We start from the raw sequence: 71,855 nt of genomic DNA on the forward strand, positions 1-71,855 counted from the left end.
TCAAAGAGTTGGATGTAACTTCTCAAGGGGAAGAAGGACTGTCTGGCATTTGGAGCTTTTAGAAAAGAAATGGGCTTCGTTGTAAGAGAATGAATTCTTTTTTCAGTGACAGAGAACCTGAATGACCACTTATGGGTGTTAACGACTTCTGTGCCAGGTGTAGTGGTTCTTACATTTAGTGAGTATAGGAATCACCAGAGGGCACTCATTAAATAATGATTCCCAGGCTTGCTTTTAGAACTATTGATTCCGTGGATCCGGGATAAGGTCCTGGAATCTGCATTTTTAACAAACAGCTCAGTGTGTCCATGTCAGGTGATCAGTGACCTACACTTTGAGAACTAGTGAGACTAGATAAACTTTGAGGTCTCTTCCACTTATTTTACAAATAAGCATATTAATGAAAATTGTGTGTCAACATAATGACTATTCAAAGAAATTTGTCTTTAGTTTTAGAAAATATCCAAGACAAAATTCTTTAATATGTTGACAGTCATGAGAGACAAAAATACTGGAACGTAGGCTCTTAGGATATGGAAGGAGAAGGCTTGATTCTCAATTTGTGTCATAAAAGGTAAGACTTTAATAGCAAAATAGAAGACAGAAATCCAGTTTGATTTAAACACTTTAAATAACGACCCCACTCTGCATATGCCAAGGGTAATCTGATGGGGACCTGGAAAAAGCTGTCAGTGATCCTAAAGGACAGCACCTGTGTGAGGCTAACACCTATCAGGCTTTGGGGCCCAGGCTTATATAAACTGCAGCCTAAAACTGGCAAGACAGGTGTGGTGAGAGTGTCTTCTAATCCTGGTCCACTTTCTGATGGGCTAAAGAGCTTTTGCTGGCAAGTATCATATATATTTGGTTAATCTTAACATTTACTTAAAGTGTGCAACCGAGAGCCACATTTTAGGAATCACTGTATCCTGAAATGTTTCTGCTCTCTGTAAACAGTGTTTTTAAACGAATATGTTTTAAAATATTTTATTTATTTATTTTTGACTCTGTCGGGTCTTAGTTGCTGCATGTGGGATGCGGGATCTTTCGTTGCACAGGCCTCCCTGGCTTTTCTCTAGCTGTGGTGCGCGGACTCCAGGGCGCGTGGCCTTGTAGTTTGCAGCACGGGAGCTTAGTTGCCCCTTGGCATGTGGGATCTTAGTTCCCTGACCAGGTATCGAACCTGTATCCCCTGCATTGTAGGACGGATTCCTCACCACTGGACCACCAGGGAAGTCCCACAAATATGTTTTTAAACAGTGGTGCTTGGTGTAATTTACTGTCCAGTATCTGGACTTTTAAAAAACATTTAATTTGCACAGCAACTCATTTGTTTAAGTGTGTTACAGTGTTTAAAAGATTTTTTCTCTTTGAAAATGATTAAAATGATTTGAAAATCATTAAAGGTTAGTTGAGGAACTGGTGTTCTTAGCTGTTTTGTTGATTAATAGTATTGATGTGCTTCTTTTAGTCCATTAAGGACTAGCAAGTGACTTCTGTTTTAAATTTAAGGTATATAAAATTTCCAAATGACAATTACATGTTGATAGTAAGTTAGACCCTTGATTTTGTTTAATTTCTTGCTTCTTTTTAATGGCTGCAGACCTACGTGTCGACCCTTCTTGAATCATGAGAGATGAAATAGCAACAACAGTCTTCTTTGTCACAAGATTAGCTAAAAAACATGATAAACTGAGTAAACAGCAGATAGAAGACTTTGCAGAAAAGCTAACGACAATCTTGTTTGAAACATACAGAAGTCACTGGCACTCTGATCACCCTTCTAAAGGGCAAGCTTTCAGGTGAGAGTTAGGCTGTGGTGTTCATGGCAAAGGGAGGTAACAAGTCAGCAGTAACCAGCTGCAATGATTTTGTTGGCAGTCTTTAAGTAATGAAAACTTTATGGGCTCAAATTCATTTGTTTGAACTTGGGCTTGAAAAAAGATGTGGTAGATGAGAGTACAAGTTGAAAACTATAGAGCAAACCTCTTTATGTGAGGTGGATTAAACAGTTTCTAACTTGTGTTTACCATGAAGGTTATACAGTGAAACTTTGGTGAAGTAATTGTGCGACTTAGGGATTAAATCCATGTTCTGAGTTGCTGTGTAAAAAGTTGATATTTCACTCTTACCTTAAAACTGGAGGGTGGCCAAGGAGTTGCGGGAAGATGGGAGTGAAGTGAGAGTGTGTGTATTAGAGTAGCTTGCCTACAACATGATTCTCCAGCTAAAGCAACTGTCACCATGTCTTTGTCTCCCTTTCCTTGTTTTTAAAGGTGTATCAGGATAAACAATAACCAGAATAAGGATCCTATTCTAGAAAGGGCTTGTGCTGAAAGTAATGTGGATTTTTCTCACCTGGGACTTCCAAAGGAGATGACCATATGGGTAGATCCCTTTGAAGTGTGCTGTAGGTGAGTAATCTCATTGGAGTGAGTGTGCTCTATGACCCTTGGAAACCTTAGGTTAGTCAGCTCTATGCACTTTTTGAAAGGTGACGCTCCAAAAGCCCTGGATTAGCAGTGAGGGCACAGGTTGGTTAAGACTAGATGCAAACTATATTAGACAACACAGGTTTCCATTAGGGTGGATGGAGTGGGAAGCACAAAGATTTTTGCATAGTATTTGAAATTTGACTTTAATCACGGCATCCTATTGCCAACTGTATAATGTCCAAGTATTTTAGGCAGTATCAAAGGGAAAGAAGCATTATCTACCATCAGCAGTTCAGTCCATTAGTTGACTCGAAACTAGTTTGTCTTTATCTTAGTTAATTCCTAGAAAGCTTTTATAGAATCCTTGACCCCACCAAGTATGACAGTACTAGTAGCTGAAGGTCATAACTTTGGGGCTTGTGCCCTAGGTTGGGGCTGTTTGGCATTAAAGAATAGCAGCAGGGGGCTGGTGGCTATAGCTGGGGACATCCACAGGTATTACGTACGAGGCGGGGATGCAGCTGCTCAGCCTCCAGTAGGGCTGGACTGGCTCATGAGGGTGGGGTGCATGTAAGGGAACCGCCTCACTTGGAGTGTCCCCACCCGACCCTTTGCTGAGGGTGCCCCAGAGGGTGAGGGGCTGTGAGTGATGTCTTGCAGGCCCCCGCACAGGAGGGGAGGGGATGCTATGCACAGGGAGGGGTGTGTGGAATGTACGGGACAGAAGCTCCTGCCACCTCACCTCCCCATCCTTGAGGGCTCAAGGGGGATGGGCACCAGGGTGCCTGGCTGCCAGGTGAGAGTGGCAGCATTAAGGGCACTTGTGCCAGCAGCTCCTTTGGGGTGGGGATTAGTGTCTGGAGTGGCCCAGCTCCCATGAGCAGTGAGGTCCCAGGGTGTGGGTGAGGGTGCAGGGAGAGTGGTCACTGCTTCTTCTCTCGAGCAGTGACGGTGCCCAGCTGCTTGGCAGCCTTGGTGATGTTGTAGGCTCACCTGCTGAGTCAGCAGCTGGAAGTCCACAGGGGCGCCAGGCTCCGGGGGCACTGTCTTCCCGCACCCGCTCTGCAGCCGGCAGGCGCTGGCGTTGAGCAGCCGTGGAGAGCTGTGCGCTGGCTTCAGGGCCGGTCTCTGTGGAAAGAGAGAGACCATGTCAGTCACAGCCAAATGGATCTTTTCTGAGCAGGGCACAAAGCTGTCATGCTTCAATTCCTGGGCAGCCGGCAATAATTCCTGAATGTTCTTGGTGATCTGCTCTGTCTTCAGGATGACATCCTCTGCGCTGGAAAGCCCAGGGTCAAGGTCTCCATCCAGGCTTTCCAGCTCTGTGTGGAAGTCCTCTTCCTTGTCCAGCTCTAGAAACCCGTTCCCTTCCAGGCCCAGCAGAGGGTCTCCACTTTGCGTGTTCTCATGGTCACTGTCCACGCCGCTGCCATGGCACGAAGGCTTGCTCGCGTGGCGGCTTCCTTCCTGCGAGCGCGGCAGCAGTGGGGAGGAGGGAGTGAAGGGCACAGCTGAAGCCCACACCCCTTCCGGAAGCGGTAAAGGCCAGCAGGGACGCGCACTGAATAGACGGCGTCATCCTCCAGCTCCATGCTGTGGAAAGGCTGGAGCCAGGTGGTGAGCTCATCCTCAGGTGGGCCTCCAAAGGGCTTCAGGGCAGAGCCCAGTTCTTTCATGGAGAAGGCCTGATGTTCCCTGTGGTGGGTGCTCCCGCCAGGCCCCATGGGCATGTGCTTCGCTCATTCGCTGGGGAGTGGGGGTGTTGGCACTGGCTCCCACGGCTGCTGGATCTGCAAGTTCTCAGCCTGCAGCTTGGATCTCCCTCTGCAGCCTCCGGAGCTGGTCACTCAATTTGCTTTGCTGTCAAGCCATTTCAAGTTTTTTTTTTTTTTTTTTTAAATTGAAGTATAGTTGATTTACAAAATTATATTAGTTTCAGGTATACAACAAAGCAATTCAAAGTTTTTACAGAGTACACCCCATTTAAAGTTACTATAAAATATTGGCCATATTCCCTGTGCTGTATGATACATCCTTGTAGCTTATTTTAAACATGATAGTTTGTGCATACTCCTATCTTTTCCTTCCCCACTTCCCTTTTCCCTGCTGCTAACAACGAGTTTGTTCTCTGTATCTGCTGAGTCTGTTTGTTTTGCTATATGCATATGTTTTATTTTTTTAGATCCCACATATAAATGATATCATACAGTATTTGACTTTGTCTGACTTATTTCACTAAGCACAATATTTCTAGGTTCATCCATGTTGCTGCAGATGGCAGAATTTCATTCTTTGTGGCTAAGTAGTACTCTATTGTGTATATGTACACCACATTTTCTTTATCCATTCATCTGTTCTTGGACACTTGGGTTGCTTCCATGTCTTGGCTACTGTTAATAGTACTGCTCTGAACATTGGGGTGCGTGCATCTTTTTGAATTAGTGTTTTTGCTTTTTCTGGGTATATACTCAGGAGTGAATTGCTGGATCATATGGTAATCCTACTTTTAGGCTGAGAAATCTCCATACTGTTTTCCATAGTGGCTGCACTAATTTGCATTCCCACCAATAGTGTACAAGGGTTCCCTTTTCTCCAGATTCTCACCAACATTTGTTATTTGTAGACATTTTGATGATAACCATTCTGACAGGTGTGAGGTGATGTCTTGTTGTTTTGATTTGAATTTCTCTAATAATATGTTGAGCATCTCTTTAGTGCCTGTTAGCCATTTGTATGTCCATTTCTTTGGAAAAGTGTCTATTCAGGTCTTCTGCCAATTTTTTGATTGTTTTTTTATATTGAGTTGTATGAGCTGTCTATATATTGTGGATATTAATTCCTTGTCAGTTATGTTATTCGCAAATATTTTCTTCCATTCAGTAGGTTATTTTTTTGTTTGTTGATGGTTTCCTTTGCTATGCAAAAGCTTTTGTTTAATTGCATCCCACTTGTTTATTTTTGTTTTTATTTTCTTTGCCTTAGGAGATAGATAAAAAAATACTGCTACAATTTATATCAGTGTTCTGCCTATGCTCTTTTTTTTCTAGGAGTTTTTATGGTTTGCAGTCTTACATATAGGCCTTAATCCATTTTGAGTTTATTCTTGTATATGGTATGAGAAACTGTTCTAATTCCATTCTTTACATGTAGCTACCCTGTTTTCCCAGCACTGTTTATTGAAGAGACTGTCTTTTCCCCATTGTATATTCTTGTCTCTTTGTCATAGATTAATTAACCATAGATGCATGGTTTTATTTCTGGGCTCTTTATTCTCTTCCACTGATCAATGTGTCTGTTTTTGTGCCAATATCATACTGTTTTGATTACTATAGTTTTGTAGTATGGTCTGAAGTGAGGGAGCTTGATAGTTCCAGCTCTGTTCTTTCTTAAGTTTGCAATGACTATTTGGGGTCTTTTGTGTTTTCATACAAATCTTAGAATTATTTGCTATAGTTCTGTGGAAAATGCCATTAGTATTTCGATAGGGAGGGCACTGAATCTGTAGAATTGCCTTGGGTAGTATGGTCATTTAAACAATATTAATTCTTCCAATCCATGAATATGATATGTCTTTCCATCTGTTTGTGTCTTCAGTTTCTGTCAGCAGTGTCTTATAGATTTCTGAGAATAGGTCTTTTTACCGTCTTAGATTTATTCTTAGGTATTTTATTCTTTTTGATGTGATGGTAAATGAGATTGTTTCCTTAATTTCTTTATGATAGTTCATTGTTAGTGTGTAGAAATGCAAGGAATTTCTGCAACAAATTTCTGTATACTAATTTTGTATTCTGCAATTTTACCAAATTGTTTTTTGGTGGTGTCTTTAGTCTTTTCTGTATATACTATGAGGGTGAGTCAAAAACAGTCTGCACTCTGGCTGTAGAATTTATTGTAATTAACTTTTAGAAAAGACAAATACATCATTTTTTGACATAATCTCCTTGCTTTTCAATACACTTTGCCTATCTGTCAACAAGTTTTCATATTCCCTCATTAAAAATGTTTTAGGCTGAGCTGTGAGCCATGTATGCACCGCTGTCTTCATTTTTTCATCAGAAGTGAATCTACATCCTCACAGGGCTGCTTTCAGAGGACCAAACAGGTGAAAGTCTGATGGAACAAGATCAGGACTATAGGGAGGATACCTTAACACCTCAAAATGAAGTAATCCACAACAGATTTAGGTTTCAAAAAGTTTGTGCAAGATGGATACCAAAACAACTCATGGAAGAGCATACACAGAAGCGTTTGGATATCTGCAAACAAAATTTGGACCAATACTCTAAGGAAGGAGAAAATTTCTTAAAGAGAATCATTACTGGTGATGAGACATGGATTCATCACTATGAGCCTGAGAATAAATGGCAGAGTATGGAATGGAAACATCCTCAATTGCTGACCAGGAAAAAGTTCAAAAGTCAACCATCAGCTGGAAAATTGATGCTTATAGTTTTCTGGAATTCTCAAGGGCCAGTATTGGAACATTATAGGAAAAAGGTTCAACAATCAACAGTGCTCATTACAGTGAGATGCTTATTGAAGAGCTAAAGACTAAACTTCAGATTAAATGCAGAGGACTGCTATCCAAGGGTGTTGTGATCTTGCATAACAACGCACGTCCACACACTTCTGCCCACATTGTTGACACTCTGCAAAAACTTCATTTTGAGGTGTTGAAGCATCCTCCCTATAGTCTCGATCTTGTTCCATCAGACTTTCACCTGTTTGGTCCTCTGAAAGCAGCCCTGTGAGGATGTAGATTCACTTCTGATGAAGAAATGAAGACAGTGGTGCATTCGTGGCTCACAGCTCAGCCTTAAACATTTTTTAATGAGGGAATACGAAAGCTTGCTGACAGATGGACAAAGTGTATTGAAAAGCAAGGAGATTATGTCAAAAAATGATGTATTTTGTCTTTTCTAAAAGTTAACTACAATAAATTCTACAGCCAGAGTGCGGATAATTTTTGACTCACCTTCATATCATGTCATCTGCAAACAGTGACAGTTTTACTTCTTCCTTTCCAATTTGGATACCTTTTCTATTTGTTGTCAGATTGCCATGTCTAGAATTTTTAATACTGTGTTGAATAAAAGAAGTGAGAGTGGGTATCTTTGTCTTGTTCTGATCTTAGAGGAAATGCTGTCAGCTTTTCATCATTGAGTATGATGTTAGCTGTGGACTTACCATATCTGGCCTTTGTTATGTTGAGAGATGTTCCCTCTATATCCACTTTCTGGAGAGTTTTGATCATAAATGAATGTTGAGTAGTGTCAAAAGCTTTTTTGCCTCTATTGAGATGATCATATGATTTTTATTCAACTTGTTATGTGATGTATTGCATTGATTTGCAGGTATTGAACCATCCTTTCATTCCTGAGATAAATCCTACTTACATGGTGTATGATCCTTCTAATGTATTGTTAGATTCAATTTGCTAATATTTTGTTGAGGATTTTTGACTCTATGTTCATCAGTGATACTGGCCTGTAATTTTTTTCTGTAATATCTTTGTCTGGTTTTGGTATCAGTGCAATGTGGCCTCACAGAACTGTAATAGATCCAGCAGTGTATAGCCCTTAGCATGCAGCCCTTGCTGCACGTTGTTACCCTGCACACTGTTATCAGGCAATGGTTACTGGGAGACTACTAATGCCACTATAACCATCCCGCTCAGCCATTGGTTGGCAGTGCAGTCGGCCCCTCCCCAAAGTGAGCAACTCTCAGTGAGCCACCATTAGTGGGGCCATTTTTTTCCAGCCAACAGTGGGTGGAGTGGTGGTCATCGAGTGGAGAGTGAGGTAAGAGGCAGATCCCAGCCTTTTCCCTCAGGCTGCCTGTTGAGCTGGGGGGGGCAGGGAACAGGCTGGGGGTGTGTCCTGCAGGGCTCCTGAGCCCTTGCCTAGACAACCCACTGGCCAGGCCCAGGCCCTGAGGTGGGGTGAACCACTCCCCCATCCCTGCCTCTGTGACCCAATGGCAGCAGCAGTTTGCATGGGACACAGTCTGGGGGACCTGGCCCCCACTGTTTGGGTGTCCTGAGGAGCCTGAGGGCCAGTTGGGTCCTGGGTGCCTGGCTCTCTCATCAATGACAGTTGGGCAGGGTCTGGGGACCTGGCCCTGAGGGAGCCACCAACTGAGATCTGCCTCTTCAGCCAGGCCTGGGCACTGGTGGGAGGACCCAGACTGGGTGCTGGATGAATGCTCTCAGGCAGGGTAACCAACACCCGCCCACTGCTGCAGGGACCCCTTTCTTTTAGCCAGGCCTGGGCCTTGGAGGGTGAGAGTTGTGCCTTGGGACCTTGCCCTTTCTGGTCAGGACAGAGAGTAACATTTTTTTGGTGGAGATTTACAGGAACATTGTTACCTGACCATGACGTGACCTCAAGAACAAAGGATCTGACACCAAGAAATTTGTAACAGCTAACAGCACCCCTCCCTCACCTTTCCTATAAGAAGGCTTTGCTGAAAGCTTTTGGGGAGTTTGGGAGTTTTTCAGGCATGAGCCACCCATCTCCTTGCATGGCCCTATAAGAAACCTTTCTCTGAACCAAACTCCAATGTTTTGGTATTGTTTGGCCTCACTGGGCATTGGGCACACAGACTTGCAGTTCAATAACAGAATGAGTTTGGAAGTGCTCCTTCCTCTGCAATTTTTTGAAACAATTTGAGAAGTGTAGGTGTTCACTCTTCCCTAAATGTTTGCTAGAACTCACCTGTGAAGCTGTCTAGTCCTGGAATTTTGTTTGCTGGGAGTTTTTTTTTTTTCCATTATTGATTCAATTTCATTCCTGGTAATTGGTATGTTCATATTTTCTATTTCATCCTGGTTCAGTCTTGGGATATCGTACATTTCTATGAATTTGTCCATTTCTTCTAGGTTGTCCATTTTATTTGTATATAGTTATAGTAATCTCTTAAGATCCTTTGTATTTCTGGTATTGTTTGTAACTTCTTTTTTATTTCTGGTTTTATTGATTTGGGCCCTCTCTTTTTCTCTTGATGAGTCTGGCTAAAACTTTATCAATTTTGTTTATCTTTTCAAAGAACCACCTCTTAGTTTCATCTTTTTTTTTATTGTCTTTTTGTCTCTAGTTCATTTCTGCTCTTATGTTTTGTGTTTTTGTTTTCATTTGTCTCATATGCCAGATGTTTTTTGATTTCCTCTTTGATTTATTCAGTGATCCACTGGTTATTTAGTAGTATACTGTTTAGCCTTTACATGTTTGTGTTTTTTTCAGTTTTCTCATAGTGATTTCTGGTTTCATAGCATTGTGGTCAGAAAAGATGCTCAATATGATTTCAGTTTTCTTAAATGTACTGAGAATTGGTTTGCGGCCTGGCATGTGAATTTGTCCTGGAGAATGTTCCACGTACAGTTGAAAAGCATATGTATTCTGCTGCTTTTGGATGGAATGCCCTGTAGATATCTGTTAAGTCTACTTGGTCATTTAAGGCTAGTGTTTCCTTCTTGATTTTCTGTCTAGATGATCTGTCCATTGATATAAGTGGGGTGTTAAAATCCCCTACTATTATTGTGTTATGGTCAATTTCTCCCTTTATCTCTGCTAATATTAGCTTTACATATTTAGGTGCTCCTATGTTGGGTACATATGTATTTACAATTGTTATATCTTCTTCTTGGATTGATCCCTTGATCATTATGTACTGTCCTTCTTTGTCTCTTGTTACAGTCTTTGTTTTAAAGTCTGCTTTGTCTTAGAGTCTACTTTGTCTGGTATAAGTATTGCTACCTTGTCTTTCTTTTCATTTCTATTTACATGGTATACCTTTTTCTGTCCTCTCACTTTCAGTCTGTGTGTGTCTTTAGATCTGAAGAGAGTTTCTTGTAGATTGCATATATATGAGTATTGTTTTTGTATCTTCAGTCACTCTGTCTTTTGATTAGAACCTTTATTCCAGTTACATTTAAAGTAATTACTGATTGATATGTACTTACAGCCATTTTATTAATTGTTTCAGTATTGTTTTTGTAGTTATTTTGTTCCTTTCTTCTTTTCTCTCTTCCCTTGTTGTTTGATGACTGTCTTTAGTGTTATGTTCAGATTTCTTTCTCTTTTGTGTGTGTGTATCTATTATGGATTTTGGTTTTTTGGTTACCATGAGGTTTATATATAGGAATATAAATATGTGATTATTTAAGTGGCTGATCTCTTAATTTCAAATGCATTTTAACAACCCTGCATTTTACTCCTCCCCCCTCACGATTACTGTTTTTTTGACATCATATTTTACATCTAATTTTTTCATGTATCCCTTTACTGCTTATTGCAGATCTAGGCAATTTTACCACTTTTAACCTTCCTATTAGCTTTGTATGTGCTTGATCTTACTACCCTTATTGTATATTTGCCTTTACCAGTGAGCTTTTTCCTTTTGTAATTTCCATGTTTCTGGTTGTGGTTTTTCTTGTTTTGCTTAGAGAAGTCCCTTTTAACATTTCTTGTAAAGCTGCTTCAGTGGTGCTAAACTTTTCTAGCTTTTGCTTATCTGTAAAACTTTTGATACCTCTTTCAAATCTGAAGGTAAGCCTTGCCAAGTAGAGTATTCTTGGCCATAGGGTTTTCCATTTCATCACTTTAAATATACTACAACACATCCTTCTGGCCTGAAGAGTTTCTGCTGAAAAGTCAGCTGTTAGTCTACGGGAAGTTCTCTTATATGCAACTTGTAGCTTTTCTCTTGCTTGTAATATTCTCTCTTTATCTTTAATTTTTGACATTTTAATTTCATTTAACTTGGTGGAGTCCTCCCTGGGTTGATCCTGTTTGAGACTCTCTGTGCCTCCTGGACCTGGATGTCTGTTTCCTCTCCCAGGTAGGGAGGTTTTCATCTATTACATCTTCCAGTATATTCTCTGATGCTTTTTCTCTTCTCCTTCTGGGACCCCTATAATGTGAATGTTAATATGCTTGGTGGTGTTCCAGAGATCCCTTAAAGTGTCCTAATTTCTTTTCTTCTGTTCAGCCTCAGTGATTTCTGTTACTCTGTCTTCTAGCTCACTGATCTGTTCCTCTGTATCATCTGACCTACTGTTGATTCCTTCTAGTGTATTTTCACTTGTTACTGTATTCTCCAGCTCTGTTTGGTCCTTCTCTATATCTTCTTACTCTTTGTTTAACTTCTCACTATTTCCCTCCATTCTTCTCCCAAGTTCTTTGTTCATCTTTATGACCATTACCTTGAATTCTTTATTGTGTAGATTGCCTTTCTCCACTTAATTCTTCTTCTGGGGTTTTATACTGTTCCTTCATTTGGAACGTGTTCCTTTGTTTCCTCATTTTGTCTAATTTGTTGTTTGTTTATTTCAGATCTTTATTGGAGTATAATAGTTTTACACTGTTGTGCCTGTTTCTGCTGTACAACAAAGTGAATCAGCTGTATTCATACATATATCCCCATATCCCCTCCCTCTTGAGCCTCCCTCCTACCCTCCTTATCCCACCCCTCTAGGTCATCACCAGTCATTGAGTTGATCTCCCTGTGTTATGCAGCTGCTTCCCACTAGCCATCTATTTTATATTTGGTAGTGTGTATATATCAATGCTACCCTCTCTCTGTATCTGGTTGGTTGATAACATTTCCTGACTTTGGAGAAGTAGCTTTTTGTAGGGGACATCCTATGCCTCCCAGCATTGTACTACCCTGTGGTCACCAGATCTATATGCTCTAGTGGTGCCCCCACGTGGGCTGTGTGGGTCCTTATGTTGTGGTGGGCTGATTACTGTGGGTGGTCTGGTAGGTGGGGCTGGTCCCTGGTCTAATTGGTTGCCAGGCCCTGCTTTGTATGGAGGCTGCCAGCTGCTGGTTGCAGGGTTGGGTCATGAAGCAGCTGGCTGTGGAACCCTGAAGAAGGGGAACCTGGGGCTAGTGCTTGTTCACTGATGGGCAGAGCTGGGTTCTGGACTGGGTGGTTGTGGGGCTGAGGTTTCCAGTTCTAGTGTCAGTCTGCTGATAGGTGGGGTCAGTTCCTGATACAACTGATTGTGGGTTCTGGAATGTCCCAGAGTTGCTGCTGGCCCATTGGTGAATGGGGCTGGACCCCAAGGTGGCTGAGGGGGTTTAAGGTGTCCTGGAGCTGGTATTGGCCTGCTGGTGGGTGGGGCTGTGGTCAAGAGGGTGCTGGGGCTAGTGCTGGCTTACTGGTGGGTGGAATTGCATCTTGGAGTCTCTGACTTCAGGGCCCTGGGGGTCACAAAGCTGGTGTCAACACACTGGTGGGTGGGATTGGGTCCTAGGGCTGCTGGATGAGGGTCCCAAGGTATCCCAGAGGTGGTGTCCACCTGCTGTTAGGCAGGGTTGGGGCCCAGGGTATCCTGGGGCTGGTGCTCACCCACTGGTGGGTGCAGCCAGGTCTTAGGGCTAGTGTTGATCTACTGGCTGGCAGAACCAGGTCCTGGGTTCTCTGGCTTCAGGGCCCAGGGGACCCAGAGATGTTGTCAGGCTGTTGTCGAGTGGGGCTGGGTCCCAGAGTGTCCTGGGGATAGTGCTGGTTCACTGGTGGATACAGCTGTGTACTGAGATTTTTGACTACAGGGTCCTGGTTCCTAGAGTTAACTGGTATAAGCCTGCTGGTGGGTGGGGCAGCTCCCTGACATAGCTGGCTACAGCATCTGGGGTGTCTCAGAGCTTGTTTTGACCTGCTGGTAGGTGGGGCTGGATCCCTGAATGGCTGACTGAGTGATCTAAGGTGTCTCACAGCTGGTGTTGGCCTGTTGGTAGGTGGTCCCTGAGCCCAGGTGATCTTGGGGCTGGTGCTAACCTGCTGGTGAGTGGGCTGGGTCCTGCCATGGCAGGCTGTGGGGCACTGGTGGTCCTGGGGCTGGTGTCTGCCCACTTGTTTGTGAGGCCAGGGCTCAGGGGTCTTGAGGATGTCCACTGGTGGGTGAGGCTGGTCCCCAGGCTAGTGCTGGTTCATTGGTGGGTGGGGCCAGGGCCCAGGGTGTCCTGAGGCTGGTTCTTTCCCATGGTAGGCAAAACTGGGTCCTGGGATCTCTGCCTGCAGGGCCCTGGGGGTCCTGGGGCTAGTGCTGGTGCACTGGTGTGTGGGGCCAAGCCCTGGGCCCCTGGTGGACAGTGCTGCATCCCGGTGCAGCTGTGGGCTCGGGGGGTCTTAAGGCAGTGTGCCTGCTGGTAGGTGCGGCTGTTTCCCCACCTGGCTAGTTGCTTGGCCTGAGGCATTTCAGCACAGGTGCTGATGGGCTGGTGGGCAGGTCTGGGTCCTGGCACTAATAAGCTGGAAGGAGGATTCCAAAATGGCACTCGCCAGCGCCAGCGTCCATATGGTAGAACACGCTCCTCAAATAGTTGCCGCCAGCATCTTGTCCCCAGAGTCCAGTTGCTCCTGTCTCTCCAGAGGTTCTCCAAGATCAGCAGGTGGGTCTCACCCAGGTTCCTTTCAAGTGACTGCTTCTGCCCTGGGTCCTGGAGATTTTGTGTGGGCCCTTTAAGAGTGGCATCTCAGGCTTCCCTGGTGGTGCAGTGGTTAAGAATCCACCTGCCAATGCAGGGGACATGGGTTCGACCCCTGGGCTGGGAAGATCCCAAATGCCGCAGAGCAACTAAACCTGTGTGCCACAAATACTGAGCCTACACTCTAGAGCCTGCGAGCCACAACTACTGAAGCCCGTGCGCCTAGAGCCCATGCTCTGCAATAAGAGAAGCCACAGCAATGAGAAGCCCACGCACAGCAATGAAGACCCAATACAGCAAATAAATAAGTAAATAAGTAAATAAATAAATGGAGAGTGGCATCTCTATTTCCCACAGTCTTCTGTCTCTCCCAAAATTAACCCCACTGGCCTTCAAAGCCAAACATTGTGGGGGCTCATCTTCCTGGTGCAGGATCCCTGGTCTGAGGAGCTCCATGAGGGCCTCAGATCCATTGCCCCTTTGGGAGAACCTCTACAACTGTAATTAGCCCCCCACTTGTGTGTTGCCCACCTGGGGGACTGGGTCTTGCCTGTACTGTGACTCTGCCCCTCTTACCTGTCTCCCTGTGGTTCCTTGTTTGTAACTTTAATTGTAGATGATCTTTTCTGCTAGATTCTGGTCTCATTGATAGTTACTCTCTAAATAGTTGTAATCTTGATGTGCCCATGAGAGGAGGTAAATTCAGGGTCTTCCTGCTCCACCATCTTGGCCAAGTCAAGCTCTCAGAATTTTTTTTTTTTTAATTTCAATTTTTTTTTTAAATTTTATTTTTGGCTGCGTTGAGTCTTCGTTGCTGTACGGGCTTTCTCTAGTTATGGTGAGCAGGTGCTACTCTTCATTGTGGTGCACAGACTTCCATTGCGGTGACTTCTCTTGTTGCAGAGCATGGGATCTAGGCATGTGGGCTCACTTGTTGTGGCTCACGGGCCCTAGAGCACAGGCTCAGTAGTTGTGGTGCACGGGTTTAGCTGCTGTGTGGCATGTGGGATCTTCCCGGACCAGGGCTCGAACCCATGTCCCCTGCATTGAGAAGCAGATTTTTAACCACTGAGCCACCAGGGAAGTCCTGCCATTTTTTGTTTTTTTTTTTAAGTAACTCTTTTTGTAAGTTTGCTGAGTTGTTTTCAAAAAACATTAGAGATAAAACCTGTGAGAATTTGAATCCCTAATGAATGCTTTCTTTTCCTTTCCTACTTAGATATGGTGAGAAAAATCATCCATTTACAGTTGCTTCTTTCAAAGGCAGATGGGAGGAATGGGAATTATCCCAACAAGTCAGTGATGCTGTCAATAGGGCTGTGTTAGACTACTCTGGCACTTCCTCGGATGAAGAGAGTTGCAACAAAGAACCTCAGATGATTCCTAAAGTCAGCAATCCAAAGAGTATTTATCAGGTACAGTGTTCTCCATTTCTCCTCTGTACATTTTTTCCTATTCTGTAGTTTATTCTGTAGTTTATTCTATAGTTCATCCTGATTCTAAAAAAGAGTATGCTCACTGTAAAAGCAAAGAAATAATTGGAACACATGGAAAAAAGATTAAACTCACAATAATAATATTCTGGCAAAACTTTTTCTTTTTTTCCTTCCTTCTCTCTCTTTATTCCCTCTACTAGGCTGAGTGCTCAGAATATACATCATCTTTTCTAGTCCGATTTCTGCATATAGTATTTGAACATACATAAATTTCCTTTCACCTAAGTTCCTTCAGAATTAGATATTAAAATTAGTAGATGTTTTTAACAATAGAAAATAACACCTCCCGTAGAGCATTTGGGAAATAACACACTACCTGTAGAACATTAAATAATGATCAAAGATCTGCCATTCCACCACCAGAGCAGTTTTTCTAAAAAAAAGAAAAATTTGTTTTTTTAACCACAGTCATGGTCATAGAAAGATAGGCATATTTATGTACTGGAAATAGGTTTCACGAAATAACACACTTGGCACAGTGCCTGAAAACTTTGTTAAATTAAATTGACATCACCTAAATTGGCTTTATGACTCACTAATGGTGGCAACTCACAGATTTGGGGAGAATCTCTGATGCTTTGTATGTATGTAATTTTTGTTTTGTTAATCACTAATGTATTGACATGTTAAAGCAATTTAAGTATTTAACATTTTAAGTCATTTGCTTACCTTATAGTTTATTTAGCTAATTATCATTGGCAGACATCTAGGTTGTCTTCACATTGTTGTGATATTAAAAAAGCTAATTTTTACAGAGATGTCAGAATTCTAAGTTATTTCTGGAGATCAGATTCTCAGACATGTAATTATTGGGGCATTGGGTATGGATATTTTACGGGTTCTGAAAACATGGCAAAGCACTTTCTAGAAAGACATCTTTGTAGTCTTACCAGGTCTATGTGAAAGTGTTAATCATTTTTCCTAAAATTGGGTATTCTCATTGAAAAATGTAATTTTTAGTAATTATATTATTAATTAAATTAAACGAAACAAAAACTCCATGTACCTAAATGTTGTAGGTACTTACTGCCTTATGAATTTTTTCTCCTTCACTCATTTATCATTAGAGGTCCTAATGTGGTGTTATAGGCTTTTCAAAGGTTAGGAATGTTTTAACCCCTTATCATATTACTGGCAAATTTTTTCCTCCTAGCTTGTTTAGTTTTCTAAACCATATATGTAGTCTATACTTAGTTCTATATGTATAAAAGTTTAAAATTATGTCATAAAATATTTGCTCTTAATTCTATTTTTATAGAATTTCTAGTTTTAGAAAGATCTTCATCTAGGGATCAGATCTGTAGTCAGCTATATTCTTCTAGAGCAACGTCCTTTCAAAATGTGGTCTGCACAACATTCGTACTGGTTATCTGGGATGTTTAAGATGGGTGTTTCTAGACCTCAACCCCAGAGATTATGATTAGATAGTTTTGGGTTGAGTGAGGTGGGGATCAAGTAGGGGAGAACACAGGAATATATACAAATTTGAATAAAGTTTTATTTTTTTATTTTTTTACTTTTTGGCTGCATTGGGCCTTTGTTGCTGTGCATGGGCTTTCTCTAGTTGCAGCGAGTGGGGCCTTCTCTTTGTTGCAGTGCACAGCTTTCTCATTGCAGTGTCTTCTCTTGCTGCCGAGCATGGGGTCCAGATGCGTGGGCTTCACTAGTTGCAGCATGTGGGGTCAGTAGTTGTGGCATATGGGCTTAGTTGCTCTGCGGCATGTGGGATCCTGCATTGGCAGGTGGATTCTTAACCACTGGGCCACTAGGGAAGTCCCTGAATAAATTTAAAAATTTTTAGTTTTAAAAAGTCTTGGTTGGACTAAAGAATTTTGTTAAAAGATAGGAAGTGACTTCTTACCCTCCAATGTGAGTCAATTTTCTGAAGATAGTGGTCTACTTTGATTTCCATTCACTTGTATTTCCTATGTTTTTGAAAGGTTTAACCTGTGAGTTATGGATTCATATTTAATCCTTAGAGCTGGCTTATTAGTTTACAGAAAATCATCACAATCCTCTTTTTTTTTTTCTCCCCAGGTTGAAAACTTGAAACAGCCATTTCAATCTTGGTTCCAAATCCCCCGCAAAAAGAATATGGGGGATGGGCGGATGGGCCTCCTGGGAAATGCTTACCGTGTGTTGCATAAGATCCCCAAGGGTCACAGGCCTGCTGTGGGACACCGGGTGGACAGGTTCCACTGGGTCAACACACACCGATAGTGCGGTGGCTGGGCCCTCTCGGGGCAGAGCTCCACGGACCCACTTTATTTTCTATGAAACAAAAATGAGTCTACGCTTGAGAGGCCCAGGAAACAGAAAAAAATAACCACATTAGGGACCAGGATGCATGCTGGTGAATCCTCTCTTGCAGATCATGACTATGTTCTTAGCTGTACTTTTAATTCTTTAATTTTATATGAAGTTTTATGTGACACTAATGAATGTACCCAATAAGGTGATAGAATGAAGATACTGACCTGTGATAAGATTCAATGAATTATGAAAAGTAACAGTTTAAATAAACGTGCTGTGTTTTTAATACCTTCCTAGCTGAGTTTGTTGCAAGAAAGTTTTAAAAGTTCTTGTTTTTCATTAGCCATTAAAAAAAAAAAGTAGACCTTTCTTTAGGGACCAGTGATCCTCATAATATTCTGGTTCTACTTTATTACCTGCCATTACTGTTCTATTCCATAAGCTCACTAAGAGCTTATTTGAAAATTACTTTTTAAGCTACATCATTCCCTTAAAAAAATTTTAGCTTATTTCTAAACCTCGTATTCGCCTTAGTTATGACATTTCATGAATGATATATCTCATTATGAATAATTCAAGTGAAGCAGAAAAAAAGAGTACTGAGGAAATAAAAATCCCTTCCATCCAGCCAGAAATTACCATTATTAACAGTAAATGGTGATTGTCTTTCCAGTCATCGTTTATAAACACACAATTGTAAGAATTGCTATAGAGACAATTTAATAAGAAAACCAGACTACAGGAGCTACTTGTTAGGAATTTGGATTTAATTTTACTTGACCTTAGAAAAATGAAGAAACCTAAAGTGAAACTGAAAGTTGTTGAAATATTCATAAGATTTCTACTACAAAGTACTTTATTTTTTGAAATATTTCTTTTATGGTTTAAAAAGAGGAACACCAGGAGGACAGAACAGTCTTTAAAACTTAAAATACTGTGTTGCTTATTTGTTACAATGAAAGCTGCAGAAATTATCACTCTTCATTTTTTTTCTTGCCCCTTATTTTCCATGTGACTTTAAAAACTGACAAACTATAGGCCACTCTCGCCTTCTGAGATGGCCCACACTCTGTCTGTGAAGTGTGTTTCTCTCTAAATAAATCCACTTCTTACCTATCACTTTGTCTTTAACTGAATTCTTTCTGCAGTGAGACATCAAGAACATGAGCTTCATTGAGTCCTGAAACCAGATGTGTGATCTCAGTTGGAAGACTGTGGGTTTTGGCTGGGTTCGAGTCCCAGCACTTGGTTTTAAGTCCCAATCTGAGTTGCACGGTTTCAGGACCATGCCAGTGGGTTCTGTCAAAACGTAATTTTTTAAAAAATAAATTTATTTATTTATTGGCTGCACTGAGTCTCCATTGTTGTGCGTGGGCTTTCTCTAGTTGCGGCGAGTGGGGGCCGCTGTTCGTTGTGGTGCATGGGCTTCTCATTGCAGTGGCTTCTCTTGTTGTGGAGCACGGCCTCTAGGTGTGTGGGCTTCAGTAGTTGTGGCTCGAGAGCTCTAGAGCGCAGACTCAGCAGTTGTGGCACACGGGCTTGGTTGCTCTGCATCACGTGGGATCTTCCAGAACCAGGGATTGAACTGGTGTCCCCTGCATTTGCAAGTGGATTCTTAACCACTGTGCCACCAGGGAAGTCCCCAAAATATAATTTTACAAAAGCTAAAAATAGGACTCATACAACTACATGTATCAAATGTTTAACTCATTAGTGAGGAATCTGGTGGATAGTAAAGCTGACTCAAAGAGCATTTGCAAAATAGAGATTTAGATAGTAGTCAGGAAGGGCCTTCTGGAACAAATCAACTAGGTTAGAAACAAACTGGGCAATAAAACTTTGGGGTAGTCGTCAATCATTTGTGATTTTTACTAGGCAAAACTTGACAAGTTAATGTGTAACTCTAGAGTTTAGGCCCAAATTAATTGTAAATAGTGAATCAAAGGTATGTATCTTAGAGAAGCACTGTCCAATAGAAGTGTGGGAAGACATTCGGGAACCTTTTTGAAACCTTGAAAATGCTGAGGTATGTGGGCCGAGCGATGGGATTCAGAATGTCCTGCTTGAGCAGTGGAGGAGCTGAGGGTGCGGGGCGTGGAGACTAATATCACCCTGTTTGGTCCTGAGGGATGGCTGGTTAGCCAAAGACGGGTAAGATTCCTCAGAGGAGGAACAACTTAAGACAGGCACAGCTGCAGAGGGGCCAACAGGGGTGGTGCATAGAGCCTTCCTTATATCACCCTGTTTGGCCCTGGAGGATGACTGGTTAGCCAGAGACGGGTAAGATTCCTCAAGGGAGGAACAACCTAAGACAGGCACAGTCGCAGAGGGGCCAACACGGGTGGGGCACAGACCCTTAATCCTTTTGAGAGAGGTCTCCTGCCCCCAGGGCTGTTTTGCTCTCCACCCCCAGCTCAAATCCACACCTGCTCAACTCGGACCCAGGAAGTAAACAAAGATAATTGCCTCAGTCATGTGAGGCCTTTGATTGTTTATGAGTGTAACCTGAGAATGTTTGCCCACGAACTCAATAAAAGCAACCTGGGATGAGTCAGCAGGGCTCTTGATCCGAGAGGTCTTGAGCCCCCCGGTCCCACTTTTCTCTTCAGTCTGTGTCTGTGTCTTCTTCAAGCTTGCGGCACCCGTCACTCACCTCGAGTCGCCGAGCTGGTCTCGGCATAGAAGCATAATGCAAGCTGCATATATAATTTAAAATTTTCTATTAACTCTATAAAAAAAGGTAAAAATAAAACCAGGTGAAATTAACTTTAATATATGTGTGTGTAGACAAAATATTATTATTTCAATATGTAGTCAATGTAAAAAATTTCTTGCTTACTCTTTAAAATTCAGTGTGCATTTAACACTCACATACAGCTCAGCTCAATTTGTATGCTACATATTCATCAGAATTGTTGATGTTGCTTTTATTTATTTGTTTATTTACTTATTTAAAAAATAAATTTATAAAAAATTGAGGTATAATTTACATATAATATTATTAGTTTCAGGTGTACAACATAATTTGAAATTTGTATACATTGTGAAATGATTACCACAATAAATCTAGTTAACATCTGTCACCATAGTTACTTTTTTCTTTGTTTTTTCTTTTTTTAAGCTTTTTTTCTTTTTTTTAAAGCTCTTCATTGGAGTATAATTGCTTTACACAGTTGTGCCAGTTTTCACTGTATAACAAAGTGAATCAGCTGTATTTATACATATATCCCCACATCCTCTCCCTCTTGCGACTCCCTCCCACCTTCCCTTTCCCGCCCCTCGGTCATCACCCATCATTGAGTTGATCTCCCTGTGTTATGCAGCAGCTTCCCAGTAGCTATCTATTTTACATTTGGTAGTGTACATATGTCAATGCTACTCTCTCACTTCCTCCCAGCTTCCCCTTTGCCCCCCTTCCCCTGTTCCTCAAGTCCGTTCTCTACATCTGCATCTTTATTCTTGCCCTGTCACTGGGTTCATCAGTACCATTTTTTTTAGATCCCATATATATGAGCTAGCATCCGGTATTGGTTTTTCTTTCTTTTTTCTTTTTTTTTAACTTTTGTTGAGATACAATTGATATACAATAAACTGCATATATTTAGAGTGTACAATTTGATTTTTTTTTCTTATTAGTAATGTATGTATGGCAATCCCAATCTCCCAATTCATCACCCCCACACCACTTGGTGTCCAGATGTTTGTTCTCTACGTCTGTGTCTCTATTTCTGCCTTGCAAACCGGTTGATTTGTACTATTTTTCTATATTCCGCATACGCATGTTAATATATGATATTTGTTTTTCTCTTTCTGGCTTACTTCACTCTGTGTGACAGACTCTAGGTCTATCCACCTCACTACAAATAACTCAATTTCATTCCTTTTTTATGGCTAATAATCCATTGTATATATATGCCATTCATTCTTTATCCATTCATCTGTCGATGGACATTTAGGTTGCTTCCACATCCTGGCTATTGTAAATAGTGCTGCAATGAACATTGTGGCACATGTTTCTTTTTGGATTATGGTTTTCTCAGGGTATATGCCCAGGAGTGGGATTGCTGGGTCATATGGTAGTTCTATTTTTAGTTTTTAAGGAATGTCCATAATGTTTACCATAGTGGCTGTACCAATTTACATTACCACCAACAGTGCAGAAGGGTTCCCTTTTCTCCACATCCTCTCCAGCATTTATTTCTAGATTTTTTGATGGTGGCCATTCTAACCAGTGTGAGTTGATACCTCATTGTGACTTTGGCTTGCATTTCTCTGATAATTAGTGACATTGAGCATCTTTTCATGTGTTTGTTAGCCATCTGCATGTCTTCTTTGGAAGTTTTAGCCACAGCAATCGAAGAAGAAAAAGAAATAAAAGGAATCCAAATTGGAAAAGAAAAAGTAAAATTGTCACTCTTTGCAGATGGACAACTTGTCTGAGTATTAAAATCTTAGGTCATGTTTTCTTTCTCTTATAGCTTCGTAGCCATCACTCTAATCTAATGTTTCTGGTATTACTTACACATTGCCATGGAGAAACCTGAGACCAGTTTGATTTCCCCAACTTCCTGCCGCTCAAACATGTACGTTTACTTTTCTAGGTGACTTCCTTTGCCTGACAGTCTGAAAAATTCTTTCTCTATACTTGAAGTCTATGTCTTAGTCAGTTGTTCTGTATCATTCTTTTCCAGAAACATTGTGTCTCTTTCTGATCTGATTGCTTTAATTTTTCTAAAGCAACCTTCTGCAATATTATACTTAAATGTTTTCTTTGTCCATTTCAGGCATACCAACTCTCTTTACACTGGATCATTTTTTTGATCATAACTATTATTTGATTGCTTTCATATCTTCTTTTTTAAACCATGATTGTTTTAAGCTTTCCTACCGCCAGTTTGATTCTCAGTCCTGTCTAGTCTTTCTTGTTTCTACCTTATATACTCCATGATGATGTTATTTTGGATTTCAGTTAATGATTTTCTCTGTAGGTTTTTTTCACATCTAAATTTGTTGGACTGAAAAGTGAAAGAGAACTGTATAAAAGTTACTATATCTAAAATGTAATATGTGACTGTGACAGAAGAATGCGTTTCTAAGAACTTTTGCACAGAGGGTTTTATTAACAAAGTGTCTCTTGAAATTTGTGAGGTTGGTTTGAAAGAACGTCTTCCAGCAAACGGAGATGGTAAATCTGTGGCATATGTATTACTACCCCTGTACCCCTTGCCCACGATGTGTGGGAAGACATTCAGAAGTCTTTCTGAAACCTTGTAAATGTTACTAAAAGTAATTAAAGTATGTGGGCCGAGTGACTGGATGCAGAATGTCCTGCTTGAGCAGTGGAGGAACTAAGGGTGCTGGGCGTGGAGACCATGGGGGCATAGGCTACCGTGGAAATAGAATATTGACCCTCTCTGGGGGCGCAGCCCCTTTCTCACTTGCACACCTCATATCACCCTGTTTGGCCCTGGAGGATGGCTGGTTAGCCAGAGACGGGTAAGATTCCTCAGGGGAGGAACAACCTAAGACAGGCACAGTCGCAGAGGGGCCAACAGAGGTGAGGCACAGACCCTTAATCCTTCTGAGAGAGGTCTCCTGCCCCCAGGGCTGCTTTGCTCTCCACGCCCAGCTCAGATCCACACCCTGCTCAAATCGGACCCAGGAGGCAAACAAAGATCATTGCCCCAGTCATGTGAGGCCTTTGTTTGTTTATTTCAAATATAACCTTGTTTGTGGGACTAAACTGGGAGTGTTAGACCCTTAGGCTATGCCAAGAACTCAATAAAAGCAACATGGGATCAATCAGCAAGGCTCTTGATCCTAGAGGTCTTGAGTCCCCCTGTCCCATCTTTCTCTTAAATCTGTGTCTGTGTTTTCTTTAAGCTTGCGGCACCCATCACTCACCTCGAATCACTGAGCTGGTCTCGGCAACGATGGACGTGCCAATCAATAGCAATGTTTTTATCTGGGTGCAGAGATTGTCTCAATTCTATGCAACATAGTACTAGAGACAGCCATTACAGTGAATTGTTCCAAGTTGGTCCTTAAGAAGAAATCAATTCCACCACTATAGAATTTGACTCAGAGGGAGTCTTCCATGCTTTAGAACCCTGTAAAGTTCTTTAGAGCTTCTCATGTGGCCCTGAAGCAAATGTATAGGGGAAATATAAGGAAATATACATTTTTTTGCAGTGATTAAAAGTAGTCAATATAGTTCAAGCCCCCAAATAAATGAATATTATATCTATTGGTATATCAGTATAATGACTAAACTAGATCTTCCTAATCCGCATTTTGAAATTTTCTATGAGTGTGTACCATTTTTTTTCTTAAAAATAATTAAACTTGAGAGAATTGTAGATTCACATGCTGTTAAGAAATAGAGGCTGTTCTTTACCCAGTTTCCATCAGTGGTAACATTTTGTGAAACTGTGCTACAATATCACAACCAGATATTGCCATTGATGAAGTCAAGATGCAGAACATTTCCATCACCACAACCATTTCTCTTGTTGCCCTCTTGTAGTCACACCTACTTTCCCCTCACAATCATCCCTTCCATAACCCCTGGTAGTCACTAATCTACTCTTCATTTCTATAGTTTTGTCATGTCAACAATGTTATAAATGGAATCATACTGTAACATTTTGGAACCACCTTTTCTTCACCAAGCTTAGCTCTCTGGAGATTTATCCAGATTGTTGTGTGTAGCAGTAGTTTGTTCCTTATTATTGCTGAGTAGTATTCCATGGTGTGGATGTACCATAATTTGTTTAACTCTTTACCTGTTGAAGGATGACAACTGGGTTGTTTCTAGTTTTGGAGATTATGAATAAAGCTGCTGTAAATGTTCATGTATATAATGTGTGAACACAAGTTTTTATTTCTCTTTTATAAATGCTTGAGTGCAATTGCTGGGTCATATGGTAGTTGCATGTTTAGTTTTTAAAGAAACCTCCTGTTTTATAGAGTGGCTGTAACATTTTATATTCCTAGCAGCAATGCATGAGTGAAACATTTTCTCCACATGTGTGCCAGTCTTTGGTGTTATCACTGCACATATCAGAATATCTTTAAAAAAAAAAAAGCACCTCGTAGTTTTTTTAAATAAATTTATTTCTTTATTTATTGGCTGCGTTGGGTCTTTGTTGACCACTTGCAGTGGCTTCTTTTGTTGTGGAGCTCGGGCTCTAGGCACACAGGCTTCAGTAGTTGCAGCACGTGGGCTCAGTAGTTGCAGCTCCTGGGCTGTAGAGCGCAGGCTCAGTAGCTGTCGTGCACGGGGCTTAGTTTCTCTGTGCCATGTGGGATCTTCCAGGACCAAGGATCAGAATCCAGGTCCCCTGCATTGGCAGGTGGATTATCAACTGCTGCACCACAGGGAAGTCCCTCATTGTAGTTTTAATTTACATTTCCCTGATGGCTAGTGATGTTGAACTTTTTTTTTCATGTGCTTATTTGCCATCTGTATATTCTCTTTGGTGAAGTGTCTGTGCATATTTTCTGATGTTTTAAAGTTGGGCTTTTGCTTTTTAAAATTTTAATCATTGAGTTTTGAGAGTCCTTTGTATATTCTAGATACTGGTCCTTTGTCAGATATGTGGTTTGAAAATACTTTCTCCCAGTTTATAGCTTGTTTTTATGTCCCCTTAATAGGGCCTTTCACAGAGCAAAATTTTTAAATTGACTAAGTCTAATTCAGTAGTTCTTCCTTTTATGGATTGTGCTCTGGCTTCACGTCTGATATCTGGTTGACCAGCCTTAGGTCCCAAAGTTTTTCGTTTCCTTTTATTCCTTAAAAATCTTAGTTTGACATTTAAGTCTGTGATCCACATTGAGTTAAATTTTGTATGAGTTGTAAAACTTCACTTGAAGGTTTTTTTTGTTTGTTTTTTAACTTGTGAATGTCTACTTGCTCCAGTACCACTTGTTGAAAAGGCTATCTTTCCTCCATTGAATTCTTTTGCATCTTTGTGAAATTTTGGTTAGGCATATATGTGTGTGTCTGTTTCTATTTCTTCTTTATTCTGTTCCATTGATCTACATTTTTCTTCTTCTGCCAACACCACACAGTCTTGATTAGTGAAGCTTTTGAATATGTAAATCTTGAGACTAGGTAGATTTATTCTTGCCACTTTATTCTCTTAAAGACTATCTTAGCTATTCCAGTTTCTTTGCCTTTCTATAAAAACTTTGGAACAATGTTATCTACATCTATGCAAAAGTCATCCTAAGATTTTTGAAAGGAATTGCTTTATTTTTTTATTTTTTATGTTTTTTTAAACTTTTTATCTTATATTGGAGTATAGGGGATTAACACTATTGTGATAGTTTCAGGTGCACAGCCGAGAAACTCAGCCTTACATATATGTGTATCTGTTCTTCCCTCCCATTCAGACTGCCACATAACATTGAGCAGAGTTCCCTGTGCTATATAGTAGGTCTTTGTTGGTTATCCATTTTAAATACAGCACTGTGTACATGTTGATCCCAAACTCCCCAACTATCCCTTCCCCCATGTGTCTCCCCTGGTGAGCCTAAATTTTAGTTTTTAAAGGAAACTCCATACTGTTCTCCACAGTGGCTGTACCAATTTACATTCCCACCAACAGTGTAGGAGGGTTTCCTTCTCTGAACATCCTCTCTAGCATTTATTGTTTGTGGATTTTTCGATGATAGCCATTTTGACTGGTGTGAGGTGTTATCTCATGGTAGTTTTGATTTTCATTTCTCTAATAATTAGCAGTGTTGAACATCTTTTCATGTGCCCCCTGGCCATCTGTATGTCTTCTTTGGAGAAATGTCTATTTAGGTCTTCTGCCCATTTTTTGATTGGGTTGTTTGTTTTGATGATATTAAGCTGCATGAGCTGTTTGTAAATTTTGGAGACTAATCTCTTGTCAGTGCCATCATTTGCAAATATTTTCTCCCAATCTGTATGTTGTCTTTTGTTTGTTTATGGTTTTTTTGATGTGCAAAAGCTTTTGAGTTTAATTAGATCCTATTTGTTTATTTTTGTTTTTATTTCCATTATTCTGGGAGATAGATTGAAAAAGATACTGCTGTGATATATGTCAGAGAGTTATCTGCATATATTTTCCTCTAGAGCTGGTCTCACATTTAGGTCTTTAATCCATTTTGAGCTTATTTTTGTGTATGGTTTTAAAGAATAATCTAATTTCATTTATTTTTTACATGTAGCTGTCCAGTTTTCTCAGCACCATTTGTTGAAGAGACTGTCTTTCCACCATTGTGTAGTCTTGCTTCCTTGGTTGTAGATTAATTGATAATAGGTGTGTGGGTTTACTTCTGGGCTTTCTATTCTGTTCCATTTATCTATATTTCTATTTTTGTACCAGTACCATACTGTTCTGATGACTGTTCTGTAGTAGAGGCTGAAGTCAGGGAGACTGATTCATTCAGCTCTGTTTTTCTTAAGATTGCTTTGGCTATTCGGGGACTTTTGTGTCTCCATACAAATTTTAAGACTTTTTGTTCTAATTCTGTGAAAGATACCATTGGTAATTTGATAAGAGATTGCGTTGAATCTGTAGATTGCCTTGGGTAGTATGGTCATTTTGACAATATTGATTCCTCCTATCCATGAACATGATATATCTTTCCATCTGTTTGTGTCTTCTCTGATTTCATTCGTCAGCATCGTATAGTTTTCGGAGTAGAAATCTTTTGTCTCCTTAGATAGGTTTATTCTAGGTATTTTATTCTTTTTGATGTGAAGGAAATGGGATTGTTTCCTTAATTTCTCTTTCTGATCTTTCATTGTTAGTGTATAGAAATGCAGCAGATTTCTGTGTATTAATTTTGTAACCTGCAACTTTACCAAATTCATTGATGAGCTCTAGCAGTTTTCTGGTAGTGTCTTTAGGATCTTCTATGTATAGTATCATGTCATCTGCAAACAGTGACAGTTTCACTTCTTTTCCAATTTATATTCCTTTTATTTCTTTTTCTTCTCTGATTGCCATAGCTAGGACTTCCAAAAGTATGTTGAATAAAAGTAGTGAGAGTGGACATCCTTGTCTTGTTCCTGATCTTAGAGGAAATGCTTTTGCTTTTCACCATTGAGTATGATGTGAGCTGTAGGTTTGTCATATATGGCCTTTATTATGCTGAGGTATGTTCCCTCTATGTCCACTTTCTGGAGTTTTTATCATAAATTTGTGCTGAATTTTGTCAAAAGCTTTTTCTGCATCTATTGAGATGATCATATGGTTTTTATTCTTCAATTTGTTGATGTGGTGTATCACACCAATTGATTTGTGGATGTTAGAAAATCCTTGCATCCCTGGGATAAGTACCACTTGATTATGGTGTATGATCCTTTTAAATGTATTGTTGGATTCAGTTTGCTGGTATTTTGTTGAGGTATTTTGCATCTATGTTCATCAGTGATATTGGCCTGTAATTTTCTTTTTATGTGATATCTTTGTCTGGTTTTGCTATCAGGATGATTTTTGCCTCAGAGAATGAGTTTGGGATTTTTCTTTCCTCTGCAATATTTTGGAACAGTTTCAGAAGGATAGGTGTTAGCTCTTCTTTAAATGTTTGATAGAATTTGCCTATGAAGCCATCACATCCTGGACTTTTGTTTGTTGGGAATTTTTAAATCAGTTTCAATTTCAGTGCTTGTGATTGGTCTGTTCATATTTTCTATTTCTTTCTGCTTCAGTCTTGGGAGAATGTACCTTTCTAAGAATTTGTCCATTTCTTCCATGTTGTCCATTTTATTGGCTTGAAGTATTCTCTTATGATCCTTTGTATTTCTGTGTTGTCAGTTGTAACTTATTTTTCATTTCTAATTTTATTGATTTCTCTCCCTTTTTTTCTTGATGAATTTAGCTAAAGGTTTATCAATTTTGTTTATCTTTTCAAAGAACCAGCTTTTAGTTTTATTGATCTTTGCTATTTTTTTGTCTCTATTTTATTTATTTCTGCTCTGATCTTTATGATTTCTTTCCTTCTACTAACTTTCAGTTTTGCTTGTTGTTCTTTCTCTAGTTGCTTTAGGTGTAAGGTTAGGTTGTTTGAAATTTTTTTTGTTTCCTAAGTTAAAATTGTATTGCTATAAACTTTCCTTTTAGAACTGCTTTTGTTGCATCCCATAGGTATTGGATCATTGTGATTTCATTTTCGTTTGTCTCTAGGTATTTTTTGATTTCCTCTTTGATTTCTTCAGAGATCCATTGGTTGTTTAGTAACATATTGTTTAGCCTCCATGTGTTTGTGTTTTTTATAGTATTTTTTCTTGTAGTTTATTTCTAACCTCATAGTGTTGTGATCAGAAAACATGCTTGATGTGATTTCAATTTTCTTAAATTTACCAAGGCTTGCCTTGTGGCCCAGCATGTGGTCAATCCTGGAGAATGTTCCATCTGCACTTGAGAAGAAGGTATATTCTGCTGCTTTTGGATGGAATGCTCTATAAATACCAATTAAGCTTATCTGGTCTAATATGTCATTTAAAGCTTGTGTTTCTGTCTGGATGATCTGTCCATTAAAGAAAGTGGGATGTTAAAGTCCCCCACTATTATTGCGATACTGTCAACTTCTCCCTTTATGGCTGTTAGCATTTGCCTTATATATTGAGGTGCTCCTGTGTTGGGTGCATATATATTTACAATTGTTATATCTTCTTCTTGGATTAATCCTTTAATTATTATGTAATGTCCTTTGTCTCTTATAACAGTCTTTATTTTAAAGTCTATTTTGTTTGATGTGAGTATTGTTACTTCAGCTTATTTTGATTTCCATTTGCATGGAATACCTTCTTCCATCTGCTCACTTTCAGTTTGTATGTGTCCCTAGGACTGAGGTGGATCTCTCGTAGACAGCATATATATGGGTCTTGTTTTTGTATCCACTCAACCAGTCTATGTCTTTTGGTTGATGCATTTAATCCATTTACATTTAAGGTAATTTTTGATGTGTGTATTCCTATTGCCATTTTCTTAACTGTTTTGGGTTTGTTTTTGTAGGTCTTTTTTCTTCTTTTCCTCTTTTGTTCTCTTCTCTTGTTATTTAATGACCATCTTTAGTGTTGTGTTTGGCTCATTTTTCTTTTGTATGTGTGTATCTATTGTAGTTTTTGGGTTTGCTGTTCCATGAGGTTTTGATATAATGGGCTTTTTTTTTGTTGTTGTTACAAAAGTTATTTTTCTTTTGATATAAGGTTTTTGTTGTTGTTGTTTGTTTGTTTTAAATTACTAGTCTCTTTCCCACCTAGAGGAGTTCATTTAGCATCTGTTATAAAGCTAGCTTAGTGGTGCTGAACTCTCTTAGCTTTCTCTTGTCTGTCAAGGTTTCGGTTTCTCCATCAAATCTGAATGAGAGACTTGCTGGATAGAGTATTCTTGGTTGTAGGTTCTTCTCTTTCATCACTTTAAATGTACCATGCCACTCCCTTCTGGCTTGAGAAGGGAGCTGATAACCTTATGAAATTCTCTTGTATGTTATTTGTCATTTTTCCCTTGTTGCTTTTAATATTTTTTCTTTGCCTTAATTTTTGTCAATTTGATTACTATGTGTCTTGGTGTGTTATTCCTTGGGTTTATCCTGCCTGGGACTCTCTGTGCTTCCTGGACTTGGTTGACTGTTTCCTTTGCCATGTTAGGGAAGTTTTCAGCTATTTTCTTTTCAAATATTTTTTTGGGTCCTTTCGCTTTTCTCCTTCTGGAACCCCTATAATGCGAATGTTGGTGCGATTAATGTTGTCCCAGAGGTCTCTTAGGCTGTCTTCATTTCTTTTCATTCTTTTTTCTTTATTTTGTTCCACAGCAATGATTTCCACCATTCTGTCTTACAGGTCTTTTATCCATTCTTCAGCCTCAGTTATTCTGCTATTGATCCCTTCTAGTGTATTTTTCATTTCAGTTGTTGTATTGTTCATCTCTGTTTGTTTGTTCTTTAGTTCTTCTAGGTCTTTGTTAAACATTTCTTGTATCTTCTCAATTTTTGCCTCCATTTTTTTCCTGAGATCCTAGATCATCTTCACTATCATTATTCTGAATTCTTTTTCTGGAAGGTTGCCTAAATCAACTTCATTTATTTGTTTTTCTGGGGTTTCATCTGCAACATAGTCCTCTGTTTTTTCATTTTGTCTAACTTTCTGTGATTGTGGTTTTCACTTTGCAGGCTTCAGGACTGTAGTTCTTCTTGCTTCTGCTGTCTGCCCTCTGGTGGATGAAGCTATCTAAGAGGCTTGTGCAAGTTTCTTGATGGAAGGGACTGGTGGTGGGCAGAACTAGTCTTTCTCTGATGGGCAGGGTCATGCTCAGTAAAGCTTTAATCCACTCATCTGGTGATGGGTGGGGCTGTTTTCCCTCCCTGTTAGTTGTTTGGCCTGGCAACCTAGCACTGGAGCCTATGGGCTGTATGGTAGGGCCACTGGCGGGCTCTGGGAGGGCTCCTACCAATGGATGCTTCCCAGGACTGCTGCTACCCTTGTCCCTTGTCCCCACAGTGAGCCACAGCTGCCCCCACCTCAGCAGGAGACCCTCCCAACACCAGCAGATATCTTTGGTTCAGACTCCTATGCAGTCACTGCTCCTTCTCCCTGGGTCCTGGTGCACACACTACTTTTTGTGTGACCTCCAGGGGTGGAGTCTCTGTTTCCCCCTGTCCTCTGGAAGTCCTGTAATCAAATCCTGCTGTCCCTCAAAGACAGATTCCCTGGGGGTCACAATCCTGATGCCCCGACATGGGGCAGAACCTTCACTCCAGTGGGAGAACTTCTGTGGTTCTCCAGTTTGTGGGTTGCCCACCTGGCAGGTATGGGATTTGATTTTCTCCTGATTGTACCCCTCCCACCATCTCATTTCAGCTTCTCCTTTGTCTTTGGATGTGGGGTGTCCTTCTTGGTAGGTACCAGCATCTTCCTGTCGATGGCCATTCAGCATCTAGTTGTGATTGCAGTGTCCTCACAAGAGGAAATGGGCACATGTCCTTCTATTCTGCCACCTTGAACCCTGAAAGGAATTGCTTTAAACCTGAATATCACTCTGGAGAGAACTGACATTACTATTATGTTGAGTCTTCCCATCCAGGAACACTATATGTCTCTCCATTTATTTAGATCATCTTTGATTTCTTCCATTAGCACTTTGTAGATTTTTTTAAAATTAATTAATTTAATTTTATTTTTTGGCTGTGTTGGGCCTTCATTGCTGCACATGGGCTTTCTCTAGTTGTGGCGAGTGGGGGCTATTCTTTATTGCAGTGCACGGGTTTCTCATTGCATTGGCTCCTCTTGTTGCAGAGCTCAGGCTTTAGGCATGCGGGCTTCAGTAGTTGCAGTGTGTGGGCTCAGTAGTTGTGGTTCATGGGCTCTAGAGCACAGGCTCAGTAGTTGTGGCACATGGGCTTAGTTGCTCCACGGCATGTGGGATCTTCCCAGCCCAGGGATTGAACCCGTGTCCCCTCCACTGGCAGGCAGATTCTTAACCATTGCACTACCAGGAAAGCCCCCTGTAGATTTTGTTTTTTCACAACTTGTGGGATTTTAGTTCCCCAACAAGGGATTCAACCTGAGCCTTCAGCAGTGAGAGTATGGAGTCCTAACCACTGGACCACCAGGGTGTTCCCCAGCATTTTGTAGTTTTTAGCATAGAAGTCCTGTACTTGTATTTCAGACTCACACTTAAGAATTTCATTTTTAAAAATAATTATAAATTGTGTCATATTTTTAATTTTGGTATCCGTGTGTTCATTGGTAATGTAGAAAAATGCCACTGACTTTTGTGTGTATATGTTTATCTTTTGTCTTGTGACCTTGCTGAGTTCATTACTTCCAGAAATTTTTAAGTTTAATTTAAAACTTTTTGGTAGATTTTTTTGGGATTTTCTATGTAGACAATCATGTTATCTGCATATAGGGACAGTTTTATGTCTTCTTTTTCAGTCTGGATGCCTTTTATTTCCTTTTCTTGCAATAGTGTACTGTCTAGAACTTTCAGCACTATGTAGAATTAGAGTAGTAAGAACAGACATCCTTGCTTTGTTCTTGATCATAGGGGAAAGCAGTTAGTCTTTCACCATTAAGTAGATAGTCACCTTTTTTTGGTAGATGATCTTTTATTAAATTGAGGAAGTTCCCCGCTCTGTTCCCATTTTTATGAGAGTTCTAATCATGAATGCGTATTGAATTTTATTAAATGTTTTTTCTGCATCCATTTTTTGCATAATGTGAACATGAGATTTTTCTTCTTTAGCCTGTTGCTAACTGGATTACATTGATTTTTTTTTTTTTGAATATTGAACCAAATTTGCATCCAGGAAATAAAGTCCACTTGATTGTGGTTATAATTATTATATATTGATGAATTTTATTTGCTAATAGTTTTAGGATATTTACATCTATACTATTGATATAAAAGATGTTGGTCTGTAGTTTTCTTTTTTGTACTGCCTTTGGATTTTGTATCAGGCTAATTATACATACATATATATATCATAAAGAATAGAAATATATAATTTACATGTGTATATACTATAAACACTTTATATACTCAAAACTAAATTGGGAAGTGATCCCTCTTCTATTATTTGAAAGAGATTATGCACAATTGGTATTTTGTTTTTAAATGTTTGGGAGAATTATGATGAAGATATCTGGGCCTGAAAATTTCTTCATTGGGAATTTTAAAATTTTGAATTCAATTTACTTAATAGTTACAGGGCTATTCAAATGGTCTACTTTATACTGGGTAAGTTGTTGTAGTCTGTGTTTTTTGAGGAATTGTCCATTTCACCTGTCAAATTTATGGGTGTAGAATTGTTTGAGAGGTTTATTTCCTTTTGATGTCTGTAGGGTCTATAGTGATATCCCTATATTCATTCCTCTTGGTAGTTTGTATCTTTTCTTTTTTATTGTCAGTCTTGCTAGACGTTTGTCAACCTTATTAATTTTTTTCCAAAGAAAACAGCTGTTTGTTTCATTTTTTTCTATTGTTTTTCTCTTTTCAATTTCATTGATTTCTACTCTTTATTGCCTCCCTTTGCTTGCTTGGGTTTATTTTGCTCTTTTTATAGAATCTTGAGATGAGAGCTGAGATTTTTGATTTGAGAATTTTCCTCTTTTCTAACATAGGTACTCAGTGCTATAAATTTCCCCTCTCAGCACTGCTCTAGTTGTGTCCCACAAACTTTTATATGTTGACCTTTCATTGTCATTCAGTTCAATGTATTTTAAAATTTTTCCTTGAGACAACTTCTTTGATCCTTGGATTATTTAGAAGTATGTTGTTTAGTTTCTAAGTATTTGGAGATTTACCTGTTATTTTTCTGTCACTGCTTTCTAATTTGATTATATTCTGGTAGATAGTATACTTTATGTGTTTTCAATTCTTTTAAATTAGTTGAGATTTGTTCTATACCCCAGGATGTGGTTTATGTTCATACATCTTCACTGGGCACTTGAGAAGAATGTATTCTACTGTTGTTTGGGGGAATGTTCCATAAATGTTAACTAGTACTATTGATTGATATTGTTGAGTTCTTCTATAGCCTTGATGATTTTCTGTCTAGCTGTCCTATAAATTGTTGAGAGGGGATGTTGAAGTCTCCAATTACAATTGCGATTTGTCTATTTCTCCTTTCAGTTCTATCAGTTTTTGTTGTTTCACATATGGTACAACCCTTTTGTTTTATACATATACGTTTAGAACTGCTGTGCCTTCTTGATAGGCTGACCCTTTTATCACTATATAATGTCTCTGATAATTTACTTTGCCCTGATATTGCTTTATCTGATATTAATGTAGCCACTCCTGCTTTCTTTTGATTAATGTATGCATGATGTATCTTTTCCCATCCTTTTACTTTCAACCTGCTGTCAACCTGGTTACAATTGATTGTGTACATATAGTTGAGTCATATTTTCTGCCAATTTCTGTCTTTTAATATGTTTAGACTATTTACATTATTAGAATTATAGATATGTTAGTTCTTAAGTCTGCTATTTAATTTTTTATTTCTATTCTCTCTGTTTTTCATTTGTCTTCTTGTCTTCTCTCTCTTTCTCTCTCTCTCTCTTCCTCTGTGTGTGTGTGTGTGTTTGTGGTTGCGTTACGTATGGCATTATAAATACACAACTTGTCATGGTCTACCATTGCTATTTTATCAGTTCAAGTGAAATGTAGAAACCTGAACCCCCTTCATTTCCCATTATTTTCCTCCATTTATAGTTGTATTAAATATTTCCTCTACATAGATTTTAGAGCCACATCTGACAGCATTTTAATTTTTACTTTAACTGTCAAACATAGTTTAGAAAACTCAAAAAAGAAGGAAAGATATTGTTTTTATAATTATTTTTGCTTACTGAGTTCTTCCTTCCTGATGTTCCAAGGTCTTTTTTTTTGGTTGATTGTTTGTTTCCTTTCTGTTTAGAGAATTTCCTTTAACTTTTTTTTTTTTTTTTTTTTTGGTGTAGTTTGGGTTAGTTTTTCTTCATCTGTGAATGTATTGATTTTTCTCTTCATTTCTAAAGAATATGTTTACCAGATATAGAATTCTGGATTGATGGCTCTTTAATTTCAGTACTAGAAAAGTGTGAAAAGTGTGCTACTTCTTCTTGGTTTTTATGGTTTCTAATGAGAAATATGCTGTCATAAAAATATTTTTCTTCTATAAGTAAGGTGTCATTTTTCTCTATCTACTCTCAAATTTTTTCCCTGCTTTTAGTTTTCAGAAGTCTAATTATGGCACATCTTGGTGTGGATTTCTTTAGATTTATCTTATCTGGAATTCACTCAGCTCCTTGAATCTGTAGGTTTATGTCTCTCTCCAAATTTGAGGAGTTTCAGCCATTATTTCTTTGAGTACTTTATAAAAGCCTACCATCTTTCTATTCTCCTTCTGAGACTTCGATGACTTGAATGATAGATCATTTTTTATAGTACCACAGGTCCCTGAGGCACTGATATATTCATTTGTTCAGTCTTTTTTTCCCTCTGTTGTTCATATCAGGTAATTTATATTGTTCTATCTAAAACTTCACTTTTTTTTCCCTCTATTCTTTCCATTTTACTGTTGAGCCCATCCACTGAGCTTTTAATTTGGTTTTATGTTTTTCAGTTCTAAATTTTTCACTTGATTGTTCTTTGTCTTCTATTTCTTTTGCTGTGACTTTATAGTCCCTTCCTGAGACTTCCATTTTTTAAATTTGTCTCAAGCATGTTCATAATTGTTTGCTGAAGCATTTTTATGATGGATCCTTTAAAATTTTTGAAATATAATTCTAATATCTTTGTCATTTTGCTGTTGGCATCTATTGTCTTTTCTTTTCCACTCAGTTTTATATCTTTCTGGTTCTCTGATTGAAACCTGTACATTTTTGATATTATAAGGCTTGGGATCTTATTTAAACTTTGTTTTAGCTGATTTCCTTTGACACCATTTCACCCACTGTGGAAGGTAGGTAGAGGATGCTGCCTTTTTATTGCCTGATGAGAGATAAAATTCCATGTTCCCCACTTGGCCTCCACTGATACACAAGGAAGGAGTTTCTCATACCTGCTGGGCAGGTATGGGAATTCCATGTGGTATCTATCAATACTTTAATGAGGGTGGTCTCATTACCAATAGGCAGAGGTAGAAGTCCTGACTCTTTACTTGGCCTCCACCAATGCTACTCCAGTGGGAGGTGGTGGTAAGGTAACGCATTACTGCCATATGTTGGTAGATGTACAGATTCCCCATGTGGTCTCCACTGGTAGCATGGGGTGCTGAGGGGATGAAAAGATAAAAACTCCTAGTTCTCTGCTTGGTCTTCTCTGACACCACCCTAGAAGGAGGTTGGGGTGCCTTGTTACAGCCTGGTAAGGGTGGCAGTCTAGACTCTGCACTCAACCTTTGCTGGCATGGGTGGGGTCAGTTTTTTTCTGATTTTGACTGGAGTAAAGCAATTATTGTTTCAAAGTTTTCTGTCTTGCTAGGCTGCCCCTTTCTTAGCCCTTTGGCTAGACAGAGCAGACTTTTGGAGGCTTTATTTGGTCTGTGCTCATTGGTATTTATGGGTTGCTGGCTTCTTTATTTCCAAGTCTGGAATGTTAAGGGAAAAAGGGAATCTGTGGAGTTCACCACCATATCCTGCCTTGGGTTCTGAGGTCTCTAGCTGGTCTATTTTCTTCTCTACAGAATCCTCTTGTTTTTGTACATAATGTCCAGAGGCTTTAGTTGTTCTTGGTGGGAGGAGTAGGGAAAAGTATGTCTGTTTCATCCTTCTGGAAGCAGAAGTCTATGTATCATTTTTGAAATGAAAATTGTTTTAACAAGAATTATTTTATGCAGTGTATTTTTGGGAAAGGGTTCTTTTTGTTGGTAGTTTGCAAAATATGGCTTCTATATCTTTCTTTCTTTTTCTTACTCTTTCTCTGATCAATGGGCTGTGCATGTATGTATATTTGTGTGCACACAAGCTAATTCCTTAAAGATAACTAGAGTCTCAAAACCTTAAAAACTTACTATTGATTTGATTCAGCAATAAACACACAGAATGCAGCAGGAAGGAGAACGTGATCCGGGCTTATAATCTGTGGCATTTCCATTAAAAAGCATGTGCTTAGTAAAAGCCTGCAGCTGTTAGTGTATTAATAGAATCAAATGGAGGGCCCAAGAAGTCAGCCAGGAAGTTAATAGAATCATGTTTTGGTAGGTGTTTTGTTCAGCAAAAAAAGAGGAATATAGAAAAAAAATCTTTAATTTCTGCAAGACTTTTTCTTTGTCACCTCTCTGAGGACCTGGATTCTTAGTCTAACTATTCTAAATAGTCTTGTGTGTCTGGCTTAATTAATGCTCACTATGCTTCCTGGGAAATGCATTTCATAATTTATGTGACTAGCTAAAGTTCTTGACACACAGTGAATACTTATCATATCAAAATAAGATTTACCTTCCTCAAAGTATTGAAGAAATCTTTAATCATATAAAATTATTATGCAATGATTTGGGGAGTATGCTTTATTTAAGAATTCCCAGTTCATGGAAGAGACAGAACAGCTGCCACACAGTCCATTATTAAGGGGGACTATCATTTTTTTAAAATTAATTAATTAATTAATTTATTTTATTGGCTGTGTTGGGTCTTTTTTGTTGTGCGCGGGCTTTCTTTTTAGTTGCGGTGAGCAGGGGCTACTCTTTGTTGTGGTGTGCGGGCTCCTCATTGCCATGGCTTCTCTTGTTCCAGAGCAGGGGCTCTAGGCGTGTGGGCTTCAGTAGTTGCAGCACATGGGCTCAATAGTTGTGGCTCACGGGCTCTAGAGCACAGGCTCAATAGCTGTGGTGCACGGGCTTAGCTGCTCCGCGGCATGTGGGATCTTCCTGGAGCAGGGATCGAACCCATGTCCCTTGCATTGGCAGGCGGATCCTCAACCACTGAACCACCTAGGAAGCCCAAGGGGGACTATCATTTTGTTGGTACCTGTTCTATGAAGGCAGCAGGTAATTTTAGTTGAGATAGTAACTAATGAAACAGTTTTATGGCTGACAAATTTTGTACTTAACTTTTGCCTCATGGTTAATCTAATGATTTAAATTGAATGACTGTTTAAGATGACTTAAGTGACCAACATCTAGCAACAAAGAAATGAGAACTCAATGTCAGTGTAAGATGGGAGACATGGAGAAGTTAGATATAGTAAGTTGATTCTGAGCAGATCTTTTTTATGGTTTAATTTAAAACTCTTTGTTAAACCTTAATTGTAACCTTCTTGTCATGTTGTCTCGGTGATTTAATTTTTCTCGATAGTAATTTACTGTTAGTATTTTGGTTGGTTGGTTTAGAGCTAAATCCTCAGCCATATATAAACATGTTTTAATTAGGACAAAGACCTGCAGGACTAAAAATGTTGACTATGAGATGGTCACAGAATTAAGTAATTAGTTATTATTCATTATCCACCCATATAATGTTTGTTTAAATTAGAGTTTTAATTCTTTATGCGTCTGCCTTCCTTGTATTGCTTGGAAGACTCAATAACAGCTTATATATTAAAAAAAAACCCAAAACTTCTGCTACTCATCTTGAAACACAATAAGAAATTTATTCATGTGAGAAACAGCTTGAATTGCAGACATTGGATTTGTAATCTGTGGTTTGGAGTTTGTATTAAAACATTTTTTTTTGGCTTACATTGAATTCATGTGATGGTTGTATCTCTCCTAATTAGTATTCAAATCTACCCTGAAGCTTCAGTTTTAGATAACTGCTTATCTCTGAAATTTTCCAATTCGGGCCTCCAAAGTGAATTTTGCAGATGCCACATGGCCTATATTTTATGTATTCTCATTCCAGATCGCCAAATATTTTGTAAATATATCCATCTCCTTTTGTGTGACTTGGTAACAAACAATTTGAGATAAATTAGTCAGCCTGAAAAATGATGAATATACAAATTTTACATTTTTATAAAGAGGTTCAGTCAGTATCTTTAAATGAATATTATAATAATATATGTGGTCTAATCTTTTAGTCACAGTGAAGAAGTCAGCATGTTTTTCTTCTGTGTCAAGAATTAGCCCATTATGTTATATATCTACCCCACATTATAATATACATTTATGTGATTTATGCATGAATATTCTATCAGTTTCATTGGATGTTATACTGACATATTTAACACCTTTTAACAATGCATGCTTGAAATGAAGCCGCCATTTTCTTTCTAGATCTAAATATAAAACAGAAAAAGAAACATGTAGTTATTTCTATAAAAAGACAATCCGCAGAATGAGGAAAAATAGTTGCAGAATAAAGAATTCCTCAGATCAATTAAAAATAGGCAATCCAATGACATATTGGCAAAAGATGTGAATAGGCATCTCTCGAGAGAAGATATTCAAATGCTGGATAACTATACGAAAGACGCTCAGTTCCACTGGCCATTAGGAAAATGCAAATTAAAACCGTACACCCAGAAGAATGGATAAAATAAAAAAGATGGAAAATGCTAGTTTTGATAAAGATGGAGAGCAATCAGAACTCTGATCCACGGCTGGTGGCAGCATGTTATTATATGATCACTTCGGAACTCTGGTTGATAGTAGATACTAACGTTGAGCAAATCCATACCCTCAGACCCAGGAGTTCTAGTCCTAAGTAAATGCCTGATTAGGTATAGGTGATTTGTAATAGCCCTAAGCTGGAAAATACCCAGCTGTGCAACGGTATAGAGCGGATATGTTGCGATATGTCTGCACAATGGAATACTTTACAACAAAGACAATCAGCGAGCTACAACTACCTGCAACAATATGGATAAATCTCACAAATTTAAGCAATAAAGTAATTCATAGTTTATGACTATTGATATAAAATTCATGAATAAATAAGAACAATTTTTGACGTTTAGAGTCAGGATAGTGGCCACTTGCAGGGGACAGGTGACCAGGAGGGGAGACGGGAGGTGCTTCTGGGGAGCTGGTAACATTATCTTTCTTGGTCTGGATGCTTACATGGGAATGTTCGTTTGGATAGTTCAAGAGGTGTACATTTATGATATGTGCACTTTTAAAATATTATATTTTAATAAAGTTTTAAAAGCAGTTTTTATTCCAGACTCTGGTGATAACTTTAAAGTGGACTGGGGCCCAGGGCTGGAGTCAGTGCTCAGTTACATCTCTAGGTTGCTTATTTCTGATCTTGATCTCAACATGTTTAGGTCACTGCTCTGCATGAGCAAAATGAAGATGCTCGGGGTTTTCTCTTTGCTAATTATACATTACAAAATATTAGTACTGGTCATTTGGAACCAAAATATTTGTTGGTTTTTAAAAGTATAACAACATTTTAAATGCTTAGGATTGAAAACTACCTTTTATAAAACAGCAGTAAGTATCATTATGGTACAGTAGGAGAAACCCTGAATGAGAAGGCAGTGGACCTAGGTGTTGTTTGTCCTTTTCTAGCTGGGTGAACCGGAGCAAGTCTGAGTCTCAGTTCCTGCTCTCTGAGATTACTACCTGACCTGCCTGAAGGCAGAGGGATTAACTCTGTGACCTAAGGTCCACTGTCTACTGGTAAAGCTTTTAAATAAGTGACTGATGATACCTGTTCACACCACCATTAATTTCCAATCCTTAGTTCTGATGACATGTTCAATGATAAATATGGCTTCAAACACACAATAAAAAGTTCCTAAGTATACAGCAAAGTACACTCTCAGTGCTGTAGATCATATGAGCATCTCACCTTATCTTCATCCCCAAGCTGATCTCTTGGTTTTCTGGGGATCTGTTGCTCTGCAGCAAGGATGCTTTTCAGCAAGTGTTCCATGTTGGCAAAAAGGAGAAGATCTTTGTTTTTCCTAATATACTGTAGCGGGTGTGGAAGAGAAATGATAATATACTTAATATCTTGGCTCTTATTTCTTTTAAGTATTCTCAAATCTTCTTAACTAGTACCTGAGGGTATTATATACAGTTCTGCTTTTACAACAAAATGAGACCACTTCATAGATGGTGGTTGTCAGAGCACTGACATCCCAGCTCCACAACTATCTCTGTCTTGGAAAAGTTGTTTTTAATACTTCTAAGCCTCAGATTTCTCATGCGTAAGTTAGGGATAACTACTATATCTACCATATAAGGGCATGGGGAAGAGATAGTGCACGTGAAACTCTCGGCAGAACATCTGACATGTGGCAAGTGTGTAAAGTTTGCCATTATCTGCCTCCTAGTTAGCTCTGGTAGATTAAAATGTCTTACTATATAGCATCAGGATCCATATAAATCTATTCATTAGCACAGTAAATATATTGAAAGCCTGCTCTGAGACTGGCACGTGGGCTATAGCAGAAAAAGCAAAGCAAACAACTCTACCCTCACGGAGCTGACATTCTAGAAGGGAAGAAAAGTAATAACCGATGTAAGTAAATTATGTAGTATATAAGGACATGATGTAGGATAAAGAAAAGTAGAGCAGAGTAAGGAAAAACTGATGAACAGGGTAAAGAGAGTTGCAGATTAAGACACACCTGTCAGGGTAGTCATTGACAAGGTGACATTTGAGCAAAGACATGAAGGAGACAGGGGAGGCAGGCGTGGACCAGGGTTTCTCAGCCTCAGCACTAGTGACATTTGGGGAGATGGATGATTTTTTGTGGTTGTTGTGAGGCTGTCCTATGCATTGTAGGATGTTTAGTAGCATCCCTGGCCTCTACACACTAGTTAGCAGTAGCCCCCTCCTCCTCTGAGTCAGACAGTCAAAGGTGTCTCCAGACATTGCCAGATGTCTGGATACAATTGCTTTGGGAGCTACTGCCTTAGAGGAAGGAACATTGCAGGCAGAGGGAACCCTTAAGAGGGGAGTGTCTCTGATGTGTCCAAAGAACAGCAAGGAGGAAAATGTGGCTGGAGTTGATAGAATGAGGGGAAGAGTAGTAGGTGAGGGGGTGAGACACAAGGGGGGCTTGGCTTCTTTGGCTTTTACCTGAGTGACATGGGGACCACAGCAGGACTTTGTGCAGTCCCAACTTTCATTCTTAAAAGATGACTATGACGACTGTGCTGGGAATAGACTGAAGAGAGGTAAGCTTGGGCTCAGGGAGGTGGGTTACTAAGTCTGGTGGTAGTCCAGGCAAGAGATGCCTGGCACCAGGCTGGTAGCAGCACAGGTGGTGAGAAGGAGAAATGGTCAGATAATGGATATACTTGAAGGTGGAGTTTGCGAAGGAAGAGTTTCTGAAGAATTTCCTGATGGATTGGTTGTGGGGTGTATGTGATGCAGAGAGACGTTTGTCCTGAAAAATCAGAAGAACACAGTTGCCATCAATGGAGATGGGGAAGGTTTAGCAAGTGGAGCAGGTTTGGAAAGAAGGTTGGTTTGGGACATGTTGAGTTTGAGATACTTCCTAGACATCCCAACAGAGATGGTTAGTAAGCAGTTGGATATTTATGTTGAGTTAGAGAGTTGGGTCAGGGCTGGAGATTAAAAATTTGAAAGTTGTTGACAGATAGATGGGATTTAAAGCTAGAAGACTGGACGAGATCCCCGAGGGGAGTGAATGTGGAAGAGAAGAGGACAGGACTGTATCCTGTCCCTCCAACACTAAGAGGTCAGGGAGAAGAGGAGGGATTAGCAAAGGAGACTGAGAAGGAATAGTCAGTGAGGTAGGAAGAAAACCAGAGGAGGCCAGTGCCCTGGGAGCCAAGAAAGAAGGTGGACTGAGGAGGAGAAAGTGATCACGTGTGTCAAACGCTGCTGTTAGGTGAGGCTAGAGAACTGACCAACATCTCCATCACCACCAACAACCACAAAATAAATTTGACTTAGTAACTAAAGAAGACTTGATTACAGAGAGATGTATATGGAATATTTCTGTAGGAGTCAAGTGATCTAGAATCTAGTCTCAGATCCACCACTGTAAGTAGCTGTACGGTTTTGGGCAAATTGCTTAATCTCCCCTTAAATACAAAATGTGACTAAAAATATGTATGCTACCTATTTTGCGGGATTGTTGTATGGATCAAATGAGACTTGAAATTTATGGAGTTTTATATACATAATGAAAAAAGAATATGTTCCTGTTTATAACTCAAGAATGAATTGACCTTTAGTGGAAGATGGACTTTTAGTGGAAGTTCACAGATTTAAATTTTATATTTTAATAATTAAAAAGCTGAGATGATAATAGTCTTATAAAAGCACTTAATAGCACACAGTAAGTTTGGGTAAATAGGCTACCATTAGGCATCTGAATGTAGTCTCCACGTCACAGTGAGTTTTATAGATGGGAGTCTGCGTACTTATTATTAACATGCTGGTGGGACATGAATTAACTGTGGAGCCATGTTTGCAATCCCCACGAGCCACGTCCCCACTGTCTGCCCTGCAGTATATAGGATTTTAAAAGTATTGTCATATGTGGTTTGAGAAGAAGCCTGAGCGTCAAGGCAGTGGACCGCCTAGGGAGGCCAGAAACATGTGACTAGGGCATACACTGAGGCATTTACTCTGTGAAGGAGTCAGTTTTAAAACCCTGTGCTACATGAGCTGAAGTCAGTTACCTCCTCTGATGACTCTGGCTCCAAGTGAGACTCATGCTTCCTTTCAATGAGTTTAGAGAGAAGATCCCTTCCCCTTTCAGAGATGGGCTGCTCTCCCAGCAGAATAGCACTTATGCTTTGGCCAAGCTTACTGTCCTGGGAAACTGCTGACATTTGCAGAGTGATAGAGAATGCGTCCCTGAAATACACCTCCAACCCCTGGTCAAGGAAAAGGTGAGGTGGGCAGATCAGTTCGGCTTCTTGACAATTGCTGTTAAAGCTTTAAAATAATAGTTGAAAGAAAAATGGGGCTCGAGATCTATCATCTTTACTGGCCCTCGCCATTGGTTACTATTGTCATTTGTAATTCTGGTGCGGCTCAAGGGTTGACAATGCAATATCCACAGGAAGCTGTGATGCTGTTCCCATAGGAAGACCACTTTTCTCAAGAATTCTCAGAGTGGTGCATGCACTTTGTCATATGCTGCCACGGGAAACTTGATTGGGAAAATCTTCTTGGCCAGGCAGTAGAAACCAAAGGCCACCAGCGGGACTTAAGTACTGATAGATTTGAAATGCTTATAGCAGTTACCTTCCTGGGGAGTGGGGTGTGAGTCAAAGAGGGAGAGAAGTAAAACACCCTGTGAGTGTTATAAATACCTTGTAAAACGATCTCAGAAAGGCGGGGTTGGAGTCCTGGTGAAGGTCCCTGGCAGCGATGTGGGCCAGGCAGTGGATCAACAGCAGAACGAAGCTTCCCACCGACGCCAAACACTCTCTCCGAACAAACAGTGTGTTTTCAGCGCTCTGAGTGGAGAAAACATCCAAACACAGAGACGTCAACCTTGGGGTACACTTCCGCTGCCTCTTTCTTTTTCTAGTTTTATATGATCTCAAGTACCTTCTGGAATCAAAGTCAGAGACTCCCTGGGCTTAATGGAAATTTATAGAAGGGAAGATTCAGAGGTCAAGGGAAAAATGATTGCTTTAGCTCAACTCTCTGAATAAATCATTTCCCCAATAAATGTGTCCCAACTTTTTTGCTACCCCTAGCTTACAGATAACAAACTTGGAAATTCAGAGAAAAAGTATTCATGTATCTCTGTTTTTTTAAATCTATATCCTCCAATTACTGTTTTCTTACTCAGTGGTTCCCCAATTTTAGTGTGAATAAGAATCACCTGGGAGTGATTCTATTTGGGGGGCCTGTTCCAGAATTTCTGGTTCTGTGGGCTTTAGATAGGCTCACCATTTTCATTTTTACCAAACCTCTGAGGTGGTTGATGCAGAAGACCCGAGGACCATAGTCTGAGAAGCATTGCCTTTCAGGGTTCTCAGGCTTTGTGCCTTTATTGTAATCAAGTTCTCAACTCTCTTGTCTTGCCTAATTGATCTGAAATAACGTCTTGTTCATTCACTTAAGAGGCAATAGGTTGGCATGGAAAAGCCTTAGATGATTTGGAATCAGAATGTCTGACGTCAGTTTCTGGAATCAGCTGTGAGTGGCAGGCAGCACAGATTAGTGGTTAAAAAAAAAGTTTGATGTCAAATACACCCAGACTTGAGTTTCAACTCTTGCTGCACTGTGATCTTGGGCAAGTTACTTGGCCTCTCTGGGTCTCAATTTCCTAATTCATAGAATGGAAACAATAAGAATACCCCCTATTTTGGGGTGAGGTTGCTGTAAGTTATAAATGAGATAATGTGTGTAAGGCATGTGGCCAAGTGCCTGAGATGTAGCACTCGATGAATCCTGAGTTTGTTTCTCCATCAGTAAGATAGGATTAAATTCTTGCCTACTTCATAGATTGCTTTGAGGACCAAGTGAAATAACGCCTGGAGAAGATCATATATGAGTAATTTTTGGTTTTATTAAATCCCCCAACAACCTACTAGTCAAGTGTAAGCCATTTGCTAGTCCTCTAACGTTGATTAGCAGTTCCCCTCTCATAATCATTGTTTACTGTCATAGTGTTTAAGGCCGACATACACTGGCTAAGAGTTCCACCAAGGCACTGCCAGTCTACATACTTGAGGAACTACCAGGACAGGAACAATTTAGATCTCTCTCTGTAGAAAGATGCTGAATGTGCAGGATTTCCTGAGCTGGAACCACGACTCTTACAGGAAACACCAGTCTGGAACCACCAGCTTTGATAACGACAGAGATTCATTAATGGGCACAAAGCCATTATGATTCTCTGGGCACAAGCCAGGACATAGTCATTTCACTAATTAGAGAAAGCTCTTACAGGAGGGCATTTATTATGCCTTAGCTAAATGACTTATTACCTAGAGGAATAAAATATGTGAGGACTTAAGAGAGAAAAATGATCTATTATATTTTTTTTTCTTTTTTCTATTTTTGCTTCTGTCTCTCTTTACTAGACCCTAGAATTCTATAAACCCGGCATCTGGGACTGGGAATTTGAAGCACCTGATAGAAGAAGGAACCTTGGAAGGCATTGTCTGAGGCTTCCATGGCAGGAAGATGAGAAGCAATCTGCAGGGTGATTTCTGGAGCCTGAAAAGAATAAAAAAACAAATAAAAACACAAACAAAACCCATCCTTTTGCTAAAAAATTCTCATGCAGCTCAGTTACATAGCACCAACTATAAATGGGAAGTAAGTGCATTGGGACGTCAATTTAAATTGTAATAGGATAAGTGGATTCAGTATAGACTACAGGAAGGCGGAAGGAGTATTTAACTCAGTGTTTGAAATTTATGCTAACTACAAGCATTGATTTACTACTTTTCTAAATAGAGGTAAGGTGGCAGTCAGGCATGAGGGCTCCCGGGCTATGATGCCAGGATTCTAACCTGGCTCTACCCTTTTGGTTGTGTGTCCTTGGATAAGTTTACTCAACCATTCTGTACTCCACTTTAAAATGAGAAAAAAATAGTATCAATGCCATAGCATTCTTGTAAAGATTAAACGCAAGCTAATAGAACATTTTCTGTCATGTAAAAAGTGCCTAATTCATTCTACTTATTATTCTATCATTTGAGAGATTAGACTTCCAATTCGTAAAATGACTCCCATCAGTCCCCTTAAAGGAGCGACTTAGAAAGTTCTCTGTTCTGGGTGCTTCCTCCTAAGGAATATCCATCATCTCAAAGCCTCCTTCCTGGTGCCCCAAACCTTCTTGGCTACAGGGATGACTGCTCCACAGAGAGACCGGAAGCAGACTTACATGGAGCTGGGTGATAAGGAGGTGCAGGATGGAGAGACCGTGCTGGTAAACCACAAACTCGCAGGCAGAGAGGTCTGTGGATGGCACAGTTACCGGCTCTTCCTTCTGTGTCACGTGAGGTTTTGGGAGATCCTGCTGAGAGCTTTGGGGGGCTGCAGAGGTCAAGGGACAACAGTAAGATTTCACTGACTGTTCTGTACAGTAATGCTATGTTAATAAAAATAACAGCAACAACACAATTCAGCTTAGGAAAAGGTGTATTTGTATCCATCCATCTATCCATCCATCCATCCATCCATCCATCCATCCATCCATCCTCCTGTGCTACATGTACATTGTGCCTCAGGCTCTCCTGCTAGCCATCATGGAAAAGCAATTGAGCCCCAGTCATTAGGAACAGAGGCGCCAGAACAACAGAATGAGGGTCCAGAAAAGATGGCAACAGGTTTTCTTCAATTTCATAGAGGTGTCTGGAGCCTTAAATGTAATGTACACAGAACAGTGTCTGCCACACAGTAAGTCCTCAGTAAATGTTAGCTGTAGTAATAATCTTACTTCCCCACAAAACTGACTGTAATGGGCCTTGGGTCTTTACACATTTTCTATGTCTTTTTATTCTTGAGAGGACAATGAAAAAAGGCTTGAGTAACATGGTATAGGAAAGAATGCTGAACTAGCAGTCAGAGGACCTGAGGTCCAGGTTCTGTAAGACCCTAGGGAAGTCCTTAACCACTTTGAGTATCAGTTCCCTCATCTACAAAAAAATTCCCTTGTCTTACAGAATCAGAATTTGGGTTACCAGGTGTAAACAAGACAATGTGTACAAAATTGCTTTCAACATTATGAAGTCAAATATAATGGTAAGACAATGAAAATTGAAGTAGTGGTGGAACTCTCAAAGGAGGGCCCCCCTCTCTGCCCATGCCCTTCTTAGTTTACTCCCAAGGGGAGGCAGAATTAGTATTAAGAATGGTCAAACATTTTCTGTAAAGGGTCAAAAAGTAACTACTTTAGGCTTTTCCAGCCAAGAGACAAAACTGGGTTTCAAATTTAATGTTCCCTATCATCAGTATAGAAGTGTGGCTTTATTCCCTTACAAAGCCTTCCCCTGCTTCTCTGACACAGTGATCTGCCCTCTTGGGAACTCACCAGAATATGTTGCCTGCATCTCCCTTTTGGCACTGCCTTTATAGTGTTGGATAATTTTTCACATAAGGAAGCAGGTTAAGGGCACAGGCTCTGGGATGAGACTCCCTGGGATTGAATTCTAGCGGAACTTCTCAATAGCAATATGATTTTTGACTGCTTACTTGACCTATTCAGAAGCTTCAGTTTCCTTATCTATAAAATGACTAATCGCACCTACTTCCCTGGGTTGTTGTAAAGATTTAATAAGCTAACATAACCAAAGATTGAGAATAGCACATGATATATTGTAAAGCACTCCATAGAAATGTTATTCTTCTTTTGACATTTTTTCCTAGTTATTTAAAAATGTAAAACCATTCTAGGCTTGTGGGCCATACAAAAACAGATCGCAAGCTGGAGTTGGCCTGTGGGCAACAGTTTGCTGACCCCTAGTCAAATTCAAAGATGTTCTTGGAACTGTACTTACTAGTGGCCTGCCTCATGGTCAACTGAAAGGCATACGTTCATTTCCTGTTACTCCTCTCCCACTTGGGAGCTAGGTGAGTTAAAACAGACCCAAGTCTTCAGTTCAGGCCAGCCACGTTCTCTTTCCAATTTCAAGGAGGTGGTTTTGGTGGTTTTGGATCTGGAGTCCCTTTCTGGGGCAAGGTCTTCTTTCTTTCTCTCTCCTCTATTTCCCTGTGCATCACACTTTTCCATTAACTCCTTGTAACACATGACTGGGGTAGAATCCAACATTTAGATTCAGCATTCAGTGGGGGAGATAGAGGGCCTTTAGTTCCCTGTGGGGAACTGGCTAAGTTATCATTGCAGTGGCACTTTGATTTCTATTTGTTATTCCTCATTTGGAAAAATCCCTTGGGCATCTTAGGTTTTGGTTGGGGAGAAAGGGATGATTGGCAAGGTGGGGTTCTAGACTCCTAGTCCTGCAGGTTATACCATCGAACACCTTCAATGCACCATGATAATTCTAAATGGGGGCCCTGGGGAAGGAGGTTACCTGGTTTATGATGCACCTGTTCTTGCAGTTCAGCTCTGTCCTTGTGAGCTTGGGACTTGACGTCTACTTTCCTCAGGGTGGAGAAGAGTGGTGAGGGCCACATGATGTCAACTTTACCTACATCTGAGCAGAGGAGAAGAAAGTAGTTGTCAGGAGTAAGGGCACAGGACTGTGGCCAAAGATGAAAAGAGCCAGATGTAGCATCGGGTGTGACAGGTGGCTTCTACAATGGCCCCCGAGATCCCCCATTTGTCCATGTCTTTCCTTGCATAATCCCCTCCCCTTGAGTGTGGGTTGATATACTGCTTTGCTTCTAAGAATAAAATACGGCAAAAGTGGTGAGGTCAGGATACAAATAGCCCGTGGTTTCCATTTTTTTGGCCCTCTCTCACTTGCTCTGAAGGAAGCCAGTTGCCGTGTTGTGAGCTGCCCTGTGAAGTCCACGTGGCAAAGAATTGATGTCTCTGGGCAAAAGCCAGGGAGGACTAGAGACCTGCCAACAGCCACAAGAGTGAACTTGGGCCCTGCAGTCAAACCTTGAGATGACGGCAGCCCTGGCCTGATGCCTTGACGTAGCCTGTGTGAGACCCTGAGTCAGAGGCCTCCAGCTGAGCTGCACCCAGATTCTTGACCCACGGAAACTGTGAGATAATAAATGTTTGTTGTTTTAAGCCACAGAATGTGGGGGTAGTTTGTTACAGAGCAGTGTATAACCAGCACGTTGGGTTTCTTGATGTTCTTCCTAAAGAACCTACTACAATGGCCACGCTCTTATGGAGCTTGAAGCTCCAATTACAGTATTAGAACTTATCGAAACACAATCAGGATTGGCAGCAGAAGGGAATGCTGGACCCGTGACCAGCCTTACCTGTTCCTGCCTGCCCATCCTCCAATCCTAGGCCATGGCCTTGAGCGCCCTCTAGTGCTGCAGTGAGGCTCTTCAGGAAGGGGATCAACAGCGGGCAGGCAGCAGCCTGCTCCCTGGGAGAAGTGGTGATTGTTCCGTAAAATCTGTCTCCAGGGTAATTCTCCAAACACACAGGGGTTCCTGAGGCAACGATCTAGGATGAAATAGTCAGAACCTGGTCCCGCGCTTGGTCCCTAAGGGTGCCACGTGGCTGCTTTGGGAGCTTCTCTATAAAGCCCCCAACAAGAGTTGGACAAACAGATCTCCTCGGCCAAGACCAGAGGTCAGTACCTGGGTGTGTAAGAGCTGGAGGCGGCTCAGCTCCCGTTGGTACTGCAGCTGCCCGAGGGCCCGGTCCAGGAAGCTCTGTCTATTCCTCACCGCCTCCTGAAGCTCGTCGGAGAGATGCTGAACCACCTAGAACACAGGAAGCGAAGTGCCCCAAGTAGAATGGAGATTCTTTCTCTTTCTTCTGGCTCCCCTCCCAGCCCACCCACTGCTCCTTGAGTCCACCCAGCCTTGAACCGTCCTTAAGAGCCACATCTGATGACATGGGCGAACATGCTATCTCACACAGGTCCCCTGTCAGCCTCTGAGCCTCACCTTCCTGGGACAGTTCCAAGCCCGTGGGCTCTGATTCCTACTCTGCTGTAGCCACAGCTCCTCCTCCTGGCCCCTCAGCCGGCCAGCTGCTTGCTTGAGCTTTTCTGCTGCCTGTCCTAAACGCTGCAGGACTTCCTGCACACCCCGCGCCACCTGTGCCTCCTGTTCCCACTCCTCCCTGTCTGCTGCAAGGGGCAGAGAAAAGGGCCACATGGCAGTGCCGCCTCTGCGGTTAGGGACGAGAAGGAAAGAGACAGTGGTTTATTGGAGTCAGGGCCAGAACCCCGCTGGAAACCTGGGAGGCAGAGGAGCACGCGGAGAAGGCATGAGGACCCCGCTGGGCGCCTGGGATTGGCGGCACCACTCCCGGGAGGTTTCAGCTCTGGGATCTGGGCCCAAGGATGCTGCTTCCCCACCTTGAGAGATCAGGCCCCGCTCTGGGCCATTCTGGCTGCTCAGGGCTCTGGCTCTCCGCTCGGTCTCCCGCAGGCAGCAGGACTCCAGGGCTGCACAGGCCTCCTCAGCAGCACGCAGCTGCGGGGTGGGAAGGGGAGCACAGAGGGACGGGCCGTGGAGGGGAAGGCAGCGCTCTGGGCTGGGCCAGCTCCCGCCTCCCCCACCACCTCCATCCTGCTGAGACACTTAGGGATAACCCAAGTCTGGGCTTGTAGCTGCGGAATCCTGGGACTTTTTCTGCCCTGAGATGGACTCCATTCCTGCAGTTGCGGGGAGACAAGGGCTCCCCACTTCCAAGAGAAACCTGTGCAGTCTGGGCGGATGGGTGGACGGGGCTGTGAGGCAGGGCCCTAGGCCTCACCTGCTGCCCAGCATCTTCCCCCGGAGTGGACAGCAGCTGCCAGCTTAGGGCACTCAGGTGTTCCACCAGCCATGCCTCTTCGTGTTCCTGGCGGCGCCAGTACTGCTCCCGGGCTCTCAGCTCCTTCTCCAGGGTGTCCAGCTACAATGACCGGCTTGCTTAGGACTCAGACGCTTTTCCCCCTCACAGTCTGGGGTCTGGCCGGACAGCCCCAAAGCCTCTCAAGACACGGGCCTCCCCAACCTGGGCATCCGTGACTAAGCTCGGTGAGGCCGTCGACTTGGTGGCAGATGGAAACATAATCAGCACACGCGTTCTGCACGCTCCCAGCCCCTTCCTCCCCCTTTCTAACCCCTGGGCTCTCCAGGGTCACCTGCCCCTGCCCACCTTTCTCCCGGAGGTCAGGGGAGATGGGCATGTGGCAGCAGGAAACTGTTCTCAGATCCTTGTACTGCTCCTTCAAGCTCATCTGGGAACCTGTGAGAGGGGCTGGAACTTAAATTTCTTAGCTTCTAACGAGAATCTTTTATAACATATCCGTCTTTGTTTCTGAAATTGTAACTAGGCTGAGAATGCATGGGAGGACCCTAAATCATCTTCATTTTAGTGGAGAACCTGCCACAGGCTGAATTGCTGCAGTGACCTCCCCACAGGGCTTCAAGCTCTAGTCTGGCCCTGCTCCCATCCATCCTCTGGCACTGCTGCCAGAGGGAACTTTCCAGAATGCTGATTATATATACACACACTCAAGCATAAAGTGTCTGGGGAGATAGTGGCTGCGTTTGGTGGGAGAGACAGGAGGAGAGGTGAGTGGTGTCCAGTTAAAGGAGCAAAATGGGGTGGCTGTTGATGGCAGATGGAGTGAGAGGAATGGGGAGGAGGGAGGTCTTGCATCTTTATTTAGATACTTTAAAAAACATAGCAGGGTTCTGAGTAGTTTATTTTCTTTTTGTATTATTCCAAATTTTCCAAATTTAAAAGTCTTGAAAATATTCACGTCTGATCATATCACGTGTCTACTTAGAACCCTTCGGGGGCTCCGCATGGCTTCCACCATACGTCACGTTTCTCGGCCTCAGCCAAGCACACCAGGCTGTTCGTGATTTGTTTCCTGCCTTCCTCACTGGCCTCCCCCGCTGCCTTTGCCCCTCTGCCTCCCTCATTCTCCTGGAACCTTCGTGGTCTCCCACCTGCCACACTTGCACTCGCTGGCCCCTGAGGCCTTGCTCTGATTCCTTCTTCAGGTTTCAGCCCGCGTGTTGCCTCTTTAGGGAAGCCGTCCTTGAACGCCCCCACTCTGTGCTCCCTTAACACCCTTGTAAACCACAATCACGGCTGGCACCCATGGCTGCCCAGTGCCCTAAGGAGAGGAGCCCTGTCTAGCTGTAGCACCTAATGCAGGGCCTGGGACACAGAAGGTTCTTGATACGTAGCTGCTGAGTGAATGCAGAAATAGAGTAAACGCCTCCTACATACCAGACCAGGGTCTGTCACTCCCCGAGGTAAGGCCTCCAGCACCTGCACGACAGGCACCACCACCCTGGCAGAAGGGTCCACTTGAGCACCAATGACGGGACCACGTTCCCCAGTCAAGGGGTCTGTGGCTTGAGCCCCAACTGCAATTGGGACCAGACCTGTGGGATGCCAAGCCCACCACCGGCTTCAGGAACCAGACATGGGCAAAGAAGGCAGGGGCAGTCACGGGAAGAAGGAAACAGAGCCGGCTGGGAGCTAAAGGAGGCTGAGGGACCCGCTCACACTTCCAGGGGCTCTGAGCTGGATTAGAGGGCTTCCTGGAAGCTGCGGACCCTGAGGGTGGGGCGGGGGGTGGGTAGTTTAGGAAGTGCTTATCTTTGAAAGGACCCAACTTTCTCAGTAGGGGACAAGTGATCTGTGGTGCCAGGGCTCTGGAATCTCTGAGCACCTCTGTTTTGGGTCTCAGCAGCCCTAATGGTGTCAGAACGACCCCATTCCTTGGCTCATGAGTGAGTGGACTGGGGGGACCCCTCTGGAGCTTTATAGGTTTTCAGTCACATTCCTGATCCCCCAAGGCTTTCAGAGGCCCCAAGTTCCCTCCTACCTTTGCCATTAGCATCTTCCATTGAACCTGCCAGAGGCGTGGCATCACTGGAATTCCCGTCATTCTCCATGCCCAGGATGGGTACCATGAGCCCGGAGCCCTCAGGGTCTGGAATCTCCATCCCATACAGGACTGGGACCCACAGCGCTGTCCCGGGATAGCACATCATCCCTAACACAAGGGGGAGGGGTGCAGGGAGGAGGAGGTGAGGGCTGAGGGCCACACCGACGGGCTTTCCAGGCTCAAAGGGCTACATCTCTGACCAGAGAGGCTTCCCTGCAAAGACGGCATTTTTTTTCCTTTGGGGCCTAGCTTAGCATTTTGAATTCATAAGGGAAGGACTGGATGGCAGCAGGACTTTGGGGGAAGCTGAGAACAATTTTTAGGTGAGGCTGAAAAGGTGGAAGAGGAAGGGACAAACATTCTTGAGCACCTACATGTGCCAGAGTCTGAGCCCAGAACTCCATATAAATTGTCTTTTTTTGGTCCTACAACTAAATCTCTGAAGCATATACCATTTTAATTCTCTTTTAAGGATGCTAAAATAGAGGCAGAGTGAGGTTTAGTAACTTGCCCAAGGTTGAAGAGGTAATAAACAGTGGGGCAGGTCTTCAAACTCAAGTCAGTTCTGATCCCAAACCGTGGCTCTTTTTTTTAGCACACCCTGCACAGAGGTTCTAGAAAAAGTGAGTGAGATAAGCTCCAGGAAGATGCCACTCCTACTTTCTTTTCCTGCCCTTCCTTGTGTTAATGCTGTGGGGGAGGTAGAGGAGTTGGGTGGGCTCCTTTCCTGAGTTTACTAATGGAAAGCTGAAGGGTGCTGTAGGAATGAAAGTGACAAGGGGACTGAGGACCGGGGAGACTCAGGCTTTATGCCTGGCTGTGCAGCTAACTAGCTATGGGACCCTGGTGGTGAAGTCTCTTAACTCCCTCAACTTCCAATCCTGCAACGTAAAATGGGTGTCATGACATGACATGGAGCTTGGGGATCCTATGAAATTACAAAAGAATATACACTTTTCAAACATCAAGTGTAAGACCCAGTGGAATTGGCAAGAGATTAAAAGACAGAGATTAAAAGCCAAGCATTCATGAGAATGAAGTCATTGAATTCCTTCTCTCTTCATTTGGCCACATGTGTGCCTGGTCCTTGGGGCTGCAGTCCTGTCCCTGAGTTTACGGGCTGAGGGGCACTGAAGCACTAGGTCATTCTGGGCCTGGGATTTCAGGCCTGGGAGCCTTTGGCCCAGGTCAACCCATACCTATCCTGCCGCCGCTGGCCTCAATGCTCTCTGCTACCTCCCGCTGTCTCTGTAGCCTCCGGGCCTGCTGCAGGAGGTGGTGCAGACTCAAAGCCAGTGCCTGCCTCATGTCCTTGATGGCAGCCTCCAGAAGCCCCTGTACCCTCGGCTCTGGCCTCTCCTGGGACCCCTGGAGCACTGTAATCACTCGCCTCTGGGCCACCAGCACATTGGCATCCAGCAGGGCCTGTGACCCTCCCATATGGGGCACAGTCTGGCCTTCCTGTCGGGAAGCCCCCTGGAGCAGGACTGGCTTCCTGCTCAGTGGCTCCACAAAGCTGTCACCAGGCAGCATGAGGTTCCCCAAGGTGTCTCGCAGTCCTCCCAGTGCAAGCACCTGACCTGGAAGCAGGAACCCAAGAGGGCAAGGTGGGAAGGGATGTAGGCATATGAGGCATGAGAGGACCAAGGCCCAGGACAGAGTGACAGTGGTGGGGGTGGAGGTTGTCAGGGTGGGGCAGGGAGTGGAGTGAGGGAGAGGGCAGGGGGTGGGGGTAGTACACCCTGGTGGGAGGAGGAGGAATGCCTTTCTTGGTTGAAAAACATCCCTGTGCTTTTACTGCAGAAGCAGCTCAGTTCTCACCCCGCCTGGCAGGGGGACACTGAAGATGGCAAAGGGTGAGGGAAACTGGGAAGGAGAGGGCAGGTAGGGGTAAGAGGCAGAGGGAGGATGAAGTGTGGAAATAAGGGTTTGGGGTGGAGTTTGCAGGCTGCACCAGAACGTGGAGATCTGGGGGGTGTGGTGGGGGGGGGGTAAGAGAAAGGAATTGGGAAGCCAGGCCAGGTAGGGAGAAGAGGCAGAAGGATAGCACCGAGGGCTGCCAGGAGACCTGTGTTTTCATCCAACCCGACTCCCAGGATTGGCGAGACGCCTCCTGTGACCGGATCTTCCATGGGGTCCCCCAGCTCTAGAGGGGCCAAGGTCTTGGTGAGGGGATTGCAGTATGTCCCCCCAAGAGCAAGCCACTGCCTCGTTTGTGGGTGCAGAGTCACAGCCAGCACCGGCACCTCGATGCCAGTTATGGGGTCCGTCATGAGAGCCCCCAGCTGTGATGTCCTTCTTGGCTGCAGGACAGGCAGGCGGATGGCTGGAGGGGAGCCTGTGGCAGGACAGGTTGTGTAGGGCACATAGGGGAGGATGGCAGCTTCGGAGGTTTGGACGCCACCTGGATGGAGACAGGGAGGAGTGGATACCCGCTGGCATGCCCGTCTCCCTCCCTAGCCCTGCAGGGCAGGGACAGAGGGCATTGCTTTCTTTCACCTGGCTGCCCTCTCCAGCATGGTGCCTCCACAGCAAGGATGTTAAAGTGAGGAAGGGGGAGAAGGCGTTCACTGCTCTGCTGCTCACCAAGCCCCACTGTCCAAGGAGAGAGCGCTGCTTCCTATGCTGTGCCCCTGGGGAGTTCATTTCAGAGGGTCCAGTGGACCCTGTGCTGGGTTATGGCTACGGTGGGGTCAGAGTCTCACCAGAACTGGAGTCGGTGGTGGGCACCAGGGTAGCTTCCTGCAAATCGTAACCTAGATTTCCCACCTCAGGCAGCACCCGTCCAGTGTCAGGGTGGATGAAGGAGCCAGGGGGTATGGGCCCCATGTGGCCACTGGCTGGGAGTATCACACAGTCGGGTCCAGGAACCAGCAACTTGGTGACAGGATTCACAGTGATTGTCTTCGGCGCCCCCTGGAGGGCTCGCTGAGGCTGCAGGAAAGTGAACGCCTGCTCAGCGCTGGGTCTCAGGCCAGCTGGCAGGTGAGGGGCTCCTTTGGCTGGTGACTGGAAGGAGCTGGTGAGAGTCCTACCCAATCTGCACCCTGGTGTGGGGGTGTGGCAAGTGCTCCCCGCGGGAAGGGGATCTTGATTTTTTGCCGAGTCCAGGTCAGGACTCCATATTTAGAATGTGACCCTGACATCATCATAATGCAGGATCCTTCTCCCTCTCTTCCTTTCTGGTGAGTCCAGCATTTTCCAGACCTGGCGCTTTGCATTCATCAGTCAGGCTTTTGCTCTCAGGAAGTTCGACCTTATATGTAAAGCTATACTTTGTGGTGGTTTTGTTTCCTCCTCTGCGCTTCCCAATTCCGAGGCTCCCTCTTCTGTAGCACAGACGTTTGCCCAGGAGGCTGCACAGGAAGCCCCTCCCAACCTCGGGGGTTTCCACTTGGTTTAGCCTTCCTCCACCCTTCCTCCCCTGAAAACAGGGCCAGGTTTCCGGGGGGCCCTGGCTGAGGCCAAGCAGGGCTCAACTGGCCACAGCAGCTCTGCCCCAGTGCCGGTGCCCAGGACGCCCCAGGCCTTCAGGCGGTGGCCCTCCTGCAGCACGGCCTGGGACAGGCGGCCCAGGACAGCGTCCAGCTGGGGGACTTCCCTGCAGGGGGATGGGGGAGAGCCCATCAGAGGGAGGGGCGACTAGGGATGGAAGAAGGACACTTTGGTGTGGCCAATCCCAGGACCAGTCCCAAGACCCCACGAAGCCACCCGGCTCCTCCCGAGTCCAGATCTCATTCAGCCTGACTCAGATTCACCAGGTACACACCCTTCTGGGTTCTGCCCCGCCTGGGAGGGCTCCGCGGGCCTGGAGCCTGAATGTGCCTTCAGCAGGCGCTGGGCTGCCGTCAGCGCAGAGCAGAAGGAGCCCCACTGCTCCTGCCTCGCACGCAGGTCTTGGCGAAGGAGAGTCCGCTGGTGACGGAGGCTCGCTGCGTACTCGCCTGCCAGCTGCCCCCTCCGCCTGGCCTCCTCCTCCGCGGCCCTGGCAGCTGCCTCCGCAGGCTGGGGTCAGAGACCACCCTGCCTGCTTACCTGCAGGGGCCACAGCCGCCGGAGACAGCAGCCTGGGGACTGGGCACCCCGCTCCCCGGGCACTGCCCAGCGGCCAAGGGGCGGAGGGGTGGGGCTAAAACACCTGGGGCGGGGGAGATGGAACAGGTGCTGGGGAGGTGCCCGGCCGCAGTGAGGGACCAGAGTTGCATGTGGGCACAGGGATCACCTGGGAAGCGAGAGCACAGCCCAACCTGTTGCCGCTCCCTCTAGGGGCTCCCTAGAAGCTGGCCAGTGGAGGCTGGGGTGCGACGCTCAGCACCCCACAGCTGCTGGAGAGACCGGGCTTCGCTCGCAAGTTTGAGGCAGAGGAGTTTGAGCTGTGAGAGAGCGCGGAGTTTGCGCCCAGAGGCCCCGCGCGCTTCTTTCCCGGCTCTGGTCGCAGCGCCCCCTGCTGCCAGCTTATGGCGGGACCCCCGAAGACACTGGAAGGAGCCGGTGAAGACCCGCCGTTCGCCCCTAACCCCTGGGGAAGCCCTGGCCCCACTTAGAAACTTGGACTTCTACTGTGCTCGGTTTGCTCCCAATACCTGTCACCTGCTGGCCTGCATTTGCTCACCCTGGTGGGCTTCCTGGATCAGGAGTGGGGATCTTAAGAGACTCCAGAGGTGGCCTGGATAGATTTCCTACCAGTATTCTGAGGTCAGAAGGTTCATAAAATCAGCCCTGAATTTAATCTGAAATCTTGTATTTCCCTTTCCCCGAGTGATTTTTTTCCCCCTGATTCATTATGGATACACTGAGGAATTCTTTACCCCTCTGCCCATAACCAGCTCTCCCAGAGACGAATTCCCTTGCTTGTCCAGCTTTCCGCTCACCTCCTCCTTGGCCTGGCCGAGTTTGGTTGTCACTGCCAGAGACTGCCTGAGCAGGATCCCGAAGAAGGTTTCTGTGTCAAACCCCTCCAGGTCCACCTGCTCCTCGGCCTCCCAGCTCCCCCCTGTGGGGGGGGGGGGGGTGGGAGGCAGGGTTAATCCCCCTGAAATGCAGATGCCAGCTTCCCTACAGACTTTCGATGGAGCTTCCTCCTCAGATCCTCACAGTCTTGCAACTAAAAGTGTGGTCTTTGGATGAGCAGCGTTAGCTTTGCTGAAGAACGTGTCAGAAATGCAGAATCCCAGGGCCCGTCCCAGACCTATCGCAGCAGGAGATCCCCAGGGAATTCATAAGCACCCTGAAGTCTGGGAAGAACAAGCTGCTGTTCTCTGAGGCCTCTTGTTACTCAGAGAACTCTGAGTGGCAACAGTAGAAGGTGAAACACCTCAGCATGGCATATAATACCTCCTCTACAAGTACTGGTCATTTCCTAACTTGGCCCCTTTGTCCATGGTTATTGTACGTTTCTTTAGGAAAGTTTGTATGTAGATGCCTCTGTTCCCTTCTACACTGTGTGCTCCTAGAACCTGGCAGCATCTGGCATACTCAATAAACGTGTCCTGAGCAGACGACGGAGTGAGTGGAGATGAATGGAACGACGAACAAAGGAAGCAGGAGGTGGCCGGTTGGTCTTGGGGGCATCTCTGAGATTCCAGCCCAAGCCTGTTACTCACCATGCTCTTCCTCAGCCCTGGGGGCATCAGAGTCTTTGTGTGGTCGGCCTCTCCTCACTGGTGTTATCCTGGTTCTTGGGGAAGTGTAGGCATCCAGGTTGTAGCCCTGCTGGTGCTTCCTGAAGGTGGGCTGGGGAGCGACCTTCTGGGCCCAGCTCAGGCTGTGACACTGAATCTACAGGGTGCGTCATGGGCGATGTGAAGGAAAGGGAGACTGAGGGAGAAGCATCCTTTCTGAGGACTCTCAGAGGAGGAGGATCCCCGCTCAGCGTGGTTAGGGAGCACCTCATCTTCTCTTGTTTGGACCATTCTAATGGCCTCTCTCTGTAGTTTTCTCCTTTCTCATCCATCTCTGTCTTCCACCTTATTGCTAGAGTAAATATAAAAGTCTTACCAGGTTTTCTCCCTTGCTCAAAATTCTTAATCGATCCCCACTGCCTAGAGTATATAGTCCAAACTTCTTAGTAGGGTCCATGAGATCATCCACAATTTGTTCTCTCTCCCAGTTCCAGGCTCATCCCTGTCCTTGCACCCGAAGCTACAGTCACAGGAACCTGGTTTGGTTCCCTGAGCAGCTGAATGTTGTTTCATGCCTCTATGCCTTGGCTCAGAACACGCCCTTCCTCACCCCACCTCTCCTCCCAAGTGCATTACCCTCCCACGCCCAACTCACTAACCCCTTTGTCAAAACAAGGACTGAATTCTTGTTCATGTCATATTCAAGTCACTTTCAGGGATCACCTCCTCAGGAAAGTCTGCCTTTACCACCCAGGGAGAACAGTCATCTCCCTCCTTTGTGCAGCACACTCTCACCAGAGTCCCAGAACACTCATTGGCATTTTTGTGTCTCCTTGTCTATATTCTCCCTTTTAAACTTCGACTGCTGGAGGCCTGAGGTTGCACCTCTGTCACTTTAGCATCTTAGCAACTAGGATAATGCCTACTGCAGACGTGGCCTGGAAGATCCATTTCCACGACACTGGGGAGGTGGGCTGGCACAGTGGTTAAGATGTCACTTGTCCAGCTTTACTCACTAACAGAAGCAGGCAAAGCCCCAGGAGCAGGACAATCTCCCCCAGGACTCCTGGCCAGTCAGACCTCTTCAGGGGCCTATGGGTCTTGGCAATGCCAGTTTGGATGAGATACCTGGGAGTCATGGGGACGAAGGGCCCTTCCCTGAAGCACTGTCCCCCTGGTGGGAGGGTGCGGATGTACTGGGTGGAAAGAAATCTGTTCAGCCTTTGTCCCACTGTCTGCCGGAGCCTAACCAGGGGACAGAGTGGCAACCCAGGCCTATGGACACTAACCAAATAGTCCAGATCTTTGTGCATAGCTGGATTTTCCCTGGGAAATGAATTTGTATCAGAGAGCCATCTGGGGAGCTGTCTGCATGTTCTGGGGCTGGGTCAGCACAGGCTCTTGGAAGCTGGACTGACAGGTTGAGATATTAAATCCTGTGTGTGACCAAGACAGTGCTGCTAGCTCAGTGATGGCATCATACACAGGTCATGTAGGTAAAAGCCTGCAGAGATTGGCTTGGAGTATGTGCCTTCAGGATGAAAGTGGGGTGGGCAGGGGGAGAGGAAGCGGGGGCTGTGAGAGATGGCTAGACATTCTGATGTCCTTCGAGACATTGTATTTTCATCCTCACAATCATCCTCTCTTTCCACATCACAGGAGGGGCTGCCATGGAGTGAATGTTGGCATCCCTAGAATTATCTGTTAGGATCGTGGGACCCTGAGACTCTGATAGGGGCATTTGGGGCACCTCCTTCCTTGGAGAGCTGTCTGGGGTGGTTATGAGGCAGTATTTTTTAAAGAGAGGGGAAATGGTGGGATAATGTCTTAAATGAGGCAAGCCATCACAGACAAACCATCTTCCGATGCCAGTTGCTGTTCAGGCGAAAGACATAGACCCCAGGCTGCTGAAACTGCTGCAGAAAGAAGTGGGGGCTTTGATCTTGGATCTCGGACTCCTCAGCCAAGGCCCGGAAGCACCCCCAGTCAAATTCCCCCGGTGTGTTGTAGAAGTGGCCCCTGGGGTAGAGGAAGGAGGGGGTGTGTTGTCTCTTGACTGTAGGCACAAGGAGCATTTCTGGTGGTGGTGGGGCCGTGCCCTCTGTCACTCACAGGTCATACTCGGGGTAATGCTCACGGGTCACCAGGAAGGCCAGTGTATCATTGGTTTGGAGGCAGACCGTGGGGTTTCGGATGCCTGGCTCTGGGGACGACAGATTCCCAAGGTGCGTGGAGTTGAGGCTCAGTGATGAAGGAGAGCTCAGATGTGCTTCCCTCAGCTTTCCTGGGCGAGATTCAGAACGTGAGGAAGGGCAGGCACTCTTTAGGCGGATTTGTGCCGGGATCAGGGGAGGGTGGAGGAGGGGGAGGAGGCAACAGGTGTCAGCCGCAATGCTCACCTGCATCCTGGCCTGGGAGCTCGGGATCCCTGAGGGGCAGGCCGAGAGAGTGCAGTAGGTCACGGCCTGGTCTGCTCAGGCCCAGGAAGCCAGTCCCTAGAACAAGATGGGCATCTCCCTGAACCTGCAGGGCTGGGGAGGGAATTGGTCCTAGCGTGTGGATACAGCAGAAGCTGTCCGTTCCTGACTTGCACCGGCAGGATTCAACTTTCTAAAAAACTGGGGGAGAGATGTCAGGATTCACATGCACTTCTTGGGGAGCCCTTTCTGGGGGCGGAGCTGCCCATCACCCCCCAGCTTCCCCGCGCAGGGGTCACGTTTATGCCGTGATAAGGACAAGTTTTGCCCATGTGAGGACCTGAGGCACAGGCTTCTCTGGGGCTTCCTTCTGTCTAGCTCTCTTACCATCCACCCTGATCACATACAGAGGGACAGAATTCTGTCTTTGATCCAAGTGGCAAGGATGGCCCACAGCACGTGGTGAGGAAGGCCTGTCCAGAAGGTAAAATTCCTGTGAACAGGGAGGCGCAGTGTCAGCTCTTCCCTTAAGACACAGTGAGTAACACTGTCGCCTGGCCGGGAAGTGGGGAGAGCACAGGTCCTTTCTCAAGCCCTTTCTGAGTGTCCTGATGGGGTTGAAGGGACGGCTGTGGTGGGAATAGGGTTAAGAGCTCTGGGCAGGGTTTGGGGCAGGGGCAACCCAGAGTCATGACTCTGAAAACTGTCCCTTGCTCATGTGGGAAGATTTCCATGATACTCTCCCCTCTTTAATGAACACAATGACTTTCCCAAGAAGTTTTATAGGATGAGATTAAATCAACAACAGTGTCTTTTCTCTGGCACCAGAGGTTGGGCTGGGGACGTGGGTCAGTGTGCAGGGCTGCAGGCCCTGTGCGTGAATCACACCCCCGGTCTCTTAGCAAGGAGGCGGGGGCTGCAGGGCTGGCTCTGTGACCCCTCAGTGGGCTGGCTCAGCACGGGTTGGACCTGGCGTTGTACCTGGCTCCCGGTGTCTTCAGTGATGGAAATCTGCGGGGTGGCCTTGAGGCAGCTGAGCTGCAGGACGGGTCTCTGTCTCTTAGGGCACAGGGGACCACACATCTCGCTTGAGTGTTGTCCCCAGCACAGACAGAGCCCCAGGCCTGGGTCATAGCCGCGTGCATCGTCTGGGGTGGTACACACCTGCGTGAAGACTCCAACTTCTTGGGAACACCTCCCCGAGGGAGGTTGCCCCCAACTCTCCCCGGCTTCCGAGTGTAGAGCTCAGGTCTCCATGTTTCCAGAAAGGGGGCAAGTGGAATGAGCCTCCAGCATCTAGGACGTTGGGCAGGTGAACAGGTGAGCAGAGGGCCAGGAGTACAGGAGGGACATGGTATGGCGCCTCCTACCTCCTGGGCACAGTGGTCATTCCATTGATCCTTGGTCAAACAGAGCCCCTCCTGGTTCCAGGCGGCCCCATCCTTGCAGCTCTTGTATTCTCGCTGGACACAGCCCCGTGGCTCTCCCACATCTTGGTAGCCTGGGAGGCAGGGGCACTGCCCATCACTGGGCTGGGGGTTAGGTGGGGAGGGAATGCAGTTTCAGGTTGGCTGGTCGTGCCTGTTTGCTGTGAACCACACAGGACCCTTTGGCTGTGACCCTGCCTGAGATGGCCTGGAGGTTACGGGAGGGGAGGAGCAGTAAGGGGCCACCAGGGCGGGGAGGAGTCGGCTCAGAGGGGGCGTTACTGGCACATGCTGCTTAGGGTCCGGGCGGTGCTATCGTTTCCGTCAAAAAGATGTGGGAAGTTCAGGGAAGGAAGAATTCACATGCGTATTTGTTGGCTTATAGGGCAAGTTCAAGTTGGAAGGATTTGGACTTGAGCATATGTTGGGTGTGGTCATGGTGGAGAACAACAAAAAGTCTGCCCTTTCCTCCAAGTAGAGTTGTCAGATTTAGCAAATAAAAATACAGAGCCCTCAGTTAAACTTGAATTTCAAAAAAACAATGAATACTTTTTCAGTATAAGTATATCCCATTCAATATTGGAGACATATTAAAAATGTATACATAATTTATGTGAAATTCAAGTTTAACTGGGCACCCTGTATTTTACCTGGCAACCCTATCCCTAAGTCACTTGGAAACCTGAACTAACCCTGGTCAGTTTACACTTGAGATGAACTTGACTCAAGAGCAAAATAGCCCTGGAAATGCAGCCTCCCTGGGTCCCCCTGCCAGCGGACATACCTGGAACACTTGGCCAGGCCCCTGGCACACGCATGTGTCCTTGCCCTCCTCCGGCTGGGTGGCCTCTGAGCCACAGGGAAAACAGGCGTCCTGGCCAAGCCAGGGGTTGAAGAATCTGCGAGGGCAGAGGTGGCAGAAGGAGGTGTTGTGGGGTCTCACTCCGGAGAAGAAAGTTCCAGGGGGGCAGGCGGCAGGCGACGAGTCAGGACAGAGCCCACCTGTGGAGTGATAGGCAAACAGGAATTACGGCTGAGACTAAGCTTCCAGGGCTGGGGGTCCCCTGGTGATTCCCCCCCAGGAGCCCGAGGTAGACTCTTGACTGCTCTCTTCTCCCACGAAGGGGCTTCTGACCCCTGGCCCAGCCCAGGTGTCTCCTAAAGCCAGCATCTCTCAGGGCTGGTTTTCTTTCCCCACTCCTCAACTTTACCCCCAACTCCTTAGGCCCAGATGCAGCCCCAGCCCCTACCCTCTGGGCACCCTGGTGGGTCCGGCTCTTCTGCACACGGCCTCTGGTCCCCACAGTCCTGCGGATTCTCCCTGCTCAGGCACATGGCGCTCTGGAGGGCAACACAAAAGAGAGGTACACAGGCCCATGTCCCTGGGATGCTCCCAAAGGGGAAAATCTTCACCTTGTGGGCAGGGGCGAAGGTGGCAGGGAGAGAGGCAGACATGGGGGTGGGAGGAGGACAGACACCGAGGAGGACTTCTGAGGACACAGATGGAGAGAGAGGGGAGCAAAAGGCAAAGACACAGGAACAGAGCAACACCAGGATGGAAGAGGCTCAGAGGGACCTGGGCCTGGGATCGGTAGGTAGAAAGAAATGCCCTGGAAGGCCAGCCTCTGCCACTCACAGGAGCTGCGGGAGGCACTTACTGAATATTTCATGAAATGAAATTTGAGATATGAGTCCTCTGGGAGGCTTTGGGCCAGACAGCTTAGATACTGCCCCCCCTCTCTTTCCTCTCTCCACACACTTCCTTCCTAGAGCAGCAGCTTCTGTGTGTGTGTGTGTGTATGTGTGTGTGTGTGTGTGTGTGTGTACAACTGGGCTCTGTGAGGGGGAAGAACATTCCAGCTCTCTCCTTTTGCAAAGCAAAGCTAGTCAACCTCGTTTAAGCACTCCCCATGTGCAAAATCCTGCAGGAGACAGGAAACATAAGGCTGCTGCCTTTGGGGCAAGTTCAGCCAAGTTTCAGAGATCCACATGATTTTGGCATTATAAACAACCTTACGGGGATCGGTTAGTTCTATCCTCCCAATTTACAGATGAGAAGACTGAGGCCAGAAAGATGGAAAGTTTGAATAAATTCACACAACCAGTCAAATGCTTTTAAAGAATATGCATACAGGAAATACCTGAAAACTATAAAACAGCAGGTGAGCCCTTGGAATAACCAAGAGATGCAATGGATGAAGTATAACATGTGGTAGAGAGACAGGGCCAGTCCTTGCCCTGTTGTTAATTACCCTTGGAAATCAGATAAACAGTTGACTTATTGCTTGTAAGCAAGTGGTAATAAATAATGCCACTTGGCTTTCTTCATTGCAGTTGTGAAAATCAATCCAGCTAACAGGTGAGGAAGCACTTGGAGTATTAGCCTCAAGTGCTAGCAGAGGTCAGTGCTAAGATGACGTGTGGCTTCGAGGGAAAGGGAACTGAAGCTCTGGGACTTTGAGGCCACCCAGCTTGCCCTCGTAACTTAAATTTGTAAATAAGACCTCTGATCTCAAGTTTGAATGGTGCTGGGTTGGGAGAGCCTTAAGAGAACTTGTTGCATGGCTTTGCAGTCAGGCCTCAGTTTTGAAAACAGTAAATCATGTATCTAATATAATTTATCACATTTTCCACTGAAGGACTTATGACTTGGTTGCTTTTAAAAAAAGATCTATTCTCCAGGAGAAGGTGTCGCTGTGCTGCAGAGCACCTTACTCCCTTATTTATTATTCATTCCACAGATATTAATTGTGCACTTACTGCGTGCCAGGCTCTCTTCTGGGCTGCTGGTACCTAACAGAAGTTGCTGTAAACTCCAAAGGATTGCTGGATGCTACCTGTGGAGCTGGGGCTGGAAGGAGAATTACTGGGGTGCAGAAGTAAAGGCTTCTTACAGCCACGTTTAAGGGGGAAGAAGTTAAGATTCTTAGGAACATATACTCTGAAACAACATAGCTTACGTCAGTACTGTCCATTAGAAATATAGTGAGTCACATGTGTAATCTACAGTTTTCTAGTAGCCACATTATAAGAGTAAAAAATAGCAAGTGAAGTGAATCTTAATAATATATTTGATTTACCTCAACATGTCTAAACTATTACTTCAACATGTAATCACTGTAAAAACTAATCATATGATATATACAATATATATATATTTTGTACTAAGTCTTTGAAATCTGTTTCACACTTACAGCACACCTCAATTTGGACTGGACACAGTTCAAGTGCTCAGTAGGTCCACGTGGCTAATGGTTACCATATTGAACAAAGCAGGGTGACCTCTTCCAGCAAAGCACATCTCTTCAGGGTCCCCTAGACCTGTGAGTGCCCCCTGACCGCCATATCCCTCTGTCATCTGCTTTGTTCTCCACTGAGTGGTACAGTTCTCCTGCCCTTGTCTTTCCAGAAGGTGGCACTGTGAGCTCACAGGAAATTGTGTGTGTGTGTGTGTGTGTGTGTGTAAATTAGCATCGATACCTTAATTATCTTGGTGGAAATTAAGATTAACATCTGTGTAATGTTTTACAATTCTCCTAAAACTTTACTGTTCCTACCAGTCATCTGGGGATCTTTTTATTTACTTAAAATTTTAATTTTATTTTTTCTTTTATTTATATATTTTAAAAATAAAAATTATACATAACTAAGGTTTACAACATGATTTGATACACATATATATAGAGAAACGATAACTGCAGGTAAACTAATTAACATGTTAGTTCCTGACCTAGTTATCCTTTTTTTTTTTGCCTGTGTGATGAGGGCACTTGAAATCTACTCTCTTAGCTTGTCTCCAGTATTCAATACAGTGTTGGTAACTATAGTCACCATGCTGTGAATTAGCTCTCTAGACTCATTCACCCTACAAACCTGAAATTTTGTACCCTTTGAGCATCTCCCTATTTCCCCCACCTCCCTGCCTCTTGGAATCACCGCGATACTCTCTGTTTCTATGAGTTTGACTGTTTTTGGATTCCACATGTAAGTGAGATCTTGTAGTATTTGTCTTTCTCTGTCTTGCTCATTTCACTTAGTTTAGTGTCCTCCAGGTTGATTCATGTCACAACGGCAGGATTTTCTTTTTTCTCATGATAATAATATTCCATCATTATTTCAATATTTCTATACTCTAATATACATATCTTTTTAAATTGAAGTATAGTTGATTTATAATATTGTGTTAGTTTCAGGTATAAGCAATGTGACTCAGTTATATATACATTTTTTTCCAGAGTTTTTTCCATTATAGTTTTTTACAAGATATTGAATATAGTTCCTTGTGCTATGCATTAAATCCTGTTGCTTATATATTTTAGGTATAGTAGTTTGTATCTGTTAATTCCATACTCCCAATTTACCCCTCCCCCTCCCCTTCCTTTTTGGTAACCATAAGTTTGTTTGCTATCTCTGTGAGTCTGTTTCTGTTTTGTATATATATTCATTTGTATTATTTTTTAGATTTCACATATAAGTAATATCATATAGTATTTGTCTTTCTCTATCTGACTTACTTCACTTACTATGATATTCTCTAGGTCCATTCATGTTGCTGCAAATGGCATTATTTCATTCTTTTTTATGGCTGAGTAATATTCCATTGTATATGTATACCACATCTTCTTAAGCCAATTGTCTGCTGATGGGAACTCAGGTTGTTTTAATGTCTTGGCTGTTGTAAACAGTGCTCCCGTGAACATTGGGGTGCATGTATCTTTCCAAATTAGAGTTTTCATCTTTTCTGGTTATATGCCCAGGAGTGGAGTTGCTGTATCATATGGTAGCTCTATTTTTAGTTTTTAAAGGAACCTCCATATTGTTTTCCATAGTGGCTGCACCAATTTACATTCCCATCAACAGTGTAGGAGGGTTCTCTTTTCTCCACACCCTCTTCAGCATTTATTGTTTGTAGACTTTTTAATGATAGCCATTCTGCCCAGTGTGAAGTGGTACTCATTGTGCTTTTGATTTGCATTTCTCTAATAGTTAGCAATGTTGAGCATCCTTTCATGTGCCTGTTGGCCATTTGTATGTCTTTTTTGGAGAAATATCTATTTAGGTCTTCTGCCCATTTTTTGATTAGGTTGTTTTTTAAAAATATTGAGTTGTATGAGCTGTTTGTATATTTTGGATATTAAGCCTTTGTCAATCTCTCATTGTCTGCAAATATTTTCTCTCATTCTGTAGGTTCTCTTTTTGTTTTGTTGATAATTTCCTTTGTTGTTCAAAAGCTTTTTAAGATTAATCAGGCGCCATTTGTTTATTTTTGCTCTTATTTCTTTTGTTTTGGGAGACTGATCTAAGAAAAATATTACTATGATTTATGTCTGAGCATGTTTTGTTTATGTTCTCTTCTAGGAGTTTTATGGTCTTACCACTTGTATTCATCATAGTATTGAAAATCCTAGCCACAGCAATCAGACAAGAAAGAGAAATAAAAGTTACACAAATTGGAAAGGAAGAGATAAAACTGTCACTATTTGTAGATGACATAATACTCTATATAGAGAACCCAAAAGACTCCACACAAAAACTGTTAGAACTAATAAATGAATTCAGCAAGGTAGCAGGATACAAGATTAATATACAGAAATCATTGCATTTGCTTACACTAGCAATGAAATATCAGAAAGAGAAAGTAAAAAAAAAAAAAAAGAATCCAATTTAAAATCACATCCAAAAAAACCCGCTAGGAATAAACTTAACCAAAGAGATAAAATACCTATATGCTGAAACCTATAAAACATTGGTAAAGGAAATTGAAGATGATTCAAAGAAATGGGAAGATATCTGAAGCTCTTGAATTGAAAGAATTAATATCATTAAAATGACCATACTACCCAAAGCAATCTACGGATTTAATGCGATCCCTATCAAAATATCCATGATGTTTTTCACAGAGCTAGAACAAACAATCCTAAAACTTATATGGAACCACAAAGGACCCACAACCCTCAGGAAAGAGAACAAAGCTTGGAGGCATAACCCTTCCAAACTTCAGACAATACCACAAAGCTTCAGTAAGCAAAACAGCATGGTATTTGCACAGACATATAGGTCAATGGAGAAGAATAGAGAGTCCAGAAATAAACCCACACACCTATTGTCAATTAATCTACAACAAAGAATATGTAATGGAGAAAAGAGAATCTCTTCAGCAAGTGGTGTTGGGAAAGCTGGACACCTACATGTAAATCAATGAAAGAACACTCCCTCACACAATACACAAAAGTACACTCAAAATGGTTTAAAGACCTACATATATCACATCTTCTTTATCCATTCATCCATTGATGGACATTTAGTTGTTTCCATATCTTGGCTATTGTGAATAATGCTGCAGTGAACTGAGAGTGTAGCTATCTTCAACATTACTGATTTCATTTCCTTTGGATATATACTCAGAAGCAGGATTGCTGGATCTTATGGTAGTTTCATTTTTAGTTCTTTGAGGAAACTTCATACTGTTTTCCATAATGCCTGTACCAATTTACATTCCCACCAACAGTGCACAAGTGCTCCCTTTTCTCCATGTCCTTGCCGACACTTGTTATCTTTTGTCTTTTTGATAACAGCCATTCCAACAGGGGTGAGGTGGTATCTCACTGTGGTTTTGATTTGCATTTCCCTGATGATTAGTGATGTTGAGCATCTTTCCATGTGTCTGTTGGTCATTTGTATGTCTTCTTTGGAAAAAAATGTCTATTCGGTTCCTTTGACTTTTTAAAAAGTTGGGTTATTTGTTTTCTTACTATTGAGTGTTTGAGCTCCTAAAAGGGAGATTCTGATTCAGTGCTATAGGTGATCTGGAGTGGGGCCCAAGGTTCTGCATTGCAAACAAACTCTCAGATAAGGTGAGGTTAGTAGCAAAGTTTTATAAGGAACTTTGACATGCACCATCCTTTTTGATACTCCAACAACCTTGTGAGATAGACATTGCAATTAACCCATGTTATCATGTAAGAAATGGAGGCTCAGAGAGGTTAAGTCACTTGCCTGGGATCATCCCATTAATAGGAGGTGTGGTCAGGTGTAGAACCCAAGTATTTTGGCTCCAAAGTATGTTCTTTCCATATGAATTATACACATTTTCCAGGTGGCAGAATGTGGGTTCATCTTGTCAACTTTCCTTCTTCTGTGAGAAGATATGTGAGCTTCTTCCTGCTCTGAGGTCTTATGGGAAATTTGATCACCTTCTGCACTCTCTTCTTCCTATGTCTACAACAGTCACAGCCAGTAGCCTTCCTCATTCCCCTTCCTGCTGTGAAATTAACCTTGGCAACCTTGACTTTCTACCTGGTGAATGGGGCAGTCAGTTTGCACTTGGATGGTGAGAGGGTCTTGGGGGCCTAATTAGCATCAGATTACTTGGGTGGGTGAAAAGTGTTAGAACTGCAAGGGACTCTAGGAATTATGTCCTTCAACCCTTTTATTTTGCAAATGAGGAAACTGAGGCCCAAAGAAGGAAAGTGGCTTATCTTGGGACAGGACAAGATGAAAAATTTGCATGAGGCCAGGGTACTGGATTGGATTGCTAGGAATAACAAACTGGAAAAGAGGAAAAAAAAGTTTAGATTGCTCCTCATATAAAAGTTTGAGTAAAAAATCTGACCCTAATTGTAGAGAACTACTTTGGGATGCCTGGCCTTAGAATCTTTAGTCTTGGGGATACTTGGGGCCCAGAATGTGGCAAAGTAATGAACCCCTTTCCGAGGCCCAGTCCTGTGGGGATACAAAAGAAACACAAGGGACTCTGCACTCGTAGGCCATATGTTCGACCAATGAAGCCACAAGAAAAGATGTAGAATTGAGTGCTAAGCTGTGTGAATGACCATACTTGCTGAAACGGCACAGAGAGAGGACGTTTTGGGACTTCACTGGCGTGATAAGCAAGAGAAGCAGGAGAGAAATGACCAAGACCATGGTAGGAAACCAGCCGAGGTCAGGACTAATCTTCCTTCATGTGGTAACTCACAGATGGCATTCACTGTGGAGTCAGAGAAGGGAGCTTAGACATTGGTTCCAATCCCTCAGTTTAAAGATGAGGAAACTGAGGCTCAGAGAGGTTAAGAGATTTCCACAAGGTCACGTAACTGGCCGATGTCCAAACCCCCACCAGTGCTTTTTCACTAGACCGTGATTGGAACCCTAGGTTTTCTTTTGAGCTCCCAGTCTCTCCTCTTTGCTGCAGCTTCTTCTCACAATATTTCTTTCTCTATTGTTCCTTAAAGCTTATATCAGAATGTCCTACTTGACAGGGAAGGTTGTGGCTTTCAAAAACAAACTTCCTGGGCTGACAGTTGACTTTGATATGCCCACCCCACCCTCAGAGAAACCCTCACTGGGCGTTAGATGCTGTGCTTGCCTGCCTTCCTTTCCTGGCATCACACACACACACTCACACATGTCCCTGAGGTGTAGAGATCTGAGTTAATTATACTCAATTTATGGCCTATTTTCACTGCGGGTCTGGGCGGGAACATCCTCCTATTTTATTCATCTGTTTTCTCCCATTTATTCTCATTTCCATCTCCCCACAGGCAATCATTCCAATACATGTAACATATATTTGTGTATTGTTATGTGCATGCACTTTATTTTATTTTATTTTTTATTTTTTAAAATAAATTTATTTATTTATTTATTGGCTGCATTGGGTCTTCGTTGCTGCCCACGGGCTTTCTCTAGTTGCTGAGAGTGGGGGCTACTCTTTGTTGTGGTGCACAGGCTTTTCATTGTGGTGGCTTTTCTTGTTGCAGAGCACAGGCTCTAGGCGCTCTGGCTTCAGCAGTTGTGGCACGTGGACTCAGTAGTTGTGGCTCATGGGCTCTAGAGCGCAGGCTAAATAGTTGTAGCACATAGACTTAGCTGCTCCACGGCATGTGGGATCTTCCCAGAGCAGGGCTCGAACCCCAGTCCCCTGCATTGGCAGGCGGATTCTTAAACACTGTGCCAC

General features: G+C 43.3%; 1 protein-coding gene across 1 annotated transcript; it reads left to right on the forward strand.

The window, feature by feature from the left end:
* Nucleotides 1-1,629: 1,629 nt before the first annotated feature.
* On the forward strand, nucleotides 1,630-17,584 carry BTG4 (BTG anti-proliferation factor 4). The gene is made up of 4 exons (XM_057695937.1): nucleotides 1,630-1,802; nucleotides 2,277-2,414; nucleotides 15,088-15,283; nucleotides 17,402-17,584. The coding sequence occupies exons 1-4, from the start codon at nucleotides 1,630-1,632 to the stop codon at nucleotides 17,582-17,584; spliced, it is 690 nt and encodes a 229-aa protein (XP_057551920.1).
* Nucleotides 17,585-71,855: the final 54,271 nt, after the last annotated feature.

Source organism: Hippopotamus amphibius, chromosome 9 (genome assembly GCF_030028045.1).
Source record: "Hippopotamus amphibius kiboko isolate mHipAmp2 chromosome 9, mHipAmp2.hap2, whole genome shotgun sequence".
In the NCBI taxonomy this organism is placed as follows: domain Eukaryota; kingdom Metazoa; phylum Chordata; class Mammalia; order Artiodactyla; family Hippopotamidae; genus Hippopotamus; species Hippopotamus amphibius.

Excerpts from the sequence above, each read along its gene's own strand:
- BTG4 (XM_057695937.1), top strand. The coding sequence starts at position 1,630 with ATGAGAGATGAAATAGCAACAACAGTCTTCTTTGTCACAAGATTAGCT. Across the intron at positions 1,803-2,276 it reads TCTAAAGGGCAAGCTTTCAG|GTGTATCAGGATAAACAATA; the intron begins GTGAGAGTTAGG and ends TTGTTTTTAAAG. Across the intron at positions 15,284-17,401 it reads ATCCAAAGAGTATTTATCAG|GTTGAAAACTTGAAACAGCC; the intron begins GTACAGTGTTCT and ends TTTTCTCCCCAG.